General features: G+C 39.0%; 1 protein-coding gene across 1 annotated transcript; it reads left to right on the top strand.

The window, feature by feature from the left end:
* The first annotated feature begins 28,729 nt into the window (after positions 1–28,729).
* SGPP1 (sphingosine-1-phosphate phosphatase 1) lies at positions 28,730–65,093 on the top strand. Its single transcript, XM_047864276.1, has 3 exons — positions 28,730–29,621; positions 50,067–50,156; positions 62,688–65,093. The coding sequence occupies exons 1-3, from the start codon at positions 28,917–28,919 to the stop codon at positions 63,237–63,239; spliced, it is 1,347 nt and encodes a 448-aa protein (XP_047720232.1). The 5' UTR covers positions 28,730–28,916; the 3' UTR covers positions 63,240–65,093.
* The last annotated feature ends 2,435 nt before the right edge of the window (positions 65,094–67,528 follow it).

The raw sequence follows: 67,528 nt of genomic DNA, 5'->3' as shown, positions 1-67,528 counted from the left end.
TATCCCAAACAAAGAGGTACTACCAACAGCAGTCACTGAAAAAACATGTCAAACAAAATAAGCAGCTTAAGCTATAAAAAAATAAAAGAGATTGAAGCCACTCTGAAACATGAAACAACTATTTCCACCACTCTAATCCTTCTTTAAGTCATGTATTCCTTTCTTTGGTCATTTGTCCTAAATTACTGAAAACAAATACTTTATAAGAGACAGCTAAAGTGAATTAATCTTTTAGCTTTCAGCGAAATGAGATGAGGATAACAAGAATTTAATGGATAAACCTTCGAATAGGTATGAGATTCAGTTAATATCTCAGTCAATGGATTTTTAATACGCATAGTGAGAGAGTCTGACACCAATAAATATTAGGTTCTTTGAAGAAGCACAGCTTTAAGAAAAGTGTTTCTAGGGGGTGGCTGCCTAGTTCAGTCAGTAGAACGGGCAACTCCTGATCTCGGGGTTGTGAGTTCAAGCCCCATGGTGGGTGTGGAGATTACTTTAAATAGATAGATAGACAGATAAATAAATAAATAAACAAATCTTTAAAAAAGTGTTTCTTTTCAATCCACTAAAACCAAATTTCACTGATCAGAGGCAGGATTAAAGCTAATATCCTTTACAATTTTCAACATTTTCAGGTTTAGATATTCTAATAATACCTCAAAATTTTCAATTTATAATGTTTAATAAATGTGAAATTTTAAAGTTATGATTCTCAGTAGAGGGTAGATGATTATAACAAAAGGGGTATAAGTCTTCACTTGCCAAGGTTCTTTTGTTAATGGCAACAGGAATGTCTTCTAAAAAATATTGTTTATTTATTTGTTTATTTTTAAGATATTTATTTTTGAGAGAGAGAAGTGTGTGCGCAAGCACAAGACTGCGAGTTGGGGAGGGGCAAAGAGGGAGACAGAGGATCCAAATCAGGCTCTGTGCTGACAGCAGACAGCCGGATGTGGGATCGAACTCACGGACCACGAGATCATGACCTGAGCTACAGTTGGATGTTTAACCGACTGAGCCAACCAGGCACCCCTAAAAATATATTTATGAAATGTTTATTTATTTATTTTGAGAGAAAGAGAGAGCATGAGCAGGGGAGTGGCAGAGTGAGAGGGAGAGAAAGAATCCCAAGGAGGCTCCACGTTGAATGTGGAGGTGAATGTGGAGGCGTTGGAAGAGAGGGATGGGGAGGCTCCCTCGCAGGACCTGACCACAATCAAGAGTCTGACACTCAACCAACTGAGCCACTCAAATGCCCCTAAAACTATTTTAATAATAGACTTAGGATGATAAGAATGTTGTAGTAACGCCAGGCGCCTTTAGCTGCGTATGTTTCAAATTGCTGGCAAAAAAAAGTATTAACATGATGTAAGACAGACTTGGAGCAATAATGTTTCTCAAATTAGAAGCACTCACCTAGGGGTGCCTGGGTGGCTCAGTCGGTTAAGTGTCCAACTTCGGCTCAGGTCATGATCTCGTGGTTCACTAGTTCGAGCCCCGCGTCGGGCTCTGTGCTGACAGCTCGGAGCCTGGAGCCTGCTCCGGATTCTGTGTCTCCCTCTCTCTCAGCCCCTCCCCCCATTCATGCTCTGTCTCTCTGTCTCAAAAAAAATAAACGTTAAAAAAAATTAAAAAAAAAAAAGAAGCACTCACATAATCAATCCAATACAGAAAGTTAATCACACGGTAACACACCTGTGCGCAACTCCCATTAAAAATATTATTCCTTCTGTAGTGTGGCAATACAATACTCATAATTTTTGTTTCCTTTATTTTCATAACATGCCTTTATTCACCTTTTTTCTTTTTTGTAAAAATATCATGAGAGACACTGCAGCAATGCTAAGGGAATCCATCATATGGCTCCTTGGAACTATATGTTGCTATATGGTCTCCTATGTGTTTTATAGACAAGCTGTCTCATTATGTATCATGTGCTTCATAACTGCCAATTTTAAATACCAGCTCTAAATAACACTGACGTGACAGATTCATCTTACTCTCTAAACCAGTTTTTTTTCAAGTGAGGTATTGAGCTATTTTAGAATCTTCCATTATTCAAATACATTTTCTTTCAGTGACCAAAAGGCAGGAATCTATCTAGAATAAGGGATGTGAGGAGATAGAAAAGTTAAAAGCTACAATGAATACTCCAAAAAGAGAGAAAGGGAGAGAGCCCACAATGTTAGTTTGTTGTAAAGAGGATTAACCGTAATAACTACAACGTATTGAATATTTCCTATCTCCCAGGCACTGTTAAGCTTTTTACATAAGTAAGTTCTTTGTTCTTCACAAAACCGCTATGACGTGAGCATTATTACCTGTTCCGAGATCACACGACCAGCAAGTAACAGCGCTGGGAATTGAACCCACTTCTACTTGTCTCTAAGGTTTATCTCCTAATCACCATACACGCTGCCTTGAGTACAACATATATTGGAGATGGAATTCTGTAAGCACAATGACATGGCTCAGACTCACATGGGAGGTAGAGAATAAGAGTTTAATAGTTTACAACTAAAAATGGAAGCCAGGAAGAAAACTGGGGAGGTGATAGATGAAACTCTGTAAATGAGCCCCAAAATCTAGCTAGAAATTCTTAGCACCTGTCTGGTATCTTGGGCAACAATACCTGCCTTAGACAAAGTAAAATAATCAGTCTGTAAGCAACCAATAAAACCAATACAAAAGCTGAGTACTGAAGTTGCAGAGACATTGATCAGAAAGATTCGTAAAACGTTTTGCATAAGTCATAAAACTTCGATATATTGCTGCAATACGTGACTTTCTTGAGAAAGTCTAGCAGAGCTGACTGTCAAACTAGAATCCTGTTGCGTGCTCATTAGACCTATGTGCCAAAATGTTTTATGTGTCATAAGAAGGATAATAATTTCTTGGAGATAATTCCAAAGTTTAAGAAGTTGAAATAGTGCCTACTGAGGATCTGAAATTATTTTTGTGAGTAACAAATGTAAGATGTGGGATCTCAGGTTGTAAGTTTGCATCCCATACTGGGTGGAGAGATTACTTAAAAAACAAAACCTTACGGGGTGGCTGCGTGGCTCAGTGGGTTAAGTGTCCTGACTTGGGCTCAGGTCATGATCTCGCGGTCCGTGATTTCAAGCTCTGCCTCAGCCACTGTGCTGACAGTTCAGAGCCTGGAGCCTGCTTCAGATTCTGTGTCTCTTTCTCTCTCTATCCCTCCCCCACTCATGCTCTCTCTCTCTCTCTCTCTCAAAAATCAATAAGCATTAAAAAAATGAATAAATCTTAAAAGAAAAACAAAACAAATGCAAGATGCTGGACATGAAAGGCCACTTTAGTATTGGTAGTGAATTATGATAGTAGTCTTTTTTCTGCCCAGTAGATATTTTTCCCGTTTTCTTGTGGAGAAATCCCACAGATAAGGCTGATTCCATAAAGCCTCTTCACCAAGCATACACCACATATACCACCACCACCACCACCACCACCTTAAGGGTAAACAGATGGTGCATGGGGTGTCTGGGTGGCTCAGTTGGTTAAGGACCCAAACTCCTGGTTTTGGCTCAGGTCATGATCTCACAGTTCATGAGTTCAAGCGCCACATCAGGATCTGTGCTGTCAGCACGGAGCCTGCTTGGGATTCTGTCTCCTTCTCTCTCTGCCCCTCCCCTGCTCACTCTCTATCTCTCTCTCAAAAATAAATAAATAATCGGGGACGCCTGGGTGGCTTCATCAGTTAAGTGTCCGACTTCGGTTTAGGTCACAATCTCGTGTTTTGTGGGTTCAAGCCCCGGATTGGGCTCTGTGCTGACAGCTCAGAGCCTGGAGCCTTCTTCAAGATTCTGTGTCTCCCTCTCTCTCCAAACCTCCCCTGCTTGCACTCTGTCTCTCTCAAAATTAAATAAATATTAAAAAATAATTTAAAAAATAAATAAATAATCATTAAAAAAACAAAAACAAAAACAAAAACACAGGGATTGGCCACATGGAGGGACCTAGCTGGGGCAGTCACAATCCTCTTTGGGACATTTGCCAACCATATTGAAGGAAAGGCATTTTCTGTTGTTGGGCTCTCCAGCTTTGAGGAAATATAAGCCGAAAGCTACAGATGGCCAACTCTGTCACCTGCCTATCTGAGATGTAGAAAAAGCCTAATGAGAACAAAGCCAAACACAGCAAGAAGGACATGCTGAGAGTAGGTGTATGACAGCACTCCAATGACATCATTTGAGACCCTGAATCTAGCTGTAGTTGAAGCTGGAGGCAATCTTGTGTTGCCCAGTTACACAGCCAACAGAAGTCCGTTTGTGTTTAGTTTAAGTTAGGTGTCCACTCCTTGCAAATAAAAGAGAACCCTGGCCATAGGTACATTACAAATATATACTATAAAGACAGCAATACCCAGATATTACTATAATCTTAGGCACCTGCATCTCAAGAGTCCATAAACTCTGGCAAATGTACCAGAGCCTTTGTTAGGCAGGACGAAGCACAACTCCATCATGATGGCACTAATTTAAAATTTTTCTTTTATCCTGGAATGGATCATGCATACAAAAGGCTAAAAATGTATCTGCACAATTTGGAGAATACTAATAAAAGGAACATCTGTCCAATAACCCCCAGATTAAGAAACAGAAAATCACTTTGTGTCCTTCTCCAATTGTCTGAGAGACAAATATCTATTATTTGGGTTTGTGTTTCTTTAGTCTATACAAATGAAACTATATTGTGGTTTTTTTTCTGACTTGAATTTTTCTCTCAGCATTTTGTTTTTGAGAATCGTCTATGTCAACCTACAGAAAGAAGTTAATTAGTTTTCACCGTTATGTAGGTATTCTACTCTGGGAACATTGAGCAATTTACTTACCTATCTTACTATAGAAGGACACTTGGGTTGGGGCGCCTGGGTGGCGCAGTTGGTTAAGCATCTGACTTTGGCTCAGGTCATGATCTCGTGGTCCGTGAGTTTGAGCCCCACGTCAGGCTCTGTGCTGACAGCTCAGAGCCTGGAGCCTGTTTCGGATTCTGTGTCTCCCTTTCTCTCTGACCCTCCCCTGTTCATGCTGTCTCTCCCTGTCTCAAAAATAAAATAAACATTAAAAAAAAAAAAAAGGCCACTTGGGTTTCCCAGTTTTTTCGATCACAAACAATGCTTTTATGGTCATTTTTGTACATGCTTTTAGGGCACATGTGTAAGAGATGCCTTCAGCTGTACTTAGGAGTGGAAATGGTGGCATGTTGGTTATACTTGTGATCTCTTTTTCTAGAAAATGCCAAATTACTTTTCAAAACAGTTGTAGTAATTTAGACTCCTACCAGCAACGTATCCAAGTTCTGATTGTTCCACATATTCTTCCCAATGCCTGATATTAGCCAACTTAAAATTTTTGCCAGTCTGGATGTAGTGAAATAGTATCTTTGTTGGGCTTCAATTTTCATTTCCCTGATTATAGTTTGAACAAATTTTTATATGGTTATTAGCCATTGGTTTCTTCTTTGATGAAATGCCTGTTTGTGTCTTTTGTTTTTTGTATTAGATTGTCTTATTAACTCATTCTGATTACTAATCTTTTGTGGGTTTTATTGACATCTCAGAAGGCCCACCACGTGGAAGCTTTGCAGTAGGGGAGTCGCAGTGGGCTCAACTCTGAATACAAGGACAAGTGGAGCAGGACAGAGGTCAGTGGATGGAAATTTACTAAGAACAAACATGGGGGTAAAAGGGATTCTTGCTGAAGGTACGTCAGGATGATAAGACAGCAAGGGTGCAGGATGAGGAATCTGATCCAATGTTGAGGGTGATCAAATACCAAGGGTAGGAGATTTTTCACTAAACTGACTAATCAAAATTCTTGCTACAACTGGACTAAGCTGCCAAAAACACAGCCCAAGGTTGGGCCCAGTTGAGAAGAGGGCTCAAGGAGTCTGACTCAGGCTTGGTGTAGGAGAGTCTCTGTCAGTGGCTGTGATGTCTGTCTCTTGACGTGACGGTTAAAATATCAGCTTTTTCTAGCCTCACATTGTGAAAATCTAAGGTTGTTTCATGCCAACTTTCCTTGTTATCCTGAACTAGCAACAATTAAAACTGCAATGTTCAGGGACGCCTGGGTGGCTCAGTCGGTTAAGCATCTGATTCTTGATCTCAGCTTGGGTCATAGTCTCATGGTTCATGAGCTCGAGCCCTACATCGGGCTGTATATTGTCAGCGTGGAGGCTGCTTGGGATTCTCTCTCTCCCTCTCTCTCTGTCTCTCCCCCGCTTGCACACTCACTCTTCTCTCTCAGAATCAATAAATAAACTTAAAAAAAATGCAATGTTCAAACTACAGGTTAAAAGCCTACGGTCTTCCAATTGCAGTTCACCTTTCAGCAACAATTTTAGTGTCGGGCAGCCACTTTTATTCTTACTGACTAGCCTAGGGCATGAATCTGTAATAACAGCTTCGAAGACAATGGAATGGCCATGCTCCAAATGAATCTCAAAATATAGGCACATCCCACTGTTTGGAAGTCTGCATTATGCCACTTCACTTTTATGGGAGACCTACAAGAGTATCTGTCTTTGCTAACTGAAAGAAATCAAAATGGGACTTTCATTTTAGGCCATTTTAGGTTATGAAAGTTTTCATAAGGAACACTCCACTTTCAGGTAGCAGTGCGGGGGTGGGGAGGGGAACCTGCAATGGGGTTTGTCCTGTTACTGGATGTGGGTGCGTCAGAGTAGGTGTTGAAATGAAAAGCAAATAGATTTGGGCCAAAGAATGTTAACACTTCTCCTCCTCAATGGTAATCTGACTATCCAGTAATGCCTCCTTATTGTATTTGGCAATGTTGAACTACCTGAAGGTTAAGAAGTCCTCTCACCCTTTTTTGAAAGTCACATACTGCAGGGAACCACCCTTTGGGGCACAAGATGGGTAAGGTGCCTGCCTTGTTTACATAGGACACTGCCAGACACAGACGCTCCAAATTCCCACTTTTTGCCTCATGAGTGACTAGCTGAACTAATTTTGTCCTTACTGATTAACAGGAATAAAATGATATTAAGCAAACCCTGGTTAAGCTTCTTTCCGTCCCCCAGGACACTGAACTTTGGCTCACCCTGATGCTGTCAGCACGCAGCCAGCCCCCTCCTTAAGGGCAAGTTCCTGGAAAGAGGCTGGTCTCTGGGTAAAATATTCTCTCCATCTCCTGTCCCCATACCCGGTTCTCTCTACCTTTGTTCACTTGCTGTATAAAAGAAAAACACTTTTTGCCCAACTTTTGAGATGCTTGCAAGCCTTATGGTGAGGGGTTCTCCTTAGGGTAGCAGCCCCACCTCCCACTGGATACTTGTTTCAGATTGGTTTTTCCTCTGACATAATCTGTCTTTGAATATGGTATTTTTAAGATATATATTTTTTATTTTAGAAAGGGAGAGAGAGAGTACAGGTGAGGGAGAAGGAAGAGGAAGAGGGTGAGGGAGAAGGTGAGAGAGAGAGAGAGAGAGAGAGAGAGAGAGAGAGACCCAAGCAGGCTCCATGCTCAGTGCAGAGCCTGATGTGGGGCTCGATCCCATGACCCTGGGACCATGACCTGAGCCAAAATCAACAGTAGGACATTCAACCAATTGAGCCAGCCACGCACCCCTAATATGACATTTCTTAAACTGATTTCCCATTATTTCATCCTAGATAGGTATTTTCTGAGTATCTCACACCTGCCATCTCCTTTCTTTCCATTGCCACTGCTCTTGTCCAGACCCTTATTAACCTTATCCTGGCCCATTATGTACTGATCTCCTCAGCCTCCAATTTTATTTACCTTTTCATATTGCTACTAAGTCTATCTTTCTAAAGATTATTCCTCCAATTCTTTTTTTTTTTTTCGCTCCTTTTTTGCCTAAGAATAAAGTCCAAATTCCTTAGTGTAGTACTTGTTTTTCTACAGCAAGGACTAACCTCATCTCTTCCTCCCATGAACCCTTCCAGCTGTTTCTAAAACCTGCCTTTTTTCTCCAGTCTCGTTGTGTTGTCCATTTACTTTTTCTGTACCTCCAATGTTTTTCCTCCCAAATCCTCCTTTCCCTGAATTCCTTTTCTTTTCTTTTCTCTATTATTTATTTATTTACTTACTTACTTAAGACAGAGAGGGAAAGAGCATGAGCAGGGGAGAGGGGCTAAGGGAGAGAGAGAATCCCAAGCAGGCTCCCCATTCAGCATGGAGCCTGACTCAGGGCTCTGTCCCACAACTCTTGGACCGTGACCTGAGCCCAAATCAAAAGCTGGAAGCTCAACTGACTGAGCCACCCAGGTGCCTTAGGCCCCTCCCTGAATTTTTATCCAATACAAATGCCATTCCTTCCCTGTTTGGGAATCAATCTCTTCCATTATTATTCCCCTGACACTGTGTCTGTACCTTCATTAAAGCACTTAAGATAATTGGGCACCTGGGTGGCTCAGTCGGTTAAGCGGCCGACTTCGGACCAGGTCATGATCTCGCGATCCGTGAGTTTGAGCCCCGCATCGGGCTCTGTGCTGACAGCTCAGAGCCTGGAGCCTGTTTAAGATTCTGTGTCTCCCTCTCTCTGACCCTCCCCCGTTCATGCTTTGTCTCTCTCTGTCTCAAAAATAAATAAACGCTAAAAAAAAAAAAAATTTTTTTTTAAAAAGCACTTAAGATAATTGTTGTTTAAAAAAAAATTTTTTTTTAAGTTTATTTATTTTGAGAGAGAGGGAAGGCAGGGCAGAGCAGGCTCTGTGCTGACAGCAGATGTGGGTTCAAACCCATGAACAGTGAGATCATGACCTGAGCCAAAATCAAGAGTTGGACGCTTAACCGACTGAACCACCCAGGTGCTCCTAAACTAGTTGTCTTTTATTACAGCAACTTGTATACATTTTAAAATCTGTCCTTCTAGATTATAAGCTTTTTGAGGGCAAGACAGTATCTTTTTCCTCTGTGTATCTTCTCTGGCCCTTAGCCTAATACCTCACACTTGGAAAACACTCAATATTCGTTTTGTTAATTAGAACAAATGGAAAACTATTCTATTTCCTTTGTGGTTCCATGTAACATTTTCTGTAATGTATGTTTATCATCTCTAATGACCAACGGAATATAATGTGAGTGTTCAGGACTCAGAAGTCAATTGAATGTTGTTTACTATAAGGCAGAAGATAGACTCTCCTAAATATGACGGTAATAAGAGAATAGCGAAGACTGATCCAGCCGTTCTGAGAGTTCTTGGGAGGCAAGACAGCATAATGTGTTAAGAGTGTGGGTTCTGGTTTCAGATGTCTGAAACCAGGTTGTGCCACTCACTAGCTGTGTGACCTTGAGCATATTCCATGTTTCCGAGCCCCAATTTTTCTTTTGTAGGATGAAGACAGAAAGATCTGGGGCGACTGGGTGGCTCAGTCATTGAGCATCTGACTCTTGATTCGGCTCAGGTCACGATCCCAGGGTCATGGGCTTGAGTCCTACGTCTGGCTCCACAGTGAACATGGAGCTTACCTAAGATTCTCTCTCTCTCTCCCTCTGCCCCTCTCCCCTGCTCATGCTTTCTCTCCCTAAAATAAAAATTAAAGTTTTTTTAAATGTTTATTTATTTTTGAGAAGGAGAGAGACGGAGCAGAGGAGGGGCAGAGTGAAAGGGAGACAGAGAATCCGAAGTAAGACACTAAACCAACTGAGCCACCCAGGTGCCCCTGTCTCAAATAAAACTTTTTTTAATTCTTAAAAAAGAGAGAGAGATGGGCTTCTGGGTGGCTCAGTCATTTGAGGGTCCAACTCTTGATTTCAGCTCATGTCATGATCTCACGGTTTGTGAGTTTGAGCCCTATGTCAGGCTCTGTGCTAACAGTGTGGAGCCTGTTTGGGATTCTCTCTCCCTCTCTCACGCCCCTCTCCCACTCACACTCTCTCTTTCTCTCTCAAATAAATATGGTTAAAAAAAAAAGGATAAGTGACTTTGGAGTGAGGGCATGTGGGCCATGGTAGGAGAGACAGGCATGGGTAGGATGATGAAAACCTCATATGTGAATAGCGTCTGGTTTCCCTCACTCTGTCTGTCGAAGTCCCCTCAACTTGCACACATCGTGGCGGGGAGGGAGAAGAAAACAAAAAGCCAGGTACGTTGCCAACCAGGCTCGGTGAGACCAAAGTTCTGAGGAAGCTAGGCCTCAATCACCTGTTTTTCTTTGCCTGCGCTGGACAACCTGAATTTAGTTTGTCGTGAATCCCCAAGTAAAATTTGAACTTTATCCTGAAGGCAATGGGGAAAAGCGGAAGGATTTTAAGCAGGACAGGACTGGGATCAACTTCGCCTTTCAGAAAGCAGCTGCGAAAGCAGCGTGGGGAAGAGATTTGAGGGGTGGAGAACGCTGGCAGAGGTATGACGAAGACAGTGCGCTGTCTGAACATGCTGAGTTGGAGAACACGATGCATATTTGAATAGTGATGTTAAGATGACAGTAAGAGATGGGATTCAGCTCTTTAAATAAAAGTTCCAAGGTATATTTTGCCCTCAGCGCACCCTCAGTACGATTTCATGTAACTACTACAATTATGTGTTTGTGGTTGTTAATTCACTTGACAGTTTAAAAATTTCTTACCTATACTATGTCATTTTAGCCTTTCCATGATCCTCTAAGGTAGACAGAACTGCTGGTCCTCCCATTTTGCAGTGAGGATTTATGCCTCTGAGATTAGAAGTGATTCATTTGTCTAGGATCACAGAGGAAGTCAGGGCAGGGCCACGCCCTGAACCCAGCTCCAGGAGTGTGTTCTCTCAGCGGGGAACTGCATGCACTCCCAGTAACCCATCAACTCTCATTCAGCGTCTACCCCACTCTTAGCACTACTTTAGCGGAAATAAAAAAGAATTAGACAATCAGCACAGAGACAACAGCACTGATTGCTGGCAAAGTTGTAGCCCAGCAGTCAGATCTGGCTTCCGGTTCTAATCCCACCTCTAACCACCTGTTTGATTGTATTTTATTTGAAGATAACAGAAACCCATTTCAAATGAACTTCAAGAGAAAGGGGAATTGACTGGTTCATGAAATCCAAGGAAGGTGTGAACAGTCCAGGATCAGGAAAGGTGAGACTGCAGAGACAGCTCTTGGGAACAAGTGGAAAGGGGAGGCTCGAACCTTGTCAGGAGTCTTCAAATTTGATTTTTTGTTTCTGTTGCTGTCCGTGTGGCAGTTTCACTTTCTCCCTGCTGCTAACTAGCTTTCTCTAAAGGAAGAAATATGTCTACTATGTTTCTGATTTTAGAAGTGAAAGCTTTAGCCGTGGGAGAGAGATCACTCCAATCATTCATGGGACTCAAGTAAGAAAGTGTCAAGGACACATCCCCAAAGGCAAGGGAATTAAAAGCAAAAATGAACTACTGGGACTTTATGAAGATAAAAAGCTTCTGCACAGCAAAGGAAACAGCCAACAAAACTAAAAGGCAACCAACGGAATGGGAAAAGATATTTGCAAATGACATATCGGACAAAGGGCTAGTATCCAAAATCTATAAAGAGCTCACCAAACTCCACACCCAAAAAACAAATAACCCAGTGAAGAAATGGGCAGAAAACATGAATACACACTTCTCTAACGAAGACATCTGGATGGCCAACAGGCACATGAAAAGATGCTCAACATCACTCCAACATCGCAGGGAAATACAAATCAAAACCACACTCAGATATCACCTCACGCCAGTCAGAGTGGCCAAAATGAACAAAACAGGAGACTATAGATGCTGGGGAGGATGTGGAGAAACAGGAACCCTCTTGCACTGTTATGGGAATGCAAATTGGTGCAGCCACTCTGGAAAACAGTGTTGGAGGTTCCTCAAAAAATTAAAAATAGACCTACCCTATGACCCAGCAGTAGCACTGCTAGGAATTTACCCAAGGGATACAGGAGTACTGAGGCACAGGGGCACTTGTACCCCAATGTTTATAGCAGCACTCTCAACAATAGCCAAATTATGGAAAGAGCCTAAATGTCCATCCACTGATGAATGGATAAAGAAATTGTGGTTTATATACACAATGGAGTACTACATGGCAATGAGAAAGAATGAAATATGCCCCTTTGTAGCAACATGGATGGAACTGGAGAGTGTTATGCTAAGTGAAATAAGCCATACAGAGAAAGACAGATACCGTATGTTTTCACTCTTATGTGGATCCTGAGAAACTTAACAGAAACCCATGGGGGGGGGGGGGGGGGAAAGGAGGTTAGAGTGGGAGAGAGCCAAAGCATAAGAGACTCTTAAAAACTGAGAACAAACTGAGGGTTGATGGGGGGTGGGAGGGAGGGGAGGGTGGGTGATGGGTATTGAGGAGGGCACCTTTTGGGATGAGCACTGGGTGTTGTATGGAAACCAATTTGACAATAAATTTCATATACTGAAAAAAAAATTAAGAAAATTAAATTAAAAGAAAAAAAAAAAGAAAGTGTCAAGGAACCTGTTGCTCCCCTGGCCCAGGAGAAGGTGAGTGTCTAACCTGTGGTTACTGGAGGAATCAATTCCACAGAGTGCTAGCAAGATTAACTTAGGTGTTCATTTTCTTAAGTACTTTATGAAAGACATGAGCCTTGAATATGGGCATTATTATATAGCTAGGGAGAAGGAAAGAAAACCAGAGTTTCACCTAGAGAAGGAGGTTTGGAGTTGTTGACGTGGGTGGCCTATGAATAAAAGACAAGCCTCATTGGAGGGGAGGCCGCATCCTTTTTCCCACAGAAAATCACATTGGATTGCCAAAGGAGGAACTGAGCATGATGACAGGTTTAAAAGGTAAACACAGGATCGGCGCTCTTGGGTGGCTCAGTCGGTTAAGCGGCCAACTTCAGCTCAGGTCATAATCTCGTGCTCCATGAGTTTGAGCCCCGTGTTGAGCTCTGTGCTGACAGCTCAGAGCCTGGAGCCTGCTTCGGATTCTGTATCTTTCCCTCTCTCTGCCCTTCCTATGCTCATGCTCTCTCTCTCAAAAATAAATAAAAAAATGTTTAAAAATTTTTTTTAAATAAAATGAAATAAAAGGTAAACATAGGGGTGACTGTCTGACTCTGGCTTTTGGCTCAGGTCATGATCTTGAAGTTGGTGAGGTTGAACCCTGTGTCAGGCTCTGTGCTGACAGCATGTAGCCTGTTTGCAGTTCTCTCTCTTCCCCTCTCTCTCTCTGTCCTTCCCCAACTCTCTCTCTCTCAAAAATAATAAAATAAAACTTACAAACTGAAAAAAAAATAATAAAAGGTAAACACAGGGCACCTGGGTGGCTCACTTGGTTAAGCGACTGACTCTTGATTTTGGCTCACATTATGATCTCACAGTCATGGCATTGAGCCCTGTGTCAGACTCTGAGCCCAGCATGGAGCCTGCTTAAGATTCTCTCTCTCTCTCTCTCTCTCTCTCTCTCTCTCTCTCTCTCTCTCTCCCCTTCTGTTCCTCCCTGCTTGCGGGTGTGAACATATTCTCTCTCTCAAAATAAATAAAATTTAAAATTAAAAAAAATTTTTTTGAAGCATTTAATAAAAGGTAAACACAGAATGTGTTTTGGTTGAAACAGCTGTTACAGGTTTCTTGTATAAATTCAACTGTGACTCTGAAACTCTCTTCTGTAACATAGACCTTCAATCATTTCTTAGAATGCTCCTTCCTTGTCAACTGAACTTGGCTTAGAGTTGTGGCAGTGGGAATAAAGAAGAATGGGTGACAGAATTCAGAGAAGGAAAACTCGAGAGATAATACCCAGTCACCTAATCTTGGAGCCTATAAAAAAGATGACGACTCTTGATAGCACCTTGAGTGACTATTTGAACATAAGCGTATTGGAAAGCAGGAGAAGTGTCTTAATAACATTGTATCTCCAGGAATCTGGCATAGTTGGTGCTTAATTTACAAGATTAATAAACTGCATGACTCTCATATAATGAGATTAATATAATGGCTTCTAAGCCTCTTCTAGCAATGCAATTCTTTGAATCCATTTCCAATTCTGATCTTAAAACTCTTCAAAGTCCTCAAATACCCACATACAAAAAAAAATTGTTTTTTAATTTTTTTAATGTTTATTTATTTTTGAGACAGAGAGAGACACAGCATGAACAGGGGAGGGGCAGAGAGAGGGAGACACAGACTCTGAAATAGGCTCCAGGTTCTGAGCTGTCAGCACAGAGCCCGACGCGGGGCTCGAACCCACGGACCGTGAGATCGTGACCTGAGCCGAAGTCGGACGCCTAACCGACTGAGCCACCCAGGCGCCCTTTATGTTATGTATTTTTGGCCATAATAAAAGCCCCAAAAAGTTAGGCTGTTGATTCTACTGTACTTTCAAAAACCTACATTTGAAAATATACCAGTTGTGGCAAGATGACAGCATAGGGCAATCCTGCACTCACCTCCTCCCTCCAAAACACCAAATCTACAGCTACATACGGATCATTTCTCTCTGAAAATGTAGATGGACTGCTTCTCCACAAAAAAAGATAAAAAGACAAGTAGGGGAGGTAGAGACACAGTCTTGGCAAAAACCTCATTCCCAGCTCAGCGATGCACGAGGCGGGGGAATCTCACCTGTATGGTACTTCTCCCAGAGGAGTGAGGGGCTGGTGTTCCCATCAGGCGCCCCAACTCCTGGGATCTGCCCCAGGGAGATGAGCCCTCAGAACGTCTGACTTAGAAGACAAACAGGGCTGATGTCCCAGGGACCCAAAGTGCCAGAGGCAACTGAGATTATCTTTTTTTTAAAGGGCTCACCTGCCCTGAGACCCAGTAAAAAAACATCAGGCTGAAAAGTGCCTAGTCTATACGTGGAGGAGACTCATTCGCTAATATAAAAGCATCTGCTTGAGGGGCAGGGAACAGCTGAAATCCCCCCAGAGAAGGAGTGCTGGCAGATGGCAGGTGCATCGTCCAGCTCTCCTGCTGGCACAGGTAGCAAACTCCCAGGCCTCACCCTCCTGCTGCCTTACTGACACAGGTGGGAGTGAGCAGCGGTGGCACGAGGCCACTGCCTTGCTGGTGGTGGCAGCACTCCCCCACTTCCTGGCCAGGTTGGGCAGACAGAGAGCTGTGGCATCGTCCCGCTCCTGGTGTGAAGCTGGTTCAAGCACACGGACAAGGTGCTCTCCCACTGGTTCCTGAAACCCCCGGGTGTGTACAGCCAAGACATTTTCCAGCTGCCTTTCGAATGCCCGTGAGAATGCCCCTACTCCTCACACTCTCCAGCTGCCTAGCTAAAGCTAGTGGGTGTGTGCGATACATACAGGGGATGCCCCTTGGTCACCTGGTCCTGGTGGCCAAAGGGACTGGAATTCCTGGGCTCCACAGGAATGTAATGGTCGGAAAGACAGTTCTTGGTTGGTCACCACCCCCGGGGCGCTGCATAGGCAGCGAACTGAAACACAACCCCAGTCTTATGAAAAAGGACTATTTACTTAGCGGAGCTGCATCCTGAGGGACAGGCTTTAGGTTTCTGAAACATCTAGAGGCTATGTAGGCGTTCCCAGAGAATATAAGCAGGAAGACACCATCCTCCACGCTCCTTTGGCCTCACCACAGCTCAACAAGACACCCCAGAAGGGAGCTCATACGCTTGTCTGGAGTCCCAATTTTTGTAACTGTCACTCAGGGTATACCTCCTGATCTCCTGGTCTTGACGCCAGCAGGGATTATGATTGCAGCCCCACAGGACTATATACCTTTGCTTCCTTTAAATTTTTTTTTTTTTTCAACGTTTTTATTTTATTTTTGGGACAGAGAGAGACAGAGCATGAACGGGGGAGGGGCAGAGAGAGAGGGAGACACAGAATCGGAAACAGGCTCCAGGCTCTGAGCCATCAGCCCAGAGCCCGACGCGGGGCTCGAACTCACGGACCGCGAGATCGTGACCTGGCTGAAGTCGGACGCTTAACCGACTGCGCCACCCAGGCGCCCCAGCCTTTGCTTCCTTTAAAAACTGCTACTGGGGTGCCTGGCTGGCTCCATCAGTAGAGCACGCAACTCTTGATCTCAGGGTTGTGAGTTTGAGTCTCACATGGGTGTAGAGATTATTTAAAAATAAAATCTTTAAAAAAATTTTTATTTTAGGGGCACCTGGGTGGCTCAGTCAGTTAGGCGTCCGACTTCGGCTCAGGTCATGATCTTGCTGTCCATGAGTTCGAGCCCCGCGTCAGGCTCTGTGCTGACAGCTCAGAGCCTGGAGCCTGCTTCAGATTCTGTGTCTCCCTCTCTCTCTGCCCCTCTCCCGCTCATGCTCTGTCTCTCTCTCTGTCAATAATAAATAAACACTTAAAAAATTAAAATTAAAAAAAATTATTTTAAAGTTTATTTATTGACAGAGAGAGCAGGGGAAGGGCAGGGGGAGAGAGAGAATCCCAAGCAGGCTCCTCACTGCCAGCATGGAGCCTGACTAGGGGCTCAAACCCATGAACCATGAGATCATGATCTGAGCTGAAATCAAGAGTTGAATGCTTAACTGACTGGGTCACCCAGGTGCCCCAAAAATAAAATCTTAAAGAAAAAAAAAAAAAGCTGCTACCTGAGGGCCTGGCTTCCAGTCAGCTTGAAACTAGATGGTAAATGAGAGTCCTCCCCTTGAAACACTAATAGGTCTTGGCATGTCCTCAATAACAGGGCGTATCAGAATAAATCAGCAGTGTAGTCAATCACAAAGGTTCCAGAGACAACCAAGAACCAGGGCAAAGTTGAACTAGAACATTTATCACCTACATAAGGCCATGCCTTCAAGACTGGGAGAAGTAGTTATTTTGCCTAATATATAGAAGCAAACAGAGAGTCAAGCAAAATGAAAAGTATGCTGCAAATGAAAGAGCAACACAAAACCTCAGAAAAAGACCTTAATGATACGGAGATAAGTATTCTACCCTATAAAGATTCAAAGTAATGGTCATAACGATGCTCAGTGAGCTTGGAAGAACAATGAACACGCTGAGAACTTCAAGAAAGAGGTAAAAAATATTTTAAAAATACCAACAGGAGTTGCAGAACCGAAGAATACAATAACTGAACTGAAAAATAAACATCTATAGAGGGATTCAACAGCAAACTGGATGATGGGGCGCCTGGGTGGCGCAGTCGGTTAAGCGTCCGACTTCAGCCAGGTCACGATCTCACGGTCCGTGAGTTCGAGCCCCGCGTCGGGCTCTGGGCTGATGGCTCAGAGCCTGGAGCCTGTTTCTGATTCTGTGTCTCCCTCTCTCTCTGCCCCTCCCCCGTTCATGCTCTGTCTCTCTCTGTCCCAAAAATAAATTAAAAAACGTTGAAAAAAAAAAAAAAAACAGCAAACTGGATGAAGCAGAGTGAATCAGTAAGTACTCAGACAAAGCAATGGAATTTACCCAGACATACCAGCAAAAAGAAAAAAAAAAAGAAGAAACAATGCAAGTAATTTAAGAAACCTAGGGGTGCCTGGGTGGCTCACTCAGTGAAGCGGCAGACTTCAGCTCAAGTCATGATCATGCGGATTGTGGGTTCGAGCCCTGCATCAGGCTCTGTGTTGACAGCTCACAGCCTGGAGCCTGCTTCGGATTCTGGGTCTCCCTCTCTCTCTGCTGCTCCACTGCTCACAGTCTCTCTTTGTCTCTCAAAAAATGAATGAAAACATTAAAAAAAAAAAAAGTAAAAAAAAATATGTAAAAAGAAACCCATGGGGTAGGGGCGCCTGAGTGGCTCAGTCGGTTAAGTGTCTGACTTCGGCTCAGGTCATGATCTCATGGTTTGTGAGTTCAGGCCCCATGTTAGGCTCTGTGCTGACAACTCAGAGCCTGGAGCCTGCTTTGTAGTCTGTGTCTCCTTTTCTCTCTGCACTCCCTGCCCCTGCCCTAGTTCTCTGTCTCTCTCTCTCAAAAATAAATAAACCTTAAAAAAAAAAAAAAAGAAAAAAGAAACCTATGGGGCAACGTCAAGTGGAATAACATCCACATTACAGGGGGCCCAGAAGAAGAGAGAGACAAAGGGGCAGAAAACTTCCCTAACCTGTGAAAGGAAACATCCAGGTTCAGGAATCTCAGAGAGTTCCAAATAAGATAACCAAAAGGGATCCACATTAAGACACATAATTAAAATAACAAAAGTCAAAGATAAGGAGAGACTCTTAAAAGCAGCCAGAGAAAAACAAGTTGTTGTGTGCAGGTGAAATCCTATAAAACTATCAGCAGATTTCTCAGCAGAAACATTGTTGACCAGAGGGAAGAAGCATGACTATTCAAAGTGCTAAAAGGAAAAACTTCCAACCAAGAATACGCCACCCAGCAAGATTAGCATTCAGAATAGAAGGTGAGATAAGAGTTTTCCAGACAAGCAAAAACTAAAGGAGTTCATCACTACTAAATCAGACTTAGAGGAGATGTTAAGGAGATTTTTTTCTTTCTTTCTTTCTTTCTTTCTTTCTTTTTTTTTTTTTTTTTTTTGCTTTTTTTCTTAATGTTTATTTATTTTTGAGACAGAGAGAGACAGAGCATGAACGGGGGAGGGTCAGAGAGAGAGGGAGACACAGAATTTGAAACAGGCGCCAGGCTCTGAGCGGTCAGCACAGAGCCTGACGCGGGGCTCGAACTCACGGACCGTGAGATCGTGACCTGAGCCGAAGTTGGACGCTTAACCGACTGAGCCACCCAGGTGCCCCTCTTTCTTTTTTTTTTTTTTAATGTTTATTTATTTCTGAGAAAGAGAGACAGAGCATGAGCGGGGGAAGGTCAAAGAGAGAGAGAGAGAGACAGACAGACAGATAGACAGAGACAGAGAGACAGAGAGAGAGAGAGAGAGAGAGAGAGAGAGAGACAGAATCCAAAGCAGACTCCAGGCTCTAAGCTGTCAGCACTGCACCTGATGCAGGGCTTGAACCCACGAACCATGAGATCATGAACTGAGCTGAAGTCAAATGCCTAACCAGCCACTCAGGTGCCCTTCATTTTTTTTTTTTTTTTTTTTAAGTAGGCTTCATGCCCAACACAGAGCCCAACATGGGGCTTGAACTCATGATCCTGAGATCAAGACCTAAGCTGAGATCAAGAGTCAGAAGCTTAACCAACTGAGATACCCAGGTGCCCCATTAAGGAGATTTCTTTAATCTGAAAAGAAGTAGCACTAATTAATACAAGAAAACATATGAAAGTAAAAATCTCACTGTAGAAGGCAAATACATACAAGGTAGTGGATTAAATACTTATAAAGTGACTATGAAGGTTAAAAGACAAAACTGGTGGGGCACCTGGGTAGCTCAGTTGAGCATCAGGCATCTAGCATCTTGATTTTGGCTCAGGTCATGATCCCAGGGTCATGGGATCAAGTGCTGTGTCAGGCTCCATGCTGAGCCTACTCCATGCTCAGCACGGAGCCTGCTTAAGATTCTCTCTCCCCTGCCCCTCTCCTTCATTCGCACACTCTCTGCCTAAAATAAAAAAAAATTAAAAATAAAAAGAAAGTAGTAAAATTAAACTACAATAGTTAAAGGATACATAAGATACAAAGATGTAAAATACGATGTCAAAAACAAAATGTTGAGGGGAAGAGAGTAAACTTGTAGTTTTAGAAAGTGTTCAAATTTACCCACGGGGCACCTGGGTGGCTCAGTCGGTAAGCGTCCGACTTCAGCTCAGGTCATGATCTCGCGGTCTGTGAGCTCGAGCCCCGCGTCGGGCTCTGTGCTGACAGCTCAGAGCCTGGAGCCTGCTTCAGATTCTGTGTCTCCCTCTCTCTCTCTCAAAAATAAATAAACATTAAAAAAAAAATTAAAAAAAAACCTCACAGTAAACATGAAACAAAAACTTCTAGAAAATACACCAAAGAAAATGAGAAAGTAAACTAAACATAACACTGAAGAAAGTTATCAAACCACAAGGGAAGAAAGAGACAAAGAAAGGGACTGAGAGGAACTATAAAAACAGCCAGAAAAAAAAAAAAATGGCAATACATACCTATCAATAATCACTTTAAATGTAATTGGATCAAGTTCTCCACTCAAAATGAATGGGTGGCTGAATGAATAAAGAAACAAGACACATCTATATACTGCTGAGAAGAGACTCACTTCAGAAGTAAAAATACACACAGACTGAAAGTGAAGGGATAGAAAAAGATATTCCATGCTAACGGAAACAAAAAGAAAACTAGTACAGCTATTCTTGTATCGTAGAAAATAGACTTTATTTATTTATTTATTTTTAAAGTAGGCTCCACGCCCAACATGGGGCTTGAACTCATGACCCTGAGATCAAGCGTCACATGCTCCACTGACTGAGCCAGCCAGGTGCCCCCAGACAAAATAGACTTTAAAGCAAAGATTGTAATAAAAGATAAGGAGGGACACTATATAATGATAAAAAGGTCAATCTAGCAAAAAGATATAACATTTATAAGTACATATGCAGCCAATATAGGAGCACTAAAATACATAAAGCAAATATTAATGGACCAAAAAGGGAGAAATTGACAACAACACAGTAATAATAGAGGACCTTCACACTTCACTTACATCAATGGATAAATTATATAGATAGGAAATCAACAAGAAAACATCAGCTTTTGGGGCACATGGGTGGCTCAGTTGGTTTAGCATCCAACTCTTGATTCTGGCACAGGTCGTGATCTCACAGTCGTGGGATCGAGCCTCATGTTGGGTTTGGGATTCTCATGGAGTCTACTTGGGATTCTCTCTCTCTGCCCCTCTCTGGCTCACACTCTCTCTCTCTCAAAATAAATAAATATTTAGAGTGTTTTTTAAAAAATGTTTTATTTATTTTTGAGAGAGTTAGTATGAGCAGGGGAGGGGCAGAGAGATAGATGGACAGAGGATCTGAAGCAGGCTCTGCTCTGACAGCATCGAAATCATGAACTGTGAGATCATGACCTCAGCTGAAGTTGAACATTCAACCCACTGAGCCACCCAGGTGCCCAAATAAACATTTAAAAAGATAAAAAATAAGAATAAATGAAAGATTAAAATCATATAATCATCTCAATAAATGTTGAGAAAGCATTTGACAAAATTCAGCCTTCATTTATGAATCAAAAAACTCAACAAAATCAGTATACTTGACCTAATAAAGACCATATATGACAAATACATAGGTAATATTACACTTAATGGTAAAAAAGTGAAAGCTTTCTCCTTTAAGATGAGAAATAAAACAAGAATGCCCACTCTCCCCACTTTTTAATTAAAAAAATTTTTTTAATGTTTATTTACTTTTGAGAGAGACAGAACGTGAGCGGGGGAGGGGCACACAGAGAGGGAGACACAGAATCCAAAGCAGGCTCCAGGCTCTGAGCTGTCAGCACAAAGCCTGACACAGGGCTCAAACTCACAAACCATGAGATCATGACCTGAGCCAAAGTCAGAGGCTCAACTGACTGAGCCACCCAGGTGCCCCTCCCCACTTTTTAATTTTTAAGTAATCTCTACACCCAATTGGAGCTCAGACTCACAATCCCGAGATCAAGAGTCACATGCTCTTCTGATAGAGTCAGTCAGGTGCCCCTCTCCCCAATCTTATTCAACATAGTATTTGCAGCCCTACCCACAGCAATTAGGCAAGAAAAGAAATAAAAGGCATACAAAAAGGAAGAAGTAAAACTGTCACTATTTGCAGATGACATAATACTATATATATAGAAAACCCTAAAGACACTATCAAAAAACCGCTAGGAATAATTAATGACTTCAGTGAGGTTGCAGGATACAAAATTAATATACAAAAATCTCTTGCATTTCTATACACTAATAATGGACTATCAGAAAGAGAAATCAAGGGGTGCCTGGGTGGCTCAGTTGGTTAAGCACCTGACTTCGGCTCAGGTCATGATCTAAAGACTCAGGGGTTTGAGCCCTGCATCAGGCTCTGCTATCAGTGAGGAGCCTGCTTTGGATCCTCTGTCCCTCTCTCTCTGCCCCTCCCCTGCTTGTGCTCTTTTATCTCTCTCTCTCTCTCTCTCTCTCTCTCTCTCTCTCTCTCAAAAATAAATAAACATTTAAAAAAAGAGACAGAGAGGCACCTGGGTGGCTCAGTCAGTTAAGTGACTTCGGCTCAGGTTAAGATCTCACGGTTTGTGAGTTCGAGCCCCACATCAGGCTCTTTGCTGTTGTCACAGAGCTCACTTAGATCCTCTGTCTCCTTCTTTCTCTGCCCCTCTCCTGCTTGCACTCTCTCTCAAAAATAAACATTTAAAAAAGAGAGAGAGAAATCAAGAAAACAATCCCATTTACAACTGCATCAGAAAGAATAAAATACCTAGGAATAAATTTAACCAAGGAGTAAAAGACCTGTACACTGAAAAATATGACTTGAAAGAAATTCAAGAAGTTACAAATAAATGGGAAGCTATTCCATGCACATGGATTGGAAGTATAAATATTGTTAAATGTCCATACTACCCAAAGGAATCTACAGATTCAATGCAAACCTCATCAAAATTCCAATGGCAGTTTTTACAGGACTAGAAACAAACAATCCTAAAATTTATACAGAATCACAAAAGATCCTGAATAGCCAAAATAATCTTGAGAAAGAACAAAGTCAGAGGTATCCCACTCCCTGATTTCAAATGATACTACAACACTATAGCAATCAAAATAGTATGGTATTGGCATAAAAGCAGACACATAGATCAATGCATTAGGAAAGAGAGCTCAGAAATAAACCCACACATATATGGCCAATTAATTTATGACAGAGGAGGCAAGAACATACAAAAGAGAAAGGATAGACTCTTTAATAAATGTTGTGCAGACTGGACAGCTACATGTAAAAGAATGAAACTGGACCACTATCTTGTACTGTTTATAAAAATTAACTCAATATGGATTAAAGATTTGAATGTTAAGACATGAAACCATAAAACTCCCAGAAGAAAACAGGCAGTAGGCTCCTTGACATCAGTATTAGTGATTTTTTTTTTTTTTTTTTGGAACTGGCTCCAAAAGCAAAAATAAACAAGTTGGACTACACCAAACTGAAAAGTTTCCGCACAGCGAAGGAAACCATCAGCAAAAGAAAAAGTAAACCTATCAAATGGGAGAAGATATTTTCAAATCATAAGGGGTTAATATCCAAAACATACTTAAAAATTCAGACAATTCATAACAAAAATTTTTTTTAATGGGCAGAAGATCTGAATACACATTTTTTCCCAAAGAAGACATACAGAAGGCCAACAGGCACATGAAAAGATGCTCAATATTACCAATCATCAGGTAAATAAATGAAATATCATCACACATCTGTCAGAATAGATATTATTAAAAAGATAAGAAATAAAAGGTTTAGGTGAGGATGTAGAGAAAAAGAAACTCTTGTAGACTGTTGATGGGAATGTAAATTTGTGCATCCACTATGGAAAACAGTATGGAGATTCCTAAAAAAATTAAAAATAGGCCTGCCATATGATGAAGAAATTCCACGCTGGGTTTTCTGTCTGAAGAAAAAGAAAACACTAAATGGAAAAGATATACGTACCCTTATGTTTGTTGCAGCATTAATTTATAGTAACTAAGATATAGAAACAACCTAAGTGTCCATTGATGGATGAATGTATAAAGATGTGGCATATAAATATAATGGAATACTACTCAGCTATTAAAAAGAATGAAATTATGCCATTTGCAACAATATGGATGGACCTTGAGGGTACTCTGCAAAGGAAATACGTCAGATAGAGAAAGGTAAATACTACACGATCTTACTTGTATGTGGAACCTAAAAAACAAAACAACACAAAGCGTAGACTCCTAGATATAGAAACCAGACTGGTGGGTGCCAGAGAAGAAAGAAGATTGCTGGGGGGAGATATGGGTGACAGGGATCAAGGGGTACAAACTTTCAGGACTAAAATAAAAAAGTCATGGGGATATAATGTACAGCATGGGGAATATAGTCAATAATACTGCATTAACTTTGTATGGTAATAGCTGGTAAAGAGACTTATTTTAGTGATTATTTTGCAATGTATACCAGTGTTGAATTACCAAGTGATACATTTGAAGCTAACATAACGTTGTCAAATATACCACAATTTAAAAAAAAAGAAAAAAAAGGAAAAACAAAAAGAAAATTTACCAAACATATTTTATAAATACTTTTACCAATGGCTAGTTTATAAAAACAATTTATGTTCTTCAGAAAATTAAATTAACCATTTTGATTAATGGAGCATTTAGTATATTACAAACGTGGAAATATTAGGGGCAAATCAACACCTACCAAAATGTCTGGAATGATGAATGGGCAGATGTGGTTGGAGGTTTCAAGTCTTGAATTAAAAAAAAAAAAAAATCTTCTGAGTTGGGTATACACGTGTATTACCAATCATTTCTAGAAAAGAAAAAGCCAAGAGCCAGATTTTAATAATAAGAAAACTGGAACTGGGTAGAGACATTAACAAAGGGGGAAATTCTTAGGAAGAAAAAAATGGTTTTAAAAGAAAGTACTATAAATTTGGGGTAAAATAAAACTGTGTATAAATGGTCTATATGGTAAGGAAAGAATTCCATGGTCATCTCAGCCAGCATGGATTAGAATTAAAGTGGGTGAGAGGCCATATATTTTTTTGCCTAAAATACTCTCAGATCATTTTCTGTAAGGTTTTCTTCCTTCGAATCTTACTCTGGGTAAAAGTGATTTGAAATGTTAGGGCATAGAAAACACAAAGCATAGAAAATTCCTTATCTGTTAATTACAAATTTTATGTTTATCACATTTTAGTTATATTTGTGCTATGCTAGGCATCTTTTCAAGAATTCAGAGGAAATCGTATTTTTTAGAAAATAAAACTAATCAAAGATGCAGGATAAAATCAGTAGGTATTTATGTAAAGAATTAAAAAAAACATAGGTTTAATATTTCAAAAATAACAAATTCATATTCACCATTTTTGATGCCCATAATGCACTATGTACTGACATCTACATGTCAAGACTATTCTAGTGATAGTTAATAGTAATAATTTAGGCTAAATAGCTTGCAATATATAAATTTTGTAGTTTAATGAATAAGAAATTAAGTTATATTCCAGGCTCAAAAAAATTATAATAAATATTCAGTTTAAAATAAGTATTATCATTTTCTTATTAAGTAAAATAGTTTTTTCCCTCCTAGTTTCATTGTATAATTGACGTAGAAGTCTGTATCAGTTTGAAGTGTATAACATAATGATTTATGTATATATTACAAAACGATAACCACAATTTTAGTTAACATCCATCAACTCACATAGTTATAATTTTTTTTCTTATGATGAGATTTTAAGATCTATTATCTCAGTAACTTTCAAATATACAATATGGTATAACAGTTTTAAATATATATTACTTAGAAGACGTATTTCTAAAGGTAAAATTCTTTGACTTCATTGTAAAATTAGTTCAATCAATGATTTATCTCAACCCAATATGACAAAATACAACTTTATTTAAATTAGTTGTGGAAGGCAAAATGACCAAGGCTAAGCCTATATATTGTGTTTCCCTACTACTTTTATGAAAGAAATGACAGCAATATTTTACCTTTGTATAGTTCATGTATCACAAAAAAGATTTCAATATTACATAAAGTTAAACTCAAGTACAGAGAAGGATCTAACAAAATTTAACATGTTAATTATGCAACATAAACTAAGACACTGAATTACACCCAGATAATCATGTCATTACTTGGTAGCAATGTATTTCTTTTTAAAAAATGTTTATGCTTTGTTATAAAAAATGCTTGCCACAGAAAGTTTATATTTGAATCTTTTGATATGGTTCAATTTCTGTTAAGTTTCAAGATGAAAAGTATCAGAGTGAGTGTAAACAGAATCCACCAGAACTATTCTTTTCATCATGGTGCTTTGGTGCTTTTGGCCTTGTCCTTATCATTAACAGATTTACAGCAGCAGCAAGACACTGTCAGCCTTTTCAAGTTTTGTCTTTTGACTTGCATTCTTTTCCTCTTCAGGGCAGTCAGAGGCCAAATTCCCACCTCCCCATCATCTTTGTCTCTGTATTGTCTTAAAAAAATTTTTTTTAATGTTTATTTTTAGAGAGAGAAAGACACACACACACACAGAATGCAAGCAGGGCAGGGAGGGGGGGGGGGGGTGAGGCAGAGAGAGAGGCAGACACAGAACCCAAGGCAGGCTCTAGGCTCTGAGCTGTCAGCACAGAGTCCAATGCGGACTCGAACTCATGAGCCATGAGATCATGACCTGAGCTGAAGTCGGACGCTTAGCCAACTGAGCCACCCAGGTGCCCCTCTTTATTCTCTTTTAAAGAGGATATTACATTCTGACAAAATATGCCAGTGACCAAGTCATATTTTAGCCATAGGATATAAATATCACCTCCTACTTTGTTTTATATGTTTTCCTCTTTCTCTGCTCTCTTTAGACTAATTAGTCCCCAGAATTGGAAATTCCTTGAATGAATCCGAATAATTCTTTATCTGAACAAGGGGCACCTGAGTGGCTCAGTCAGTTGAGCGTCTCTTGATTTTGGCTCGCTCAGGTTGTGATCCCAGGGTTGTGGGATCCACACTGAGCTTGGAGCGTGCTTGAGATTCTCTCCTTCTGTCCTTCTCCCTTGCTCGTACCTGCTCTCTCCCTCTCTCTCCCTCTCTCTCTCTCTCTCTCTCTCTCTCAAAAAAAATTCAGCCTTTATAAACAAATGATTTTGACAAAGGCTCCTCCCACCTTTGTACAAGTTGCTCCTTGTTTTCAAATGCCAGCTAATCATCCATTTCACAGGACCATTCATAGATAACCTAATGCCACCTCTCTGCTTACTCCATGAAGTGATTGCTTGTGTCTGATTTCTTTGATCCGTTCGGTATGTCTGGCTTTATGTCTTTGAATATACTCGCATGTTTTGTCTCCCTCAGTAGATTATAAATGCCTCAATATTAGACACAATGAGTTCTAATCAAGGACGGACAATTATTTGCCTGCAGACCTATGAATTCAAGTGAAATGCTTTAACTTTTTCCTAGTTCCAAAATCCTTTCCAAATCTCTTCCTTCTGATTCCCAGAACCACAGTCCAAGTTTCTGCCCCCATTCCCTCTCACCTGACTACTGCAATCATCTTCTAATTATTTACCTAGCCTTTGCTCTCTGACCTCTGGCAATTTACCTTCGATTTCCTTCTCAGTTATCTTTCTAAAGCAGTTCTGATGGTGTCACTCCCTAGGTTAAAAGCCCTCCATGGCTCTCCACTGCCTACAAATAAAATCTCCAGCTTGGCATTCAAGGGCTTTACAATCTGGTCCCATCCCCTCTTTCTAACCCCATTCCAACCACTTACTCCTCCTACTGTGTATTCTATGAGCTACTGTTTATCAAATACATCTTTGCACATTCCTATCCCATCTTTCTTCATTTTCTGTCTTTCCTAAGATGAGTTTCTCCACCTACTCTCATCATGCTCTTTAATAAAGGATCCCAGCTCAAGAGGATCACTTCTTACCTGGCTTGTTGTCCCTAGTCAACTTGTTTCTTCTCCGTTCCAGAGCATGTTGTTTATCTCCATTTTAGCATTTTCCATTTATACTGTGAGCAACTTTAAGACAGAGATGATGATTTATTTATCTTCCTATGGCTATAGCGTAGCAAGTGAAGTGGGAGGAAGAGAATAATTTCCCTAGGAAATGAAGGAAATACTGCTAAAGACACAGGTAGGGGAAATTTCCCAACTTTCTTGGAAGAGGTTCAAATTCTTTAATTATTGACATCCACTTACTTGAAGTAGCTTCTTGGAATTAAGAGTTCAGAGAATCTCTGGGGCACCTGGGTGGCTAGTCCAACTTTGGCTCAGGTCATGATATCATTGGTGGTGGGTTGGAGCCCCACCTGGGGCTCTGTGCTGACAGCTCAGAGCCAGGAGCCTGCTTCAAATTCTGTTATCTCCCTCTCTCTCTGCCCCTCCCCCATTTGTGTTCTTTCTCTCTCTCTCAAAAATAAATATTAAAAAAAAAGTTCAGAGACTTTCTAATAAAAACTGTATTTTCTAGAATTCAAGTTTGTAACTTTCCTGACATGGAAGTTAAGCCTCTAAATCAGCCTCATCAAGCTCAAAAAATCTACAGCCTGCATCCAGGAACCAATTAATTTCTTCTGTGCAACCCCACCTAGCTGTTAGAATTTATTAAAATACTACATTTAAGTCAAGATAACTGTGATCTCTTAACTTATTTGATCAATGGCGCAGTATTGTCCTGGGATCTACATCTAATCTTGCCACCACTGGTCAATTGGCACGTGGCTTTCAGGACATGAGCCGTCAGAAACAGCTCTGTAATTACTTGTGATTACTTGAGTCGAACGATTCCGGGCCTATGGTGGTTATTTCGCCTTCATTCACCATTAAACACTTGATTCTGTGCCAGCAGGATGTCCGGGTGCTTGGCCACTCGCACCTGGGACGCCGGCCCCCAGGGTCATGGCCTCTCCGAACCAACGGTGGTCAGAGGCAAGCCGGCAGCATCAGCCGGAGGGAAACGAGGGCTGAAGTTGGAGAAGGGGTCGGACATGGTCCGCCCGCCCAGCGCCGCGACGCCTGGCGGGTGTCAAGGCGAACCTCAACGCAGCAACCCCGCTGAGCCTCAGCACCCCCACGCCGCCGGATGCGCTCGAGGCGGCCGCGCGCGGCCAGGCGCCCTCCCGGCGCGGCAGTGGGGGGCGGGGCTGGGCGCTGCGCGCGCCGGCGCGTGGAGGCCGCGGGCGGTGGCGGAGCGCGCGCGGCCTGGGAGGGGCGCGCGGGGCGGAGGCGCGCGGCGGCGGCGGCTGCGGCCTGTGGCGCCGTCACCGGGCAGAGCCGAGCGGGTCCGGCTAGGCGCTGCTGCCGCTGGCCAGGTGCGCGGGGACGATTCCGGGCTGCGCCAGGGTCCGGCCCGCCTTCCCGCCGCCGACGTCCTCCCGTCTGCGGGCCGCCAGGGTCCCGTTATCATGTCGCTGAGGCAGCGCCTGGCCCAGCTGGCTCGCCGTCTGCAGGAGCCGCAGAAAGTGGCCCGTTTCCAGAGGCTGTGCGGGGTGGAAGCGCTGCCTCGCCGCTCCGCCGCTCCCGCCACCGATCCGAGGGAGGATGAGAAGGCGGAGGCGCCCCTAGCCGGAGACGCCCGGCGCCGAGAGCCGCAGCCTGGGGCGTCTGCAGGCCCCCAGCCGCCCGGGAACGACCGCAATCAGTGTCCCGCCAAGCCCGGCGGCGGCGGCGGCGGCGGCGCCCCCAACGGCGTGCGGAACGGGCTGGCGACCGAGCTGGGCCCGGCCTCGCCGCCGCGCGTGGGGGCCCTGCGCCGCAACTCGCTAACGGGCGAGGAGGGTGAGCTGGCCCACGTGAGCAACTGGCCGCTCTACTACCTGTTCTGCTTCGGCACCGAGCTGGGCAACGAACTCTTTTACATCCTGTTCTTCCCCTTCTGGATCTGGAACCTGGACGCCCTGGTGGGCCGGAGGCTCGTGGTCATCTGGGTGCTGGTCATGTACCTGGGCCAGTGCACCAAGGACATCATCCGCTGGCCGCGGCCCGCCTCGCCGCCCGTGGTCAAGTTGGAGGTCTTCTACAACTCCGAGTACAGCATGCCCTCCACCCATGCCATGTCCGGCACCGCCATCCCCATCTCTATGATCCTCCTCACCTACGGCCGCTGGCAGGTAAGGGTCCCTTGTCTGTCGTCTGCTCAGCCTTGGAGAGTTAAACTACCCGGAGTTGTCTTCACTCCCCGCAGTTATGTTAATTTGGCCGTTCCCCTCCCAAACCTCTCTTTCCGCGGGATTTCACAGTCCCCGCAAACAGGCCTTTTCTAGGTTTTAAAAAATTAAATGATCCGGGAAAACTTAAGAGACTTAGCTGTCAAACTGTATTCTAATAACAGTGCCTTTCTTAGAACCCAAAGGAAACGCTATTCGTGGAGTAACATTATCATTGAGCTTTGGTTGAGTTTTTAAAATGGTTTTAATTCTTGTGATGCACAGAATATAATTGTAATTAAGTATGATGGTCTTACACTTAACCAAGACCCAGTTTCACCATAATGATGCCTTGCCCCAGACTAATTCTGCCAGGCTTGGGTAAAGTCTTGAGCTTTATTTACTCTGAGACAGTGTTTATAAAACCGTCGTGTAATTGCAAAACAAACATGGTCGTTCGAGGCTATGAAGAAATGAATTTTAAACGAAGGCCACTGTTTATGGAAGTGAATGGAACGCAGCCTGAGTTATCTTTTTTAGGGGTGTGGCTGCTAATTTGCTGTTGGATACAAAGTTTAATTAATCTCCTAAATCACTGATTTGTAGTATCAGTTGTTGAGCTGTTACAGTATTACTGTTTCATTAGCTTTGAAAGTGCATACTTTTATTACAGTTTTTCTTAAAATCAGGGCTCTTGGTCAGACTAGTGGGTTTATAAAAATGACACGTAACGACAGCAAGGACAGCCTGACAATCAGGGATGAGTTTCTAATGGGAAATATCTTATATTTTGCCTCCTTCTTTTGGCCTCCCATTTTTCACTCTTTCATGTTACTTAGGTTTGAATACTGATTCTCTTTTTTATAGAAGCAACATTTATTCTTAGACTGCTATCTTGTTTTATCCATCTTTTAAAAATTATAAGGAGCTTTGTTCCTACTGTAGACCAGTCCCTTAATTTAAGAATAAACTTAGTAATCATGGAGAATCTAAAGAATTAGACATCCTCAATTTTTTTTTTCCATCAGAGCACGAAATCGTCTTAAATTGAGATATACTCAATTCTGTGTAAAACTCCATTATGTTAAGCTTACTCATTCCAGATTTAATTGCAGTATAATGTCTTATCCCCATGGGCACTTCTGTGCAGTACATCTCTCTTACAGTTTCATGCAAAATATGTAATGTGCAGAGTAAGAATGACAGAATTACGACAGAAGAGTACCATGGACAATTATTTTTTCCTATTTAGCCAAAGGCGATATAGGTGATACTCAAAATTGTAAAATAGTGCTGCCTGTTTTGCATGAAAGATAAATATGTTTTATTTGATCTAAATATTTTAGAATTTAAGATTGTCATTGATTTATGTTTGGCATATTTACTGGTTAGCTAATGATGTTTGTCTTATTTTCATGAGACTTTCAGGAAAAAACTGTAACTGTAGGGTCTTTTATAATTCCTCAATGAGTAGCTATGTTGCATGGTGTTACTATTAGAGTCCAAGTTAAAAAAAAAAGTTATTTTTTGCTCACTTATTCAAAGCACGTGCTAACAGAAAGTCTGAAAACTGTACTGCTGATGATTTATGAATTGTAGATATTAGTATTGTAATATTTCAGGGTTACTTGAATTCTTAGAAAAAGCTTACATTATAGTTTTGGACAACCTAGTATGTTTAATTCAAAGTTTGAGGAATTCGTATATTGTACAATTTTATAAATTTAGCTAGACATGACTTTAAAAATCACCTACTCTCAAACTGTATTTTACATATGTGGAGACTGAGCTATTAGAATTAATCTTGTAAAATTAAATTTCTTATTTTAGATTTTTTTACTTTAAATTCGAGTAAACTTCTAAATTCGAATAATTGTTTATCTTTTGGTTATAGAAGAAAGGCTCCCTTGTATGGAAGTTCTGTGTTTATAAATGTTTTTAATAACCTAGTATGAAAAACAAAATGCTTTTTTACTTTCTACTTTTTTTTATGTTTACTTTTGAGAGAGAGAGAGACAAAGGTGAGTGGGAGAGGGGCAGAGAGAAAGAGAGACACAGAATCCAAAGCAAGCTCCAGGCTCTGAGCTGTCAGCACAGAGCCCGTCGCCGGCTCAAACACATGAACTGTGAGATCATGACTTGAGCCAATGTCTGATGCTCAATTGACTGAGCCACCCAGGCGCCCCAACTTTTTTACTCTTTAAAAAAATCCTGTTATAATTGAAAACAAAAGTACCTTCCTTTGCTTAAGCTGTTTTGGTCCTACTCTCTGTCAGTTAGTATTGTAGTAGTTTGGAGGCTTATATTTTCAGGAGTGTGTAATGAAAAAACGATACTGGAAACTGGGGTAAGAATTAAGCAATGAAAGCCTGGTGTTTTTCTAATTAATAGTAGTTTGGGTTGATAGTCCTGTCTATCTGCTGGGCCCCTAGTGCTTATTCAGGACAAGTGTGGTTATTTCTATATGCCTGGGATGCTGAAACATCTCTGGAAACAGTTCTCTCACATACCATCCTTTTGGTGTGGAATAACTGCTCCCTGCCAATTAATGTGAAATCAGCTTTTGAAATCTGCTCAAGATTGACTTCCTATAAAGAGTATCCACCCCCCGCCCCCCCCCCCCATTTTTTGGCTGTTTAAAAAAAATTTTTTTTAAGTTTATTTATTTTGAGAGAGATAGAGACCGTGCAAGTGGGGGAGGAGCAGAGAGAGCTGGGGAGAGAGAGAATCCCAAGCAGGCTCCATGCTGCCATTGCAGAGCCCCAAGTGGGACTTGAACTCATTAAACCTTGAGATCCTGACAGGAGCCAAAACCAGGAGTCTGATGCTTAACCCACGGAACCTACCAAGTGCCCCTACACAGAGCCTTTTTATTTTTAATTAACCCCTTCTGTTTCATCAATCCTCATTTATTCTTAAAATGACCACAGACCAACAAAATTGCTTCGGGCTTGTTTAAAGTGCAGGTTTCTATCCCTACTCTCAGAGATGCAGATCCATTAGCCAGCTAAGTGAGGTCTATTGCATTTTACTGAAGTTTCCCAAAGATTTTTGAGGGAAAAAAAAGTATTTTCTTAAACCCCTAATAGGTAAAATTAACTCTTGATCCTTAAAATATATTTTGTATTTCTCCAACATTGTTGTCTCACCTTTTTTGCAATTCCAGTCTTTGAATCTTTTTAAGGTATGTTATATCAAAAGAGAGATCGGAACAGTATGACTCCAAGCAGTTATTTGATACTAGAAGAATTTTTTTTCATGCTGATGCAAGATAGAAAGTGTATGGCATTTCCAGGTATTAAGTAACTTGAAATCCATTAGCCAGGATAATAATTACTGCTTTCGTATTATTTGTTGGAATTTTTTTGTAGCCTGAATTGGGAAAAAATAAGAAATCAGGAGCATTAGGTATTAAGAACATGGTCCTTTGAAGAATAATCTAAAATTAAAAGTAAAGCACTCCTTTTGTACTTATTTTTGCATGTTCTTTCCAAAAATAAAAATTCTTAATTTTTAAATAATATTGCATATGAGTTCTAATTATATACTTGATTTAATGACGTTAAGAAAGTTTTAGATTAATCTCATTTTAAAAAATTGTCATCATACACTTTATAGCCAAACCCATTCCCAACTGGTCCATATGCTCTCACTAATTTTAATAATAATAATAGTAATTCTAGTGTTAACATGTATGAAGGTCAGACATTTTTTAAAATGTCTATTACCTGATTTAGTCTACTTTTATAACTTCCCAATGTTTGGTCCTACTATTAATACAAGTTTACAGATCAGGAAAGTAAGGTAGAGGAAGATTAATTTATTCAAAGTAATATAGCTAGTAAGTCTCACAGGGAAAATTTAAATCTTACAGACTTCAGGGGCACCTGGGGGGCTCAGTCTGTTAAGCGTCCAACTTTGGCTCAGGTCATGATCTCAACTGGTTCAGGTCATGATCTCATGGTCCGTCCGTGAGTTTGAGCCCAGCATCAGGCTCTGTGCTGACAGCTCAGAGCCTGGAGCCTGCTTCGGATTGTGTTACCTCTCTTTATGTCCCTCCATAGCTCATGCTCTATCTTTCTGTCTCAAAACTAAATAAACATTAGAAAAAAATTTTTAATCTTACAGACTCCAGAGCTTATGCAGAAAATTCTTTTGAGGGGCGCCTGGGTGGCGCAGTCGGTTAAGCATCCGACTTCAGCCAGGTCACGATCTCGCGGTCCGTGAGTTCGAGCCCCGCGTCGGGCTCTGGGCTGATGGCTCGGAGCCTGGAGCCTGTTTCTGATTCTGTGTCTCCCTCTCTCTCTGCCCCTCCCCCGTTCATGCTCTGTCTCTCTCTGTCCCAAAAATAAATAAACGTTGAAAAAAAAAAAATTAAAAAAAAAAAAAAGAATTGCATTAAAAAAAAGAAAATTCTTTTGAAATCACACTATGTGATTTTTAAAGAATCTTTTAAATAATAAATATTTTTGAAATAGGATTGTGTCAAACTACACAAACAGCTTTTTAGAAGCTTGAGAAGCTTTTAGAAACATGCCTTGAGAAGATAATATGTGTGTATATAAACACATATGCAATAGCCACAAATATTTATGTTTTAAACATGTATTAAGTTGTTGACTGAAATCAGTGCTGATTTTTCTCACCCTTCCTTTTCCTCTATTTTTCTAATATAAATAAAAAATTCAGTAAATATAATAAGAGCTTTGGAAAAGAAAAACACATAAGATATTTTATTAAAATATAGTTTATTGTAAATAATAAAGATATCTGTGAGGTCATGAAAAAATAAAAGGAAGGCAAGAAAAACTACAAAAGTGGGTCAGTAATGACAAGAGCTAGAAAAGGCTTCAAGAGCCAAGGAAAACTGATCACACTGGTAATTCTGGGAAGAAACACAGTTCATTAAAAAATCAAATTGGTTTGCTCTTTGATTTCTTTTTACCTCATATCGTACTTGTGCTTGAAATGCACATTTTCCTGATTTTGTAAGCGCTTACTATTAATCCTTCCTTTAAAAATAATTGAATTTATTTGTTTGAGTAGGGAATACTTAATAGAAAATTTAATATTTACATGAAAATATGAAGAGGAGAGTACATTTCTTTTCTTTTTCTATTCCAAAGCTACCAGAATCTCTTTTCCAGAAGAATTCATTGTTCTAATCTGTTGTTTAGCCTTCTGGAGAATCTTTACTTTTGTAGACATATATCTATATAGTTTATTTTTCATACAAATGGTAGCATACTATACTTTTCTGGACCTTGCTTTTTTCATATAGAAATATATTGTGGGAAGATTTTCCTTTTCTTTTACCCAGCAGTTAATGAGTACTAACTTTTTGTGCTTAACTGTTGTTTTAAATGCTTTACATGACTTAATTGTTTTAATCCCCCTAAAATCCTCAGAGTATTATCACCTATTTACAGAAGAAGAAATTGAGGTAGAGGGAAATTAAGTAATTTGCTCCAGTTGACTCTTAAAAGTACCTAACAGACCCTGGATTCAAACCTAGAGAGTTTAAAAGATTTTTTTTTTTTAATCTTTATTTAGTTTTGAGAGAGACAGAGACAGAGCAAGAGCGGGAGAGGGGCAGAGATAGAGGGAGACACCGAATCTGAAGCAGGCACCAGGCTCTGAGCTGTCAGCACAGAGTCCAATGCAGGGCTTGAAATCACGAACCGCGAGATCATAACCCGAGATGAAGTCGGACGCTTAACCGACAGAGCCACCCAGGCGCCCCTAAACCTAGAGTTTAGCTGCACAATTATACTATGCTACTGTATTATATTGTCTCTCCATGTTAGCAGTTTCCATTGTGTGTGTGTGTGTGTGTGTGTGTGTGTGTGTGTGTGTGTGTACACACACACGTACATGTATATATACATTTTTTTTTAACAGTTTGAGATCAGAGCGCGAGCATGTGTGCATGCGTGAGCATGTGTGCATGCGTAAGCATGCACAAGCAGGGGATGGGCAGAAAGAGAGGAAGAGAGAGAGAATCCCAAGCAGGCTCCACACTGTCAGCATGGAGCCTGAACCGCCTGAGTGGAAGTCAGCTGCTTAACTGACTGGGCCACCCAGGCACCCTGGCACTTTCCATACTGTATAAATAGCTGTATTAATTTTTTCACATTTACATTTCTTTCCAATATATTAACACAGTGTAATTTATTTAGTAGGTTGACTATTTCAGTACTGTGTATTCAAAGCTTTTTCATTTTTTTTTTTTTCTATTAGATTGCTGGCATTTTACTTACTGATTTTTTTTTTTAATTATACCTTGGGGTGTCTGGGTGGCTCACTGTTGGGAGATTGAGCCCCACATGGGGCTCTGTGCTGTGCGTGGAGCCTGCAAAGATTCTCACTCTTCTCTCTCCACCCCTCCCCTGTTTGCTTTGTGCATGCGTGCACACACTCTCTCTAATAAAGAAAAAAAAAATTAAAAAAAAAATAAACTATACCTCTTGGGTTTTCCTTTTTCTTTTTAAACTGCTGTTCTGCCTTCAAATAATGTTCTATTTCAAGTATAGCCTAAGAAGCTTGCAATGGTATACTTTCATTTTCCCTCTCTTTTTTTTTATTATTGTTGTCATACACTTTACATCTACATATGTTATAAAACTCACAATAATACATTTTTGTGTAATGTTCCAGCATTTCTAGAAATTTTTTTTTCTCCCCTCTTCCTCTATCTCCCTCCAAATCTTAGAAATTCAGCTTCATGTATGTTAAATTGTTTAACACTGGTCACTCACAGATCACTGATGTGATGGTGATGATGATGATGATGATGATGATGATGATGATGAGTGCAATGTTTTTGCTCTTGGTGCTTCGTTTTATATCATCTCTATTGCTATAACTTCCAGTTCACTGATCTTTTCTTCTGCAGTATCTGATTTTCTGGTGGACTCAAGTAGGATGGGATATATTTTCACATACTATATATTTTATATCTAGAAGCTCCAATTAGATGTTTTTTTAATCTTCCTTTTTTCCTGCTCATGTTATTTCTTTTACATTCTTGAATATAATATTTTATTCTATTTTTAATGTTCATTTATTTTTGAGGGGGGTGGAGGGGCAGAGAGAGAGGGAGACACTGAACTCGAAAACCGGCTCCAGTCTCCAAGCTGTCAGCACAGAACCCGACTTGGGCTTGACCTCACAAATTGTGAAATCATGACCTGAGCCAAAGTCGGACGCTTAAGCGGCTGAGCCACCCACATGCCCCTTGAGTATAAGATTAAAAAAAAAAAATGAAAAAAAAAATTTTTTAATGTTTATTCATTTTTGAGAGATAGAGCATGAATGGGGTAGGGGCAGAAAGAGAGGGAGACACGGAGTCCGAAGAAGGCTCCAGACTCTGAGCTGTCAGCACAGAGTCCCACATGGGGCTCAAACTCATGGACCGCGAGATCATGACCTGAGTGGAAGTTAAGTCAGACATTTAACTGACTGAGCTACCCAGACGCCCCTGAGTATAAGATTTTAATAACTGTTTTAAAGTTCTTACCCACTAGTTTCATCATCTTTGTCATCTTTGTGTGGTTCTAATATTTCTCCTGGTTATGGATTATATTATTCTGCTTCTTTGGTAATTTTTAAGAGTTTTAGATTTTGTTGTATTCCTTTAAATAATGTTGGACTTTGTTGTGGTTACAGTTTAATGTTTTTAAGCTTGCTAGAGAGAGTCCAGAATAACCATAGGTTAGAGCTAATTTGTCCTCACTGCTAAGGTCATAAGATTCTTTTTTTTTTTTTAAGATTTTTTTTTTTTTTAAATAATCTCTACACCCAACATGGGGCTTGAGTTTAAAACCCCCGAGATCAAGAGCTTGTTCTTTGTAAGGACTGAGCCAGCCAGGTGCCCCAAGCAATAACCTTCTAAAGAGTACCCAATTCCCTTAGTACTCTGCTGGGTAGGAAAGTGATTCCAGGCCTGTGTGAACTTTGGGAATTGATTGGCCTACTGTTTTCTGGTATTTTTTTCTCCCATCCTTGTGGACTTTCACCCCATGCATGCACAGATTAATACTCAGCAAACTATTTGCAGAGACCCCCTACAGATCTTCTGGACTTGTGCGATTCCTCTCTCCAGTGTTCTGTCCTGCAAACTAATAGCTGCCTTGGCCTCTGGAAATTCCAGTCTTCTTCCCCTTAACTCAGTGAAACTGCTAGACTTTGTTTTGGTTCCTCCTCCCATGCTACAGCCTGGAAACTGCCTCCAGCAGCAACCTAGGGCAGTCGTAGGGCCCATCTCATTTGTTTCCCTTTTCTCATGAATTACAGTTCTGTGCTGCTTGTTTTCCAGTATCTGAAAATGGTTGTTTTATATAATTTGTCTCGTTTTCTGGATGTTTACAATGGAACAGCTGTACTTACAACAGTTAATCCTTTATGGGCAGAAACAAATCCTCTCACCTCTACTTACTGGTTTTTGTTTTTTATATTAAAAAATGTATTGAGATGTAATTCATGTACCATACAGTTCACCCATTTAAATTATGCAATTCAATAGCTTCCAATAGGGGTGGCTCAGTTGACGAAGCATCAGACTTTGGCTCAGGTCATGATCTCATGGTTCATGAGTGCAAGCCCCACGTTGGGCTGTGTGCTGACAGCTCAGAGTCTGGAGCTTGCTTCAAACTCTGCGTCTCCCTCTCTCTGCCCCTCCCCCACTCTTGCTCTGTGTGTGTCTCTCAAAAATAAATAAACATTAAAAAAATTAAAAAAATACCTTTCAATATATTCATAGAGTTGTGCAACCATCATCACAGTCAATTTTAGAACATTTTCTACCACCCAAAGGATTCCCATACTCCTAGCAGTCATTCCCCATTTCCCCCCAATTCCTAGGTAACCCTAGACAACCACTAATCCACTTTATGTCTCTATAGATTTGCCTACTCTGGACATTTATATCTTTATGTCTCTATAGATTTGCCTACTCTGGACATTTATATCTCTGGATATAAATGGGAACATACAATATTTAGTCTGTTGCTGGCTTCTTTCACTTAGCATGTTTTAAGATTCATCTGTATTATAGCATGTATCAGTACTTCATTCCTTTTTATTGCTAAGTAATATTCCATCAGATAGATATACCACATTTTATTTATCCTTTCATTTGCGGGTAGACATTTGGTTTTACTTTATTTTGAATAATGTTGCTACGGGTATTTTTGTATACATTTTTGCACGGACATATGCTTTTGTTTCTCTTGGGTTACTTTTTGCTTTTTGAAGCCCTTTATATTGTGTTCAAATTAGCCTTTTGTCTGTGTGTGATTTAGAAATACGTGTTCCTAAATTGTTACTTCTCTTCTGCTTTTTTGTTTTTCAAGCAGAATTATTTTCTTTTTATACGTCAGTCTTTTGTTTCGTGGTTTCTAGGTTTTGTGTAATATTTAGAATAGTCTTCTACCATGATTTGTTGCAGTACTTTTATGGTTTTTGTTTTTGTTTTTGTTTTTTTTTTTATGCTTAAAAGATGGCTTTGAACCATCTCTTGCTTTGAGTAAGGAATCTAAATTGATATTTCCCAATGGCACCATTTATTGAATAGTCCATTTTCCCCTGACTTTAACTGTCACTTTTTTTAAAAGTTTATTTATTTATTTTGACAGAGAGAGTGCAAGTGCACACACAAATGAGCACAAGTGGAGGCAGAAAGAGAGGGAGAGAATCCCAAGCAGCTCTGTGCTATCAGCACAGAGCCCGATTGGGGGCTTGATCTCAGGAATCATGAGATCATGACCTGAGCCAAAATCAAGTCTGATGCTTAACTTACTGAGCCACCCAGGTGCCCCTGTATTAATCATAGATTAAATACAGATATATATTGGGGTCTGTATCCATATTTTTTACTAAGAATTGATACATCTGCTATTTGTGTGCAAGTTCCATACTATTATATTTACTATAGCTTTATAATATTTTTTCACTTATTCTTGCTGTTTTTACTTGTTTATACAGTCTTCTGTATGTACTTTAGATTTTGTTTTTCTAGTTCCAAAAGAAAAATCCTTTTGCTTTTTTACTAAAAAGATAAAATCATACTTTCATGTTTAAATCTTTGATCTACCTTTAGTGGTTTTGGTATATGTTGTGAGAAATGGGTCTGATGTATTTTTTTCATATTGATAATTAAGCTAATACTATTTTTGAATAGTTCATCCTTTCTCCCCATATCTGTAATCCCACTTTGTTACGTACCAAGTTTCTATAAGTGTATGGCTGTGATTCTGGGTTTTGTATTCTGTTTCACTGGTCTCTTTTATTTGTCTGTCTCTTTATCAATATCATCATTATGCTTTAATTGCTTTAGACTAAGTCTTAATATCTGTTTATGAAAGTTCTCTACCATATTCTTCAAGATTGTCTTGGCTATTTTTGAGTATTTGCTTTCAATATACATCTTAGAATGAGCTCTTTAATTTCCATAAAAATCTCTGGACTTTTATTGAAATTGCAATGATTTATAAATTAATGTGGAGAGAATTGATAGCCTTACAATATTGAATTTGTCTATGAATATGGTAAATCTTTTTTTTTTTTTTAATGTTTATTTTTGAGAGAGCAAGACAGAGCACAAGCACAGTAGGGTAGGGGCAGACAGAGAGGGAGATAAAATCTGAAGCAGGCTCCAGGCCCTAAGCTGTCAGCACGGAGCCTGACATGGGGCTTGAACCCATGAACTGTGAGATCGTGACCTGAGCCAAAGTCAAATGCTTAAATGACTCAGCCACCCAGGCTCCCTGAATATGGTAAATCTTTATTTAGGTTTTCTTAAATATATTTCAATGGAGTTTTATAATTTCCTCCATATAAATCAAGTATATCTTCTGTTAGACTTGTTTGTAGTTTATGTTTTTTGTTATTGTCGTAAGTGATACCTTGTTAAAATTCAAATATAACTTTTTGTGACTGGAATATAGAAACATACTTGATTTTTATGTATTGATCATATATACAACTTTTTTCAACTCTCCATTAATTTAATAATTAGATGTATATTCTCATCTGTTCTTTATAGAGAAAAATATGTCAGCTGAGAATAATGACAAGTTTATTTCTTTTGTTGCAATTATACATTTTTGTTGACCAAAAAGCTTTAACAATGGTAATGACATTAAATTCCATAAATATAATCATTTCATTTCTAATAAGTACTAGCCAGTCACATAAGTCCTACAGATAAGAGGGCAAATAAAACAAAAATATGGTCTGTTTGCTTGAGGGGATTAGATTGGTGTTTTAGGAAGATTCTTGTATCGATAGTATGGAAAGTGACTAGAGAGCAGTAAGACTGGAGGCAGGGGAAGCAGACCAGGTAAGACGTTACTCCACCAGTTCAAGGGAGAGAAGATGGAGACCTACAGGAGACTATAAACAACGGCCTGCTGCCTGATTTTATATGACCTGTGAAGTATGAATGGTTTTTTACATTTTAAATAGTTGACAAAGGCCACAAGATTATTTATTTTGTGACATGTGCAAATTATATGAAATTAATAGTTTTAGTGGCTATACATAAAGCTTTATTGGATCACAGCCGTGTCCATTCATTTATATATATCTTGTCTGTGGTGCCTTTGTGCTATGGCAGCAGAATTGAGTAATTGTGACATTGACTATATAATCCACAAAGCCCAACATAGTTACTATCTGGCTCTTTACAAAAGAACTTGGCTGGCTCCTGACCTAAATAGTGTCAGTGGGAGTAGAAAGAAATGGATACATTTGAGAGATACTAAGATGTAGAATTGATAAGACATGGTGATTAATTGCAAATGACAGTAAAGAAGAAAAACAGGAGTAAAGGATTATTCCTATATTTACTATTTGGGAAGCTGTGAAATAGTAGTGTGATTTATAGAAATTGCAGAAAGGAGCAGGAGTATGGAGGAAAATTCCATTTTAGATATGTTGAATTTGAGGTGTCTGTAAGACTGAACTATCTGGCAGGCAATTCTGCACATGAAAGAGACCTGGAGAGGTTTGGTATCATCAGCATACATGTGCAGAATGAAGTGATGAGAGTGGATGGTCCTGCCCTTGGAGGGTACACACAGAAGAACAGAGAGTCTAGGGAAAAACCTTTTTTTTTTTTTTTTTTTTTTTTTTTTTTTTAGTAAAAAAAATTTTTTTGATGTTTATTTATTTTTAAGAGAGAGACACAGCATGAGCAGGGAAGGGGTAGAGAGCGAGGGAGACACAATGTGAAGCAGGCTCCAGGCTCTGAGCTGTCAGTACAGAGCCCGACATGGGGCTTGAACTCGTGAATTGTGAGCTTGTGACCTGAGCCAAAGTCAGATGCTTAACTGACTGAGCCACCCAGGTGCCCCCAAGGAAAAAAAACCTTTAAAGACCTCAATATTTAAGGAATGGATAGGGTAAAAAGAACCTGAAACAGAATCTGACGAGCAGCAGTTTGAGAGGTTTGTCTAACTAAGGTTTTGTGTGTGTGTGTGTGTGTGTGTGTGTGTGTGTGTGTTTGCGTGTAGGGCTCTAGTAACTCATTTGTACTAGAAAAAAAAATTTATTTGAGGACTAGAATGGGTATCTTCTCATAGAAGTCAAAGTCAAGAAAGTGCTGCCAGGCTTCTGGAGGAATTAGAGCCAGGCCTCTAGAACGCTATTAGAACTAAAGGCAATGCCGTTCATCCCTTTTCTTGGGGTTGCATGGTCTCCCATTTCTGCTTCTTTCTTCTCTCTCTGCTTTGGCACACATGTTTCAGCCTTATCCCTACTTCTACATCATTTCCAAATTCAAGCACACAACAGAGACTGACTTGCTTTCAAACTACTATCAGGAAAGAGAATCTAATTAGCCCAACCCAGCCAATGGATTTACTGCTGTAGGGCCAGGTGTCCATGCCTGACCAAGAGCTGTAGTCGGAAGAGCAGGATCATACAGTAGGAGCATGTCTCCAGGGCCACCCTGCTGGGTCTAAGTGGGGAATATTTGCAGAAGAAAAGAGTGAAAATTGGACAATATCATAAAAAGAATATACTATAAAGGGAAGCTGCAAGTGAGAGTGTTTCTAGAAAAGGAAAGCAGTTAATATTTTTAAATGCTGCTAAAAGAACAAGCAAGATAAGCACTGAGCTTTATAGAAGACTTGGAAAATAAAAATAGGAAAAATCTAATGTTAACATTTTGGTATTTCCTTACAGTTTGAAAATAATTGGGGCCATATTATATATAGTGTTTATTCTTTTTTTATATAATGTGTGATGGTTAATTTTATGTGTCTTTTAGCTAGGCCATGATACCCCGATTTTTGGTTAAACACTATTGTAGATGTTTCTGTGAAGATTTTTTTTATATGACATTAACATTTAAATCTGTAGACTTTGAGATTACCTTCCATAATATGGGTGGGGCTTTTATCCAATCAATTGAAAGCCTTAAGAGAAAAAAGACTGTCCCCCCCCCCCCCCCCCAAGGAGGAGGGGATTCTGTGCTGCTACTGTCTTTGGACTTGGACTACATTAACTCTTTCCTAGATGTCCAGTCTGCTGGCCTACCTGCAGATTTTGGACTCTCCAGCCTCCATGATCATTGAAATAAATCCAATAATAAAGCCAATTCCTTGGAATAAATCTATCTCCATATATGTGTACATATAGACCTTATTGGTTTCATTATTCTGGAGAGCTCTAATAGGTCATACTTTTTCCTTTCAGCAAACATTCCTAGAAAACATTCTTAATGAATGAAGCACTTACATATTCTTGCAAAATAGTTTTTATATTATAGGATTGTCCTTACTAGAGATATATTACCTCCATTTATAGATGAGGAAGCTGTGATGCAAAGAGCTTATGAAACTAGTGCGTTGTCCTACACCTGAAGAGGTAGGCACCTTTGGAGTAGTCAGCCTAGCTCACAACCCTCTAAAGGTCCCTCACCTTTAGGGCAACTGTATTTTCTCAAATCAGAAATTGAGTTTGGGCAGGTTTCTTCACTAAAGAAGTAAATCGAAAAACCTCCATTTACCATGTGGACTAAAGAACAGAAAAGCTGCTACACAGAAAAGGATGTATGTAATAAGAAGAGATGGTCCTGTGACCATTTATAGTTGCAGTTTCTTCTTGAAGCTTAGCTTCCTTTTGCCTTAAGGTTCAGTGACTCTGTATCCTTATAATGCAGCTTCTTTTTTCTCAACATGAGTTGATTCTGTTATTTCCATTTTTCAGCGTCCCAGTAAATGCATATAGTAAATGTCTAGAACCAGATCTGTGTAGCTCCAAAAACCCGTATTTTAAACTACTACATTATAGTCAATATTAATTCATTGCTGTATGCTATATATAATTTTATGATAAACATGTTTATATATGAATCCTTGCCCACATTTCTATGTCTTTGGTATAGAATTCTAGGAGAGAGATCACTGGGTCAAAGTATATGAACATTTAGACTTTTATATATTGGCAAAATGCTTTCCAAAAGGGGGCATCAATTTTTATTCCACTAACAGGGTATGAGAACAAGGCAGATGTATCATTAATGTGGTATCCTAGTCATCTCTTGTTTACATATACACTATCCATTTCTTGAATTCAAAATATAACTTTTTTCTGGTGCCTGCCTTTGTCCCATATTTAAATTACTCTGAAAATTTTAAATTCTGTTGAAGACAGTTCTTGTAATTGCTTTAATGGCAAGTCATTTTATTGACTTTTTTTTCTAACTTCAATGAATGTAAATGACAAATGCCACAATATAAAAAATAATTCTGATTATGTGTGATAGTTAAGGAAAGTGTATCAGTAAGAATAGAGCTGTTTGGTATAATAACTGAAGGAAATGGTTAGATAAGTGTTCTTGTAATAGACTGTGCAATGAAAAGATTAGGTAGTGGTATGAAATTAAAAGCATCTAGGAGGTCATGTGATCCGTTTTCAGTTTGGTAAATTTTTATTAATTTGAAAATAACATGAAGGACTTGTGTTTCAGCTTTTTTTTTTTTTCAACGTTTATTTATTTTTGGGACAGAGAGAGACAGAGCATGAACGGGGGAGGGGCAGAGAGAGAGGGAGACACAGAATCGGAAACAGGCTCCAGGCTCTGAGCCATCAGCCCAGAGCCTGACGCGGGGCTCGAACTCACGAACTGCGAGATCGTGACCTGGCTGAAGTCGGACGCTTAACCGACTGCTCCACCCAGGCGCCCCTCAGCTTTTTTTTTTAAAGTATTTTTTTTAATGTTTGTTTGTTTGCTTATTTATTTGTTTATTTTGAGAGAGAGGGAAAGATGGGGAGAGGCAGAGAGAAGGGGAGACACATAATTCAAAGCAGGTTCCAGGCTCTGAGCTGTCAGCACAGCTGGGGCTCAAACTCATGAACCTGACCTGGGGCTCAAACTCATGAACCGTGAGATCATGACCTAGCCGAAGTCAGATGCTTAACCAACTGAGCCACCCAGGCGCCCCTTCTTTCAGCTTTTTTGGTAAGACCTAAAGATTTAAGAAAAAACCTTTTTATAAGAGGAAATAACATGAATTTAGCAGATAAAGCTCAACAGTCTCTAAAAAAAAAAAAAAAAAAAGAAAAAGAGAAAGAAAAATAGAAGCTAGGAACCACTACCAAACTTAAAATTACTATTTGTATGGTGATAAAAGTGTAAAGTAACAAGCACAGTAAATTGGAAGACATCAGAATAGACCACTGGAATATAATACTAAATGTTATTTGGCATCTCTGCATCTGTTTCTTTATCTGTAAAGAGAGGAGAGGGTGGTGGAATTAATGTCTTCAATATCCCTTTTGCCTTTAAGTAAGTAAAGTTTGTACCTAGCCTCCATTCTAAGAAAAACCTACATAAAAAATATCTCAGTGATAATCTGCTTTATCCTAGGGATACAAGGAATTAAACAACACACTTCATACATGAAGGACAGCTTAGTAAATAGTGGTTAAGAGCTTAGACTTCGGAATTAGACTCTCAATGTTTGAATCTCAGCTCCATGCCTTAATACCTATTTAATCTTAGACCTCTTTTTTCCTCAGTTTCCTTTAAATTAGAATACCTACCTCATAGGGTTGTTCTGATGATTAAATGAGCTAATATTTATAAAGCTCTTAGGATAGTGCCTGGTACATAGTAAGTTTTATGTTCAGTAAAATTATTTAATCTACTAACCCTTCAGTAAAGAACAAATTGACATTATTTTGTTCTAACGTCACTTTTGGCTTTTAAAAAATCCAGACAGTTTATTTGTCAGAAATAAAGGATTGGGTTGGGTAGGAATTAGGGGTAGAGAGTGACAGTCAAGGGAAGGACAGAACAACAAATATGTGTATATCAGAAGTGAGAGAAAGGTTGGTTAGATTGTTATCACAAAGAGAAAGAGGAAGATGACTTTTTAAAAAATAGAAACGAGGGCTCTTACGGACTTTTACAGAATTGCTAAATTTGCCATTGTGGAGAAGACAACTTGAGTTTCCCATGACAATGCCTTTTGCATTTTGAAAATTACTGTATTTAATTGCTCCCATTCCACTTACTGTCCCAAGTGCTAAAGCAGCTCAGGAAGAGCTATTGCCGCCCCAGACTAGATTTGCTCCCAGCCCTGGAGATTTGAATAGGGATTTCTTAAAAAACAAATCTCCACAGAATCCATATTAGACGACTGGAGAAATTCTCTGGGGCCTTGTAGCAAGTAGGGCTAGATTATCCAAGAGACAATTAGATAAAAAAATTCTTTGACAGATTGGAATTGGAATAAAGTAATGAATTGGAAACTGCCTGGAAGACTGAATTTACTAAGTTTCTGTTGTTTCTACTCTGGTTTCCAAAGAGGGAATCAGGAATTTTTTGTCTTGTTTCTAATCTCGGGAAACCTTTTACTTTTTCACCCTTGAGTACGTTAGCTGTAGGTAGTTCATAAATGCCCTTTATCATGTTGAAGAAATTCCCTTCTTTCCTAGTTTTTTAAATCCTTTTATTATGAAGGATGATCATGTATATTTTTTTCTTAATTCTATTAATACAGTATATTACATTGATTTTTCTTTGTTGAACCACCCTTGCATTTCTGTGATAGATCCCACTTGGTCATGGTGTGTAATATTTTCCCCTTCCACCCCCCAGTGTATAATATATTTTTGAAAATTTTTATTTATCGAGGTGCCTGGGTGGCTCTGTTGGTTAGGCATTGGCCTGGCTGTTGGTTAAGCATCGGACTCTTGGTTTTGGCTCAGGTCATGATCTCACAGTTTCATGAGTTTGAGCCTGGCTGGCAGCATGGAGCCTGCTTGCTTGCTTGCCTATTTATTTAAAGTTTATTTATTTGTTTGGGGGTGGGGGGAGGTTTTTATATTTCTATACAATTTAGTTACTTTGTTTTAGAAAGTGTATATATATATTTTTTTTTTAATTTTTTTTTCAACGTTTATTTATTTTTGGGACAGAGAGAGACAGAGCATGAACGGGGGAGGGGCTGAGAGAGAGGGAGACACAGAATCGGAAACAGGCTCCAGGCTCTGAGCCATCAGCCCAGAGCCCGACGCGGGGCTCAAACTCCCGGACCGCGAGATCGTGACCTGGCTGAAGTCGGACACTTAACCGACTGTGCCACCCAGGCGCCCCAGAAAGTGTATATTAATGTTATTTATTTAAAAAATTTTTTTTAATGTTTATTTTTGAGAGAGAGGGAGACAGACAGAGTGAGAGCAGGGTAGAGTAGGGTAGGGGCAGAGAGAGAGGGAGACAGAATCTGAAGGAGGCTCCAGGCTCTGAGCTGTCAGCACAGAGCCCAATGAGGGGCTCAAACTCACAAAGTGAGATCATGACCTGAGCTGAAATCAAGGGGAAGAGCTTGAGAAAGATTGATATTAAATATCTGGTAAAATTCACCAGTGAAACCATCCGGGCTTCAGGGACTGAGGCTGATGGCAGTTTGCCTGTCTTGTGATCCATCTCAGCATGTGGCATAAATAGGGAAGAGAGAGATCACAGAATGATTGAAAGTGGCATAAGTCACTTTCGTCACAGCTCATTGGCCAAACTAATCACATGGTCCCAATCTAACTTCAAGAGGACCCGAAAATGTAGAGGAGCATAAGGAATATTTGATGAACATTAATGTTTCAACACCTGTTCTCCTTTTATTTCTCCAATGTAATGAACACATTTTATTATGTTATTAATATATTTTATATAATATATAATTTATATATATTTAAATATCATATAATTTGCATATTTTGTGTTTACTATTTAGTGCCTTCCCCTCAGCAAAAGCATAAGCTTATTCTCCTAGAAAATCACACTGCTTACAATTTCTTGCCTATAAGCCTTTGCTCACAGTGTTCCTACTGTGATGCTTTTTATCTTTTTTGTCCTGTACTCCTTTTTTCTAAAGGTGAAATCCTACTTATTTCTCAGGACAACTTGGATCTTAACTTTATCTGGATGACTTTGCTAACATCTTTAAGTTAAGTGCTCATCCCTTAGGCTCCATCTGAATTTTTAGTATACTGTCATAGCACTTACCTCATTATATAGTTACATGTCTGTCTGCCCCATCAACCAAGTTCCTCATGCATGTGGAAGAATGGCTGGAGACATAGGTAGAGCCTAGAAAGGAAACTAGGAGGATCTGAATAAGGGCAGTTTAAGTAGAGTGGAGAAGAGATGATAGAATCAAGAAATATTTAGAAGGTAAAATCAGCAAGACTTGATTATTTGTTGAATATGAAAGGTAAGGAAAGAATCAAGGATAATTCATGTTTCTCATTTAAGTTTATTATGTATATTATGAAGTTTCCAAGTGAAATAGAGAATATGAGAGGGGGAACAAGTTTGGGTGGTAGGATGATGACATTGGTTTGAAGTATAGTGAGTTTAACTCCATAGAGACCTCAAGGTGAAGACACATGCAGGAGATGGCTGTATGGTTCTTAACCCAAGGAAACAGAGAGGTCTTCAGCTTGCAAAGTAGTAGTTAAAAAATAAGAAAAGCAGAGACTACCAATAAGTACTAAGGGCAAAATCCTTATGTATGTATGTATGTATGTATGTATGTATGTATGTATGTATGTATGTATTTATGCTAGTGTTCAAGGAACAGGAACAGAAAGATACACTCTTGTGCGGGAAACACCGAAAAACCAAAGATGGTGAAAGAGGAACCAGGAGAATGTGATACTGTAGATATCAAGGGTGTTTAGACTTTCAGGGAAGTGGTGGCTATGTCAAATGCAGTAGAGAAGTCAAATCAAAACAAGTACGTACCAAATCTTTACCAGTCTTCTTGCAGTCTTAATTAATTCCCTTCTTTCGACCCCACTTGTTATTGAACCATGTTGATTTCCTATTGGATTGAACTGCGTTGGCTTCAATTTTTATGGAGAAGTTTCCAATTATAGGGTGTTAACTGCTTCAGATGTGCCCCCCTCCTTCTTCCTTCACAAACTTGCCACCATGGCCATCCATTGTTTGCTCCTTCCCTCTAATATAAGGCGATTCAAAGCCAACTCTTAACATTAGTGCCCTTGATACCAAGAGTTGTCTATATTTTATTGTTTTCCCTTTTTAAGACTTTCTGGGGGTGCCTGGGTGGCTCAGTCGGTTAGGCGGCCGACTTCGGCTCAGGTCATGATCTTGCGGTCCGTGAGTTCAAGCCCCGCGTCGGGCTCTGTGCTGACAGCTCAGAGCCTGGAGCCTGTTTCGGATTCTGTGTCTCCCTCTCTCTGACCCTCCCCCGTTCATGCTCTGTCTCTCTCTGTCTCAAAAATAAATAAACGTTAAAAAAAAAAATTAAAAAAGTAAAAAAAAAAGACTTTCTGATCCCAGTATCCCCCCAAGATTTTTCTCAAAAAGGTTACCATTTGAAATTTTAGTGGAGGGGCAGAAGTGGAAAACAAATGACAAGTTGTTGAATATTGAATAGAAGATGGTGAAATATGAACAGAAACTACAAGTAGCAGTCACTGATGGAACTGAGAGGGAGATACTGCTCAGTTCTTCTACGCAGGGAAACGAAGGACACTTACAGGGATCAGAGTCAAGCACTATTCCAGAGGTATTTCATTTTGGAGCCACATGAAAAATATGTCTCCTCCCTATTTTTCTTCCTCTGCAGCATGCTGGTGATTAAGTCTTTACCGTAGAAATGAAAATGAACCAGTTTTCACAATGAAGAGTTGTAGAAACACCAGATTTCATTCATTTGTTCAATTATGCAAAAGTTAAAATCATGCAAAACTTTTTCTTAAATGTCAGCTATGTGCCATGCTTAGTGTTAGGTGCTAGGAATACAATGGGGAATAAAAACACATAGTTCTTGTTTTTGTGGAGTTCTGTGGTATAGTGATATGTTTTTTATTTCCTTGTTATATTTAACCTAATTTATATAACCCATTTTACTTTTTTTTCCCCTTTAGTATCCTCTTCTATGTGGACTGATTCTTATTCCCTGCTGGTGTTCTCTAGTTTGCCTAAGTAGAATTTACATGGGAATGCACTCCATTCTGGTAAGGAAAATTTGTGTTCATAGTGCTTTATTTTTCTCTGAAAATGACAGGCTATTTTATAGTTTCTAATCATTTTCAAACTTACAAGAAACCTGAGAAAATATTACTGTAAATCTTCTTTGTTTTGCAAAAAATATATATATTAACATATTGTTTTGTGAGCATTTAATGTAGTAATTGTATTTTTTAGAAACCGTTCCCAACAATCACAAATAACCAAGTATTATGTTCAGGATAAGGAATAAGGTTTCTCCCGTCTTCCAGTCTCCATTTGATTTTCCTTCTTATGGTCTTTTGTGCCTCTCCACCAGAGTCAAAGCAGCAATGTGAATATAGACATCAATGCGAGCTCTACTCAGTAGTGAACACCCACTGACTAGAAACAACATGAACTTAAACCGTCCTGGTGCCACTTGTATTTACATATTAAACTCTAGTTTTCTTCTTTTCCCCAACGGTACTTTAGGGCTTCCAACAGTTACTTTATTTTAAGAATGCTATTCAGTTTAAAAAGCACCAGCACAGGGACCCTCTACTCTTTAGCCACAACTACTCACCTCCCTTTCTCCCCTTCCCATTGACATTCTAGCTTGCACCATCTCATCACCAGAGGACTGTAACAGCTTCTGAATTAGTAGCCCTACTTCCAGTCTGACCACATTCCATACGGTGTCTAGCCTCCTGTTGTAGTTTACTTCCAAAGCACAAACATGACGCCATACTGAATGACTTGTTTCCTCAAATGTAATTGGTGTCTCTTACCTCCATACCTTTAGGAAAGTTGTAACTTCTGCTTGGAATACCCGTTTCCCTTTGTCTAGCTAACTATCCATTCTTCAGGATTCACAAAAAGTGTTCTTATCTCCTAAAAGCCTTGTTACATTCCCCATCTTGCCTTTCTCTAGACTGGCTAGATGACCTTTCTCCCAGAGCATCTTGAGCATAATTCTGGCACAACTACAACTTCTTTTTTCCTTATCTGTCACCCCCACTAGAAAATAAGCAACATAAGAAAAGTAACTCTATGTTCCCTCACTATCCCTTGCATCTAGTGTAGTGTCTCTTACTGCACTCTATGAACGTATTATGTATTTAGTAGATAAAGGATCAGAAAAAAGTGGAGAAATATGAACTAATTCATGTGATCAAAAAATTTATAACTGGCTATATCAAATTTTTCTTGTCCTTTGCAATAATTTAACACTTTTAGAATTTTCTGCTCATGAAAGTATCTAATTAGCTTGTTTCATAGCTGTAGAAATATTGGGTTTCTATTTCTTAACTTGGATTGCTTGCCTCCAGTAGCTGCCCCTTCACTAGTAAATTTCCACAAGTCCCAAATACTATTTTAATAAGCAAATTATTTGTGTTCAACTTTTTATAATTAATTGTATTAATACAAATTGTGAATTTACATATAATTTCCTTTCTGATTAATCTCTACTAATTTTATAAGCCTCGGTATCATTTAAAAAAATTTTTTTAGCATTTATTTATTTATTTTTTTTTTTTTAATTTTTTTTTTCAACGTTTATTTATTTTTGGGACAGAGAGAGACAGAGCATGAACGGGGGAGGGTCAGAGAGAGAGGGAGACACAGAATCGGAAACAGGCTCCAGGCTCTGAGCCATCAGCCCAGAGCGCGCCGCAGGGCTCGAACTCCCGGACCTCGAGATCGTGACCTGGCTGAAGTCGGACGCTTAACTGACTGCGCCACCCAGGCGCCCCTGCGTTTATTTATTTTGAGAGAGAGAGAGAAAGAGTGTGAGCAGGGGAGGGGGAGAGAGAGAGAGGGAGACACAGAATTCGAAGGAGGCTCCAGGCTCTGAGCTGTCAGCACAGAGCCCGACGCGGGGCTTGAACTCACAAACTGAGATCATGACTTGAGCTGAAGTTGGACACTTAACTGACTGAGCCACCCAGGCACCCCCAGTATCCGATTTTTATATCATATCTAGCATTTGTCACAAGAAAATGTTATCCATTTCTGTGCCTTGTTAATGATTCTCTTCCAACTACAAAAGTTAGTAATATTGCCCATGTAAAAGTTAGTAATATTGCTCCTAAAAATTTACCAAATGGTTATGTATCTTTGAGTGATAAAAAATGGATCCCTGATATTTCTGGAAGATAAAGCTATTAGATATTACCCTTAGGTTCATTATCATAATAAAAAGGGGAATAAGAATCTGATTATATTTAATATACTTTCTAAAAGATGTGCTTTTGGGGCTCCTGGGTGGCTCAGTTGGTTAAGTGTCTGACTCTTGGTTTCAGCTCAGGTCATGATCTCACAGTTCATGAGTTCAAGCCTCACATCGGGCTCCATGCTGACAGGACAGAGCCTGCTTGGAATTCTCTCTCTCCCTCTCTCTCTGCCCCTCCTCTGCTTGTTCTACTTATCTCTCTCAAAATGAATAAACTTTAAAAATTAAAAAAAAAATTAAAAATAATAAAAGATGTGTTCTTTAAAAACATGTTTAGTGGATTGATCAAACATTCAAGCTGAGTTCAGTTCAGTTTTTATATACTGGACTTCTGTTTTTGAATCAGCTGACCTAAAAACAATATTGATGTATTATTTTTCAAATCATGAGTCTGATAATCCTAGTCCTTTATTCAAAAACCTTCTTGTCCCATAGAATGTTTCATCAATTTTATTCAGACTAGCTACTGAATTTTATTGTGTAGTATTACAAATTTTTGTTTTCCTTTTATTTTTTATTTTATTTCTTTTTAAAAGTAAAATCATGAGTAATGTGCAGACGTTACAAACTATGATCCTGTGTTATAACCACAATTATTCCTAATAAGAAATACATTGCTTATTATTTGATAGTTGATGGATGAAACTATACCTATAATGAATCCCTCCCTTTCTTACATTATGGATCTAATATATTCCCACAATTTTCACTTTTTCCTATATTTTAATATTTCAGTAATTACCTTCATTTTGAATTATTTTCTATTTATTTATTTGAGAGAGAGAGAGAGGGGGAGGGAGGGAGAGGGGTGGGGGGGGCAGAAAGAGAGGGAGAGAATCACAAGCAGGCTCCATGCTGTCAGCACAGAGCTCTTCGTGGGGCTTGATCTCATGAAACTTGAGATCATGAACTGAGCTGAAATCAGGAGTCTGATGCTTGACTTCCTGAGCCACCCAGGTGCCCTTTTAACTATTTTCTTTTTTTTTTCAACGTTGTTTTTTTTTTGTTTTTTTTTTTTTTTTTGGACAGAGAGAGACAGAGCATGAACAGGCGAGGGGCAGAGAGAGAGGGAGACACAGAATCCGAAACAGGCTCCAGGCTCTGAGCCATCAGCCCAGAGCCCGACGCGGGGCTCGAACTCACGGACCGCGAGATTGTGACCTGGCTGAAGTCGGACGCTTAACCGACTGTGCCACCCAGGCGCCCCTTTTTAAATTTTTTTTTCAACGTTTTTTTTTTTTTTTTAATCTATTTTCTTGATCATAGTTTGTATCTTTACTATTTATTGTGAAATTAGTATGGAGCTATAGGCAGTGTATGCCCTACAAGTTGCTAATAGGTGCTTAGATACCTATTATTATTAAGTGGATGTCTTCATTAACACAAGAAGAGGCTTCTTGTGTTATTTATCATTTATTCTAAATGATTTATAATGAACACTTCATTCAGTATTTTCCATAAGTTCTGTATGTTTTTGTTACAACACAAAGAGCAACAGCTTAGTTTATTTTCAACATCCGCCTACTTTCCTAAATTGATTTTCTTACTTCCAAGACAAGTATAGAGGAGTTACTACATCTATTTATTTGTTATAAACCTAGCTCTCAAAATTTAAATTCATGGGGTGCCTGGGTAGCTCAGTCGGTTAAGTGTCCCACTCTTGGTTTCAGCTCAGGTCATGATCTCATAGTTCTTGGAATTGAGCCCCCCATCAGGCTCTGTGCTGACAGTATGGAGCCTGCTTGGGATTCTCTCCTCCCTTTCCCTGACCTTCCCTGGCTCACGTGTGTGGATGCAGTCTCTCTCTCTAAACAAATAAACTTAAAAAATATTAAATTCATAAAACCACAGGCCATTTTTTAAGTTACTGGACTGGGTACTTGTCAAACTACTGTTTTGTTTCTGTCTTAGTAAAATTATGAATATATTGTAAATCCATGTACCCAAAATTTTCCAAACAATTTTATGTGTCTATATGTGTAAAGTCTTTTTAGAAAGATATTATGAGATTATAAAGTAGTAAGTATACCTCAAACCCATTTTTATAAGAAGAAATAAAATCAAACCAACCATATACACACAAAAAAACCCCCAAAAATCCAAAAACATATTAGAGAGAAAGATCTAGAGCAATAAACATTGAGAGTTTTAATAGTAACTGTACCTGGGTAATAACTGCTTATTGGGGCACCTGGGTGACTCAGTCAGTTAAGCGTCCAACTTTGGCTCAGGTCATGATCTCATGATTTGTCTTTCAAGCCCTGCATTAGGCTCTGTGCTGACAGCTCAGAGCCTGAAGCCTGCTTCAGATTCTGTGTCTTCCTCTCTCTCTGCCCCTCCCCTGCTCACACTCTGTCTCTGTCGCTCAAAAATGAATAAAATGTAAAAAAAAAACACACCACCACCTACTTGTTATTATTTGTATTTTCTAGTTTTCCTATAATGACCGCGTATTAAATCTGAATTTTAATTAAAGGTAAATATTCCAAAATCTGTCCTTAATAGTGCACTTATAGTAGTGTATTAGCATGTTGAAATAAGAAGCAGGACACCTAAAATATGTTATAATTGAGGTGCCTAGTGGCTCAGTTGGTTGAGCGTCCAACTCTTGATTTTGGCTCAGGTCACGATCCCAGGGTCATGGGATCGAGCCCCCATGTCGATTCTCTCGATCTCATGAAGATTCTCTCTGCCTCTGCCCCTCTCCCCCATTTGTGTTTGTACTCTCTCTCTCAACATAAAATAAAATAAAATATTATAATTGAAAACACCCCAGCAACTCACTAGGATATCATAGGAGCCTGGAATTCTAATCTCAGCAAATCACCAGCCTCTCTATGTCTATTTCCTGATCGGAAGAAATGAAAAGGATAAAAGTTTAGACTTAATATGTAATAAATCTGTGTTGAATTTATGGTACTTGATACCTTCTTCCTTCCATAAATTTGATAACCTTGAATATTCCATTCAAATGTGTAATTATCTATTAACTTTGAGGGAATATTAAGTTACCTGTGATTAGTATCTAAAATTATGTGCTAAGGTTTTTTTTTTTAATTTGCTAATTTAAGTTCTTTTTGCTACCTTTAACATTAACTTTCCTTTATTACATACTTTGTGCTGTAATGCTTAAAACCACTTAGTATACATTTTAATGTCATACATTAAATTGATATCACAGTTATAGCTAGCATGTTTATGCCCTGAATTAATGCCTTCCTTCCTTCTGGTTCTGTTGCTTGGAAGTTCAGTTTGCCCTTACTGTTGTTTTAAGTTTATTTATTTATTTTGAGAGAGAGCAAGCAGGGGAGGGGCAGAGAGAGAGAATCCCAAGCGGGCTCTGCACTGACAGGAGAGCCCGACATGGGGCTCGAACTCATGAACTACGAGATCATGATCTGAGCCCAAACCAAGAGTCAGATGCTTAACCAACTGAGACACCTAGGTGCCTCAGTTTGTCCTCACTATTCAGGATAATATAAATAACTAATAATCAGAAAGGGAGGTAAATTTGTATAGAGTCTTGAAACAATCTAGTTTAATATTCATGGAGCTCTACAAAAAAAATTGAGGACAACAAATTTTGGATATTTTGTGTCATACCGAAATATATTTCTAGAATTATAATTGTTTTGAATTATTTTTAAGAATTCTTAACGTGATCAAATGTAGGGGCACCTGGCTGGCTCAGAGAAGTGTTACTCTTGATCTCAGGGTTGTGAGTTCAAGCCCCATTTTGGGTGTAGAGATTACTTAAAGAATAAATTAAAACTTAAAAAATATAGGGGGTGCCTGGGTGGCTCATTTGGTTAGGCGTCCAACTCGATTTCGGCTTGGGTCAAGTTCTCACACTTCTTGAGATCAAGCCCCACATTGGGCTCTGTGCTGACAGTGCAGAGCCTGCTTGGTATTCTAAATCCCAATAAAGAAATAAACATGAAAAAACTTTAAAAAGTGGTCAAATGTAGGAATGTCTTTAAAAGTCATTTAATTGATTAAGTTTTTCATTTTCTAAAGTACTATAAGCGGGCGCCTGGGTGGCTCAGTTGGTTAAGCGTCCGACTTTAGCTCAGGTCATGATCTCATGGTCCGTGAGTTCGAGCTCCACGTTGGGCTCTGTGGTGACAGCTCAGGGCCTGGAGCCTGTTTCAGATTCTGTGTTTCCCTCTCTCTCTGACCCTCCCCCGTTTATGCTTTGTCTCTCTCTGTCTCAAAAATAAACATTAAAATAAATAAAGTACTATAAGCATTTTATAGGAATGAACATCTACTTATAAGAAAAAACTATAAAAAAACCCAGCTAACTTCAGAGCTATTAACCCTTCCTTTCACTTAACTTTACAGTAAATTTATTACATATGGTTTTATGTAAATAACATCAGTTGTCATTTAAAACTTCTAACTTGGTACACATTCTGAGAATTACAAGGCTCAGACATTTCCACATTAGCATGTTCTGAAAGTTTTTGAATCAATCATGAAATTTATTTTTTTTAATGTTAAACAAAACATTTTTGAGATGCAGGGGGGAGGGGCAGAAGGAAAGGGGGACAGAGGATCCAAAGCAGGCTCTGTGCTAACAGCAGTGAACTGCATTTGAGGCGTGAACTCATAGACCGTGAGATCATGACCTGAGCCAAAGTCGGATGCTCAATGAACTGAGCCACCCAGGTGCCCTATCATGAAATTTAAATAAGAAATAAAGCAACAGCTTCTATTCTGATAGCCAAAATTCTGTAGTTCTTTCACGAGATCTGTGCCTTTAGTTACATCGTAGGGAAGAAAGGGTAGGATAGCAACCAAAGGACTATAGCCTCATAAAAGTGTAATTCTATGGAAATTAGTGATCTGAAATATGAAGAATAGAGGTCTGACAGTCATAATTTGAGGTCTCCATATCCACAAGTATGGTCAGAATTTGGGCCACTTTTGGAATCTTTGAGTAACTGCAGTAAAATTCAATTAATGAAAATTCTTAGGTAACTTTTAGTATGTACCTGAGTTTTCATGGAAGACCTCATGTTAAAAAAATTTGAAAATTTAGTTTTTCACTCCAGTATATAATTCCTAATGCTGAATATTCATTTTTTTTCAACAAAATATATTGAGCACCTTTAATCCATCAGATTAAATACTTAGGTCTATGACATTAGTCCAGTTTTCTTTATTTAAAAACTGGCCAGGGGCACCTGGGTGACTCAGTCAGTTAACCGTCCAACTCGTGATTTCGGCCAAGGTCATGATCTCATGGTTTGTGGGCTCAAGCCCCACTGCGCTGACAGCATGGAGCCTGGTTGGCCTTTTCTGTCGCCCTCTTTTCCTCTCCCAAAATAAATAAATAAACATTAAAATAAGATAACATAAAATAAAACAAAAAAATGGCTAATGTAACCATAAATTTTTATTAAATTTGAACACTCCTTGAAATGGGAAAAAAAAGGCATTTTTAGTATTTATTCTGGGGACAACAGAGGAGAGCAAAATGAGATTGTTCCAGGGAAGCCATATCAGGGTGTTTGTGAGGATCAAATATGACACTAAATGTAAAGTATTAGATTAGAACAGTGTTTTCAGTGTAGAGACTGTTATTCCCTGAAAATGTCTTTAGCCTAAATTGAAGAAATTATGTTTCATCTATTTCTTATACAGAGTTCTTATCAAGCAGGATTATATAGTCAATATGATGAATCTAAAGAATTTCTCTGTCTCAGTTTAACTAAACAAATATTTATTGCCTACTTACTGTGTGCCAGCCATTGGGTATATATGTATAAATAAGATAAAGACTTTGCTTTTGAGAGATCACTGTCTAAATAGGTAATATGTAATGTAAATATGTAATGCAGTGGTTCCTCAACTGGAGCTGCACAACAGAATCACTGGGGAGTTTTAAAATTTTTATCTTTTAAAAAAAATACTTTTTAACATTTTTATTTATTTTTGAGAGACAATGCGAGTGGAGGAGGGGGCAGAGAGAGAGACACAGAATCCGAAGCAGGCTCCAGGCTCTGAGTTGTCAGCACAGAGCCCGACATGGGGCTCAAACTCACACGAATGGTGAGATCATGACCTAAGCCGAAACTTAACCGATGGAGCCACTCAGATGCCTCTGGGGAGCTCTTTTTTTTCTTTATTTCTTTTTTTTAGAAAGAAGTTGATGCCCAGGGTGCCTGGGTGGCTCAGTTGGTTAGGTCATGATCACTGTTCACTGAGTTCAAGCCCCACATTGGGCTCTGTGCTGACAGTGTGGAGCCTACTTGGGATTCTCTTTCTCCCTCCCTCACTGCCCCTCCACTGCTTGCTTGTTCTCTCTCTTTGTCTCTCTCTCTCTCTCTCTCTCTCTCTCTCAAAAATAAATATACATTAAAAAAAAAAATTGATGCCCTACTCGCACTTCAATTCAGTTAAATCAGAATCTCTGAGGATTGGCCCAGGCATCAATATTTATAAAGTTCTTTAGTGACTTCTAAAGGGCACAGAGGTGGGGCGCCTGGGTGGCGCAGTCGGTTGGGCGTCCGACTTCAGCCAGGTCACGATCTCGCGGTCCGTGAGTTCGAGCCCCGCGTCGGGCTCTGGGCTGATGGCTCAGAGCCTGGAGCCTGCTTCCGATTCTGTGTCTCCCTCTCTCTCTGCCCCTCCCCCGTTCATGCTCTGTCTCTCTCTGTCCCAAAAATAAATAAACGTTAAAAAAAAAAAAAAATTTAAAGGGCACAGAGGTTGTGAATCTTTGGTTTTCTAATAGAAATAGAAAGCAAAAAATGGAAAACAATGTGGTAACTTTTGTAGCAGATGCTATTGAGGTAAAGAGGAGGGAATTCCTTATTATGGGGTAGGAGAAGAGAAAGTTTATGGAGAAGAGAGGTGCCTGAGCAGAATCTCAAAGGATATGTAATGGTTTTCCTAAAATAGAGGAGGAAAGATAATTCCAAGATGAGAGAAATAGTCTAAAATTCATTATGGGACCTGGCATTGAAGCGTTTTGTGTTTAAGATTCTTTTTATTAAGTAATTTCTATACCCATTGTGGGGCTCGAACTTAGAACTCCGAGATCAAGAGTCATATATGCTCTACTGCCTGAGCCAGCCAGGGGCCCCTGGCATTGAAGTGTTAGGATAGGCAGAAGCCAGATATGAAATGCTTTATATGCCTTCTAAGAAGTTTGAATACACAAGTGATATTGCTTTAGTTCACAATTTGATAAACATTTTGTTAATTGCTTATATTTTTCTTCGACCTACTATGAAAGCAGTCACTTACATAAAGAGAACACAATTGCTTTTAAATAATCTCATTTCATATTTTTAGAATTGGAAAATAACAGGAAAAACTTGTTCTATATAGAAATAAATTTTTAAAATGTTTTTTTAATGATGCCTGTAATGTAATTGTTGAAAAACAGAGTAGAGATTCACTTACAAGTAATTTAGTAGATTTTGTTAGAATAGATTCATGTAAGGGATTCATTTATTCGTCCAATAAATATTTGAGTGTCTGCAATGTGATACGCTTCCCAGGAAGGTGGTGGTTAAAGAACTTAAATTCTTCAAAATTTTTAGCTGCACATTCAGTTCTTACTCTCTTTAGGAATTGTCTGTACCTTCAGCCCTTCTTCTATTCCACAGTATTCTGATTTAGAATTTTACATAGTTTAGAACAGTGCATTGTACTGTTAACTTCGCTAATCCATGACAAAGTCATTGAACTTCTGCACAATGAGGACAATGGCAAGAGTTTGAGGATATACTGAAGTCTTAAATGTAGAAGGCAAACTTAAAAACTTTTTGAATAGTATACCTTTATGATTTTGTGGCAGAGAGCGCTTTCTAAAACAAGATACAATGATAAATATGACTACATTAAATTTAGAACTTCTCTTCACTAAAAGGTGCCATAAAGAAAATGAAAAGGCAAGCTACAAAATCCAAAAAAGATGTTTATAGAACATGTTATTGATAAGAGATTTTATTGATAGAGGACTTATATATGAATACCATATGAAAAAAATCATGTAAATCAACAAGGAAAAAAATCTAAAAGAATGGTTACAAAAAGACACAAATATACATTACAGAGAAAAGGAATAACTCATAATCTTATAAAAAAAATCAGGAAAATGCAATTTAAACATCAAGAAATGCAGAACTGATGGGATGTAAATTTTTATGAACATTTTGGAAATTTTTAATCTTATAAAATGGAACATGCACATACCCTATGATTCTGCCATTCTGTTTCTAGGAAACTCTGCCCACACCAGGCAACATTGAAACAAAAAAAATGGTTGCACTGGTTATAATATTCCTGGTTGGTTTAAGAAGAGATACAAATTAAGAAAGCACTCAAGCTCAACCATAGCCAATAAACTAATCCAAAACCTATGAACAACTTAAATGACCACCAGTGGAATAATGAATAAGTAAACTGTATAATCACACAGCGAAGTATTACACAGTTGGGAAAGTGAATGACCTACAACTACATATAAGGAATGAATCTTGAACTGTGCACTATATAACATTTTTATAAGCTCAGAAAGAAGCAAAACTAGATCATTTTTTGTTTGTTTGGAGATATGTGATGAAAGCTTTTAACAAGTGCAGTAGAACCTTGGTTTGTGAGCATAATTTGTTCCAGAAACATGCTTGTAATCTGAAGCACTCGTATATCAAAGCAAATTTCAAGAACCATTGGCTCAGTTATGATCATGTGACATTCGGCATCATGTACTACTTGTATTGCAGGACATCACTCTATCAAATTAAAATTTATTAGAAATGTTTGAACACTTGCAGAACAAGTTATTCACAACCAAGGTTTTACTGTATTTATTCAGCCAAAACTCAGGTTTATAATTGCCTTTGTGGAGGATACAGAGTGATAGAGTTGGGAGACAGCATACAAAAGATTCAAAGTACTGGTAATATTATTATCTTTTTTGCGGCAGTGATTTCATAGATATGAATTTTATAACTTCATACACACTCTACGTATCTTTTTCTATGTATCAGTTATTACCTAATAAAAATTTTAAGACAGAAAAACATTAGGCAACTACAGTTGACCCTTTAACAACATGGATTTGAGTTGCATGGGTCTACTTATATGCAGATTTTTTATAGTACTGAATGTCTTTTCTCTTATGATTTCCTTAACATTTTTATTTCTCTTTACTTTCTCTTTACTCTTTTATTTCTCTTACTTTACTGTAAGAATACAGTATATAACATGTATAGCATTAATTATATGTGTTAGTTGATGTTTAGTTATTGGTAAGGCTTCAGGTCAGTAGTAGGCTATTAGTAGTTGAGTTTTTGGGGGAGTCAAAGTTATATATGAGTTTTTTTACTGTATGTGGGGTGGCCACCCCAATCCTCACATTGTTTAAGGGTCAGCTGTGTAATTTCCCAGAAATCAAAACTACACATGGGGCACCTGGATGACTCTGCGTTGGGCTCCACACTGCAGGTGCAGAGCCTGCTAGGGATTCACTCTCTCCACATCTCTTTCTGCCCCTGCGCTGCTTGCATTCTCTCTCCTTTAAAAAAAAAAAAAAATTAACGTTTATTCATTTTTTGAGAGACAGAGACAGAGCGTGAGCAAGGGAGGGACAGAGAGAGAGGGAGACAGAGAATCCGAAGCAGGCTCCAGGCTCTGAGCTGTCTGCACAGAGCCTGACACGGGGCTCGAACTCACAAACTGTGAGATCATGACCTGAGCTGAAGTCAGACGCTTAACCCACTGAGCCACCTAGGCGCCCCCACTCTCTCTCCTAAATAAAATAAATAATTTTTTAAAAAAGTTAAAAAAAACTACACAATTTAGACAGAGTTTATTGTTAAGGATTTAAATATAAATCTTATATAGTATATATGTAGTTAGTTTATAAAAAGGTAGAATTATGAAAACATAGCTTTTAAATGTTTATTTTGAGAGAGAGGGCATGCATGCACATGCATGAGCACAAGCAGGCAAGGGGTAAAGAGAGAGGGAGAGAGAGAATCCCAAGCAAGCTGTGCACTGTCAGCACAGAGCCCGACATAGGGCTTGATCACATGAACCATGAGATCCGGGCCTGAACCGAAGTCAAGAGTTAGATGCGCAAATGAGTGGGCCACCCAGGCGCCCCAAAAACATAATACTTTCATTATTACCATCAAATTAATCTTTTTATTATCACTAAATGTTTAGTATTTATTATATGGTCAGTAAAGTTTGAAAATGTGACATCTAAAGAATCTGTATTAAGATTTAAAATGTGAAATATATGTTTTTAAATGTCAAAAATAGTATTATGCTGAACAACTTTACTTTTCTCTTCTCCCAGGATATTATTGCTGGATTCCTATATACCATTTTAATCTTAGCTATCTTCTATCCGTTTGTGGACCTGATTGACGACTTCAACCAAACTCACAAATATGCTCCATTAATCATCATCGGGCTTCATTTAGCCTTGGGGATCTTTTCTTTCACTCTTGACACCTGGAGTACATCCCGAGGAGACACAGCTGAGATTCTAGGAAGTGGTGCTGGAATTGCATGTGGATCTCATGTTAGCCATAACGTGGGTCTAATGTTAGATCCTTCTCTGGATATACTACCATTAGCTCTGCCCCCCATTACCGTGACTATGTTTGGAAAAGCCATACTGCGGATCCTCATCGGGATGGTATTTGTACTAATAGTCAGAGATATAATGAAAAGGATCACCATTCCTTTAGCCTGTAAAATCTTCAGTATACCATGTGATGATATTCGAAAAGCAAGACAACACATGGAAGTTGAACTTCCTTATCGGTATATTACCTATGGAATGGTTGGTTTCTCTATCACATTTTTGGTTCCTTATCTATTTTTCTTTATTGGTATCTCTTGATGCAGAAATACTGTTTATAAGAAAGGAGGGTATCAGTTACTGATATCTAAAAATATATCCTAGTTAAAAGCCAAATCAGAGTTAGGCTTTTGCAGGAATTTAACTTAAATAATTATTTAAGTAAATTCGTAAGAGTCAGTGCATTTTATCATTGCACATCCAGATATTGTTTTAGGTGAGCTGAGCTATTTCAACACTGAGAAAATGATAAGTATCCATTTAGAATGTTCATGTAATGTTTGGAGAGTTTTATGCTGTTATGAATTCGAGTTATATATAATATATATTAAGATACATAATGTACAATTATGTATCTAATGTATGTTATATATGAAATAATATACCTAAGTTATTTTAAACTGTGGGGCTGTATTATAAAATCAATAATAATATGCAAACAGTGTGCCGGTATATTTGGATTTAGTACAGGCACGTTGTTATTAACAGATATATTTAACATTTATTTACTATGGGAACCATTTCCTAATTGAATTGCGTAATTACTAGACCAGAATTCATATGCCACCACATAATGTTTTACTGCCTCTTTTTACACTGCCGTCACCTTTCATGTTACCCATGATGTTGAGCATGGGAGGCATTTTTAATGGACCAAATTTTCAGAAAAATTAGGGTTTTTTTTTTTTTTCAATTCTGTACACTGTGTTGAATGTACTTTATTTGCAGTTGTTCTGGACATCAGTTTAATAATTCAGGTACTGAATTTTATTGCTTGCTAATTGTGCCTTTCTGTTGCAATTAAGAAATGCCATGTATACTGTGATACAAAAATAAGATACTATCTTTATCTTAAGTTACATATAATCAGGCAAATGTTTTAAAAATACATGTCAAACTAACAGGGCTAGAAGCAAGCCACCCTCAATTCTTTAGCCTTTGTTTGGAAAGAAATGTGGAATGGGTTAAACTTTCTCACTAATTTATTGGGTAGCTAAATGGATAAGTATTTCCATTTTTGTAGGTATTTTTCTGTGCATTGTAAGTTTTAGGAACAAGATATATTTTTTGTACATTGTCTTGATTGTTTATACTGCAGGTAGATACTTCCAATGAATGGAAATGTAATTGAAATTTATAGATGGGACAATGCACACACTTAATTTATAAACAAACCGTTTTTCTAAATTATTTGGAAAGGATTGGATTTAGCAGTGTTAACTTTTAATACCCATTTATTAGCTACTTAAGGTAAATTATAAAATCTGAAAGTATCAGTATTTTAGATCCTATTATTTTTTCAATTTTTATTATTTTCACAGTGGAAAATTTGGGTATTAAACTATTCTTTCTTCTGTCTGTGCCTTTATATTTTGAAGTGTAATTGTAATTAGGTTAACATTAAGTTTATTTGTAGTAAGTTTTTCTTAAGAGAATTAACTTTCCATATAAATGAGCATCAGGTATGGAATTACTGACTTTAGTGCAATATCTGTCTGATTATCCAGAAGTATCACTTAAGATGTTTCTATTTTGGACAGCATAACTATTTGAACTCATATTTTTATAATTCCGATTGAGAATTTAGGGACATGGTAATTTTTACCAACATTGAATATGATAATTTTAAGTAAAACAACTAAATTTGGGACCTTTAGCTGTTAGTAGGAAACTGAGGCACTTAGGAACATATCGGTACGTTGGAAAATGTGCAAAGAACTTTTCTTTCAAAATGTGTTTAATGAATTGAATTTTAGGAACTATTTCCCATAATTTGGGTCTATGCTATCTTATTAATTTTTATATCTAGCTTAAAAGGTATTTGAAAATATTCCATTTCTTTGTGATTTATTATTTTCTGTCCTATGGTATCTCCATGCTAAATGTATTTTAAAATAAAAGCCAAATTCAGAATTGAAGAGTATTTTGTTTTGTTTACCTTCTTTGCATTTGTTCTCTGTATTATCTGATATTTATAAAATATATTTAGGATTTTCATTCTAGCAGGCTTTTCCTCTGAAGCATCTTATTCAAAACCAGAGTTCTGTTTTCAGTAATAGAAGATATCAAAGAAATTCCTCAGGGTTCAAACTGCCTTTGGGCTCCAATTGTGATCATTCTGACATTGTACTTTTAGTAAAAAGTTTCATAATATTAAGAAACATGAATAAAATGTTTCAGCAGAATCTGTGGCCAATGGTATTATAGGTAGTTGACTGCCAATTCATCGTCTCAGGCATTAGACACAGTATTAGGAACAGGTTTTTGTTTTTGTTAATGTTTATTTTTGAGAGACAGGGAGAGAACAGGGGAGGGGCTGAGGGAGAGAAGGAGACACAGAATTCGAAGCAGGCTCCAGGCCCTGAGCTGTCAGCACAGAGCCTGATGCAGGGCTCGAACCCATGAACTGTGATATCATGACCTGAGCTGAGGTGGGAGGTTTAACTGACTGAGCCACCCAGGTGCTCCAGGAACAGGGTTTTTTTGTTTTGTTTTGTTTTAATGTTTATTTATTTTGAGAGAGAGAGTGAGTGAGTGTGTGCTAGCTGGCAAGGAGCAAAGAAAGAATCCCAAGCAGGATCCATGCTGTCATCTCAGAGCTGGACGTGGGGTTTGATCTCATGAACAGGAGATCACGACAGGAGTGGAAACCAAGAGTTGGACGCTTAACCAGCTGAGCCACCCAGGTACCCCAGGAATAGGTATTTTTTCAAGCTGAATTAACATATGGACATTTCATTTTGTAACTTTAAAATGCTGTGATATGTCAACTGCAAAACCTAGGTCTGCCAGAAACTCATTATAAGACCTAATGTAAAACAATGTGACTACAGTAGATTTGTATAATTATTTTTATTTACTAGCTTCCTTTATAATCTTTAGTAAATGTGTCTTTCAAACGCAACAAAAATTCAGTGATAGGAGTATAATTTAAAAGAAAATTTTCATAAAATATTCCCTAAGGAGGAGTAAATACTAGAATGTTTTAATTTTGAATATATGATCACATAATTTTATACTGCAAAGATTTTTTATTAGCAAAACAATTTCATTCTTGTTAACAAGGTTTTCACTAGATTTAAAAATCTGTTTAATTTGGACATGAGTAAGGACCAATTTTTAAAATTCAACTTAAAAGTTGAATTAGTTTTTCTGAAGGGAGTTTTTATTGTTTGCTAAAGAGATTTTTTTGGAAAGGGAACAAGCAATATTTTGAGAAGAGTACTGTAACCGGACATAGTGGATGGTACCATGCAGGATATTTTGTCAGATTTTGGTCATGTTCTTCCAGTTTCTTCTGTAGTGTACTTAAGTTAAAAAGAAAAAAAAAAAAAACCTCTTTACACAGTTAAATTTTAATTGTGGTTACATAAGCTGCAAATAGCACAATAAAAATAAATTTTAACACGCTAACTGTAAAGGACATTTTAGAAAACTCTCCATTTTTAAGCCCACTACACATCTTTATAAACAAAGCATGCCCTGCTTATAAGACAGGAGGGAGAATTCAAAGAAAAATTAGAAGAAACATTTAAAAAAAAATGTTTCCAGAAATAAACACTAATTTGTTAATTTCAACTAGCAGGTATTTTATAAATTTGTCTTTTTCCTTTCATCATCTTTAGTCGGTGCATTTTTTTAAAATGTTTATTTATTTTTGAGAGAGAGAGAGAGAGCGCAAGCGCAAGTTGGGGAGGGGCAGAGAGAGAGGGAGACAGTAAATCCGAAGCAGGCTCCAGGCTCTGAGCTGTCAGCCCAGAGCCCGATGCGGGGCTTGAACCCACAAGCTGTGAGATCATGACCTGAGCCAAAGTCGGAAGCCTAACCAACTGAGCCACCCATGCACCCCTAGTCTTGGTGCATTTTCCACCATTTAAAACAGCCCAGCACCTAGCACTGCAAGCAACAGGATATGACAGAATATGTTTGTATTTTAGGAGGTTCCCCCCATTTTCTGAAAGCCAAATGAATTGTGAAATTGCTTTGTGACCCATACTAACCAATTATATCATGATGTCTACAACATTGTTAGGTTTATGTCACCAAGCCCATTATCTCAGGTTTTAAAATTTCATACACTTACCTTACCTATTATGCTATTTGCAGTATTTGATTTAATACATGTTTTCAAAGTTTTTGTTACATAATGACCTTTTCTTAGGAGATATAAAATGGATTCTTTTAAAAAAAATTACCACAGGGGCACCTGGGTGGCTCAGTCAGTTAAGCACCGACTCTTGGTTTCAGCTCAGGTCATGATCTCACGGTTGGTGAGTTTGAGCCCTGCATCAGGCTCTGTGCTGACAGTGAGGAGTTTGCTTGGGATTCTC

The sequence above is a fragment of the Prionailurus viverrinus genome, chromosome B3 (assembly GCF_022837055.1).
Source record: "Prionailurus viverrinus isolate Anna chromosome B3, UM_Priviv_1.0, whole genome shotgun sequence".
Lineage (NCBI taxonomy): Eukaryota > Metazoa > Chordata > Mammalia > Carnivora > Felidae > Prionailurus > Prionailurus viverrinus.
Note: the sequence above shows the minus strand (reverse complement) of the source record. Positions and strands in the feature narration are given on the sequence as shown.

Excerpts from the sequence above, each read along its gene's own strand:
- SGPP1 (XM_047864276.1), top strand. The coding sequence starts at position 28,917 with ATGTCGCTGAGGCAGCGCCTGGCCCAGCTGGCTCGCCGTCTGCAGGAG. Across the intron at positions 29,622-50,066 it reads TCACCTACGGCCGCTGGCAG|TATCCTCTTCTATGTGGACT; the intron begins GTAAGGGTCCCT and ends TTTCCCCTTTAG. Across the intron at positions 50,157-62,687 it reads TGGGAATGCACTCCATTCTG|GATATTATTGCTGGATTCCT; the intron begins GTAAGGAAAATT and ends CTCTTCTCCCAG.